Genomic DNA, 72,089 nt, shown 5'->3' on the forward strand with positions numbered 1-72,089 from the left:
CAGATGCTCTTCTGTTTCTCTGCTGTGAAACATCAGAGTTCATGTACGACCGAGTGGATAGAAACACAATCTCTTTCTCTCTCTGTCTTTTCTTCTCTTTCTGTCTTTGATTGCTTCTTTGATTATTGTGGAAAACTTTGAGAGGTCGCACACACACACACACACACACATACGGGTCTCTGGGGAGGGGACCACAGTCTTGTTTGTCTCTGTGCAGGGACGGGGAAGCGAACTGGAACGCACATTGTTTTCAAACCAGGCGCTCCCCGCAAATATCTCCCCCTCAGAGCTCGATGGGAGGGAGAGGATGTATTTTAGGGGTGTGTGTGTGCGTGTGTGTGTGTGTGTGTGTGCGTGCGTGTCGGTCATGTCGGTGTGTTTTCCAACAGCAGAAACCAAAGCACAGCTGAGCCTGGGATCCCTCATTGTGGTCTCTTCTTCCTTTTCACTTTCTCTCACTCTGTTTTCTCCTCTTTTTTTTTGTCTTTCTCTCTTTTTTCGTCATTAATTCTTCACTTTCTCTCTTTCTCACTGTCCTTTTTTACTCTCTCTCTCTTTTTATCTGTCTATTCTCGACACTTTTGTGCACTGAAGGTCGGTGGTGGAGATCAGTTGGTGAATCTACACCATGTTGGACTCGTTGCTTCTCTTGGTTCCCGTAAAGATCAGCCCTGTCGGGATGGTTTGCGTTGACCTCCATCAAATTTACTGTGTGAGAATCCGTTGATTCCACTGAAATGAACCGATTTCAGTCCAGACTTTCACAGTTCTGGATTCAGATGTGACCAAACCTGAAGTCAGGAAGTTTGTCTGCATGAGTGGCAGGAGCTTGTTTAAACCTTGTAAAACCTGCCCCTCCCACGCTGCCGCTCAGGCGTCTTCTCCACTTCTTTCCTTCTTTCTTCATCTTCATCTTTTTATGTATTCGCTGTTTCCACTCCATCTAATTCCTCCTCATTCTATTTGGTGACCTCACCGTCTTTCTCCGTTTCCCTCTTCGACCCTGTATTTTCTCCGTCCTGAACTTCATCGCCCTCTCGCTCTCGTCCGCAGCGTGTCATCACCGGGACTTCAGCTGAGCTGACCGACCAATCACAGAGCGGCTTCTCCCCCGTACACACCGCTAATTTGCATAACTGGTCAGTCTGCAAAAAAAAAAAGTGATGAGTTTTGGGAGAACACACTCGCTGATGTGTGTGTGTGTGTATAAATCCGCCATGCACGTTTGGTTTCGAGTGTGTGTGTGTGTGTGTGTGTGTGTGTGTTATACCTTTGCACAAACATGTGTCTGTTTGTCTGCATTCATACCTGTATATGTGTGTAGCACATCAGTGTGTACTCTGCTGTGATTTTCCACTTATTTACTGTACGTGTGTGTGTGTGTGTGAGTGTGTGTGTTCAGCGTTCGCCAGCTTTCCAGCGTCTTAAGCCCCCTCCAGTCTCTCGTGGCATCAGATGAACTCCAGCAGAGGTCTGGGAGACAAACCAACATCCCACTTACTACACTAAAGACCATCATACCCCTGCTGCTCTCCAGCCAACAATATGACAACAATAATATTTTCCCCCGTCGCCTCCTCCTTCAACAATACATGGAGAAGATCTGGGATTTCAGACTTTAAGGGCAGGCAGGGAGTCAGTGACAGTCGGAATAAGAATCATGAGATTTAAAGGTTGGCAGATATTTGCTGAGGCTCAGTTGTTACGTGGCATTTTGAGAAGAATAGTGGAGGGAATCTGCAGTCTCCCAGTCTTTCTTGTCCCCCTTTATTTTCCCCTTTGTGTGTTTTATTTATAATTTTATTAATTTACTCACAGCACTGAATGCTGGCGCTGCTGCTCAGAGCAGTTGCAGGCGAGCGTCTGCTCTGTGGTTTCGGTAGTTTCACGTTGAGCAAAGACAACGAAGCCTGCAGTGATGCTCCGTTCAGGTGCAAGAGCAGTTTTTACTGCAGCAGGATTCAGCCTGGAATCACCTGGAATTAGGAAGGGAGACAGAGTAATGCTGGCAAAAACTGAGACTTTTTCGAGAACTTGTATGTCACTGCATCCAGGAAATAGTCACAGCCTCACTCTGTCTCTCATGATCCAATGTGGACTGACTTACTACCCCTTTGTATGGTTTTTATTATGAATATTTACATGTTTTATGCATTGCGGTTGTGTCTTTGTACCTCAGCGTGCTTCCCAAGCTGTTTAAGAAGCTGCTGTTATTGTGACCATAAAATGAACCTATGATCGAGAAACGCTCGAAGAAGAAATGGAAACCAGAAGCTTATTTGCCTTTTTATGGAGCCTTAGACGAGAAGATCAATGCCGCTCACGTGTCTGTCCATTAAATATTAAGTTCTTACCAGCAGGTGGTTAGCCTAGCTTAGCATAGTCCACACACCTGGCCGAGAAATAGTCCAACTCGTAACCCCCCATGAAGCCACAATATGTTGATTTGATGTTGATTTTTGACTAAATTATGGGATAAAACACATTGATTAGTGGGTGTTGGAGGTGCTGGAAGGCAGATTTTGGCAGAAGCCTTTATGCTAAGCTAAGATAACCAGCTTCTGGCTGTAGCTTCACGTTTAGCCAACAAGTGTGAAGGCAGTATTGATCTCCTTATCGAGTCTGTCATTTAAAAGTAATTCTTCAAATCAGAGCTCTTTGTTTCTTTATGAGAGTCACTTCACCGACTTGTTCGCTGTTATCGACGTCAGTTTGGGGAGTAAAAGTTAAGCATTATTGTCCTTCCACGACTAGAAATGTGACATAAGTCATTAACAATTACTGACATTTAAATTGGCTTCTTATGTCGTTTCTTATGTCGTACTTGAACATAGTGAAGAGCTGCATAGCAGACAAACGCTGTTTCCAGGATAAACTGAAGAAACTTTGGTTCATTGATTAGAAATATTTATTAACGGCTGTAGCAAAGCTCAACGTGCACATCCAACGTCGTTACGTGTAGCTTACAGGTAGGAACTGTAGTCTCTGCTGCCCTCTGGTGGTGTGAAGTGTTAATAACTGCTATCACTACATTAATAATTGGTACAATGACGGATAAAATTTGGCAGTTGTCAGAGACAAGATGAAATGATATATTACAACTAAAAGTAACACAAAAGTTACTTTCCAACATGACTAATTACTTATTATGCTTATTATATGCAGAAATTAGTAAAATAATTCACTTACTTTTCAGACTCACTGTAACTAGTTAACAATTTCAGGAACTTGCATAACACTGATGACTGCACTATAAGAACGTGGTGCTTTGGCCACTTCAAAAATTCAGAAGTATTATAGCAGTGCTGCATTAGCTAATGGCAACATTAGCTGAGCACTTCCTGCTCATTGCCGAGGCTACGATTCAAACCGTCTCTCCGTTCAGTTTGTGTTGGCGCAGACGCCGCGAGCAGCTCACATGCGGTGAAATCAATTACTAACATGTCGCACAAGCTTTCAGCGTTTGGCAGCACTGAGCTCTCGACTGCTTGAAGTCTGTATTGATGAGAGTCGCCAGCTTCACGTGTTGAAGAGCCCAACATGGATAAAAAAAAAACGACTTTGGCTCCTGATAGTTTACCTGGGCGGGCCGCCTGGATATTAGCGCTGTACGGGAAATGCCGGTTTGTGTAATTGAACTCTTCAAGTGTCAGCGACAAACTCACATTTACAAGGCTGGGATTGGTTTTGAGAGGTGATGTTAGTTGAGGGAGGGAGGGTTTTCTCTCTTCCTGTCTCACTTCCACCATTTGTTGGGCAGCCAGCAGTCGTAGCAACAGTCAGTCCACAGATCTTTGTCCATTATTTCCTGCAAGAAGACTTTCAACGGCCTCTTGTCGTCATGTGACTGACGGCCTCTCTCAGTCGCAGAGGCAGTGATGTTATTGGCTTTACGGCCAAGGAAGGTTTCTCAGCACCGCTCTTATTCCCAAGAGAACTCCACCCATGTATTATGCTGCTGGTGGTGTGATTTGTATTACTGTTGACCATAATGCTTTTTAGATGGCCTGCATCAATGGAACCCTATTGAAATAAATTACAGTAACGCAGATGTAGGAGTTTGATAGATTCCAGTGTATTACCTGGGAAACGGCTATTAGTTTCCCATTTCCTACCACATCCCATCGACGTTATGTTCCTCTAACCATGACCATGATCATTTCTCAACTTTAACAACGTGCAGTAATTTTAAGCCACTTTGGTGGAGTGGCTCGAAGGGCGGAAACGTCGGTCGGTCCCCCATTTTGGTCCAGACTTTGGTCCAGACTGACAACTATTTTCCTTTAGCACCACATTTTTTAGTTTTCAGGGGGAGATCTCAGCGGCTATTGGATGGAACTGGATTGTACAGATGTGTGGCTCACAAAGGATGAAGTTTACTGACTTTGGTGATTCCCTCATCTTAACTGTAGCGCCACCAGCGGGTGAAGATTTGACTTTGTCCTGCTCCAGATTTATGTGCAAATTGTTAGCACATTGTGCCACTCTCAGGGCATCTTCCGACCTAAAGCTTTCATGCAGAAGGAAATTCATCAAAAATGCATCACTAGCGGTCATGTGACGGGATTCACTTCACTCATTGGTTAGATGTCTGTGGGGCGTTCAGCTCAGACCTGCAGATTGAACCTTGTAGTTTGGTCAGATTGAGTCTGGATCACATTCCACCACAAACCACAAGGGTTCGTTCTTCCAAAGGGTCTCGACGCGGTTGTGTTGGTCCACTTGCTATGTTTAGAACCACCCAAATGAATCACAACGAGGTGGACAACAAAACAGAGTCCAGTTCAGCCACACTGAACAACAGAGGTCTGTAAATGCTCTCAGGGCTGGATTCCATTTGTCGCCTTCTGGCTGTGACGCAGAAAGAGGAGCTGATCGCGGCCATTCTCCGCTTCGCTTGGCAGAGAATAGTCTATTTTTGATGGAAGTCAAAGGAAGCAGGAAGTCAGACACAGGAACTGCAGCTTTCAAAATAAAATAACCTGTTCAGACTAAACGGACAACAGGAGAGACCGTGCATATTTACCCACGGCACAAGCAAAAATCAAAGGAAAAAGACCAAATCAATAAAATCGAGCGAGTCAACAGACTTCAGATCCTCCTTGAAACGCTCCTGCGGAGAAGCTTTGCTCTTGTTGATATTTCCCAAAACTTTGACCAAGTAGTTTTCGTGTTTTCGAGGCCAGACCAGAGTCAGGGTGGAGTGACGGCCTGTCTCTTACAAGTCAGGTGGATCAGGAGCAAAGACGTTTCCCTGCCTTGTGCCCAGAGCATGCTGGGATATGCCCACCAGCCCTTTAAAGCACATACAAAGTGTGGGAAATGAACTCTTCGCTTCTCTGTGTTTGTTTCTTTGTTTTATTGTCTTTCTTCTGCTAATGAACAACAGCGCTGCTCCTCTCCTCTTCCTCCTCTCTACATCTGTCTGCCCCTTCCTCCCCCTCCAGATTCTCTATCTCTTTTTCCTCCCTCCCTCCGTGCCTTGTTCTCTTTTCCATGATAATTAGCTCCCCTCCAGCCCGACTTCAAACCCTGTGGTCGGAAATCTGCATTCCGAGGATGGAGAGAGGCTGAGGAAGACGAGGGGAGAAGGAGAGAGGGACTGAAAGAAGCCATTGTTCCTTCATAAAAACAGATAAGAGCCCAAGAACTGGAGGGCAAGTGTAGTCAAAATAGTCAGTGTGTGTGTGTGTGTGTGTGTGTGTGTGTGTGTGATGGCACTGATAAAGTTTTCCTCAACAGTTTAGATGTTAATGGGCTGATAGTGGAGGTTAGAGCCAAGACACAAATCTGACTTTTGTTTTTTTCCATATTTACTCTCCTCCTCCCTTTTATCTCCTCCTCTTGTTGTTGTTGTTTTTGTTTTGCTCACTCATCACCTTCTTTCTCCATCTTTCTTTTATTTTTCCATCTTTCTTGCTGCCCTTGTGTTTTCTTTACCTTTCTCTTCATCCTTCCCTTTTCTCTCCCCTTCTCAGACCAACGCTATCATGCTCCCTGTTTTTTTTCCTCCCCTTAACTCCTTTTCCTTCATTGTACGCCTCCTTTTTTCAGTCCTCTTTGGACCTCTGGTTTCCAGCTTTTGTTCTCTTTCCTTCACCTCAATTTTATCTCCTTTATCTCCTTCCTCCTTCTCTTACTCTCCTTTTTTTCAGCCTTTTCCTTCACTTCATTCTGACCTCACTGTCTTTCCTCCTCCCTTCTCCATCTCTTTCACCTCCTTCACCTTTTCTCATCCTCCTCCTCTTCACCTTCTGTCTCCTCTCTCTCCATCTCTCTCCCCTCAACCTTTCATCTCACCTCCTTCCTCCTTTAAGTCATCACCCAACCGTCCATCCCCCGACTTTCTCTCCTTTTCCCACTCCTTTGATTTCTAATTATTGATCGAGGATGTGAAAGATCCCTTAAAGTAAAAAATTTTAAAAAAATTCATGAATATCTATTCAGAGCAGATCATACAAAATGTCAACCAATCACTTTCATCGGTCCGGGCTGTCCTCATCTCCCTGGTGACATGTGAATGGGAGGTTCAGCTTTCCCTTATCAATCAGCTCTATTGATTATGGGTACATTTGACTCCCGTCTTGTGGTTTGGGGTTACAGAGAGATCCACAGGAAAAGCATTAAGATGAAGAGATCACGTTTCTTTTTTTACCAGCATGTCGTCACTGATCCTGAGTCTGTTCTGAACATTAAGGTAAATAAGAGAGCAGATTTTTGTCATCAGGCATTCAGTGGATCGAGGTTTTTTGGTCTAGTCCAGTTTTGTTTTGATTATAAGGTCATATCTGCTTCGTAGAAATGAATATGTTGTCTTCCACTGTCTTTCTGATCGTAGCTGTTTAAACACTGGAGAGGTTTCTGTGTTCGTGAGCAGACCAGGACCACGAGTAGACACCGTGCGTCGTTCTAGACGAATCGTTCATGCACGGTGTGGTATTAAAGGAGTGGCGATGCGTTTACAGCAGATGTGCAGCTGGGGGCGCTGTGGGCAGTTGTTGTCAAGCAGCAGAGTGGCGCTACACGCAGCAAGAGGCAGAGAGAAACATGGCTGCACGTCCCAACATTCGACTGCAATCCACAGCGTGGAAACAAGTTTCCAGAGCAGACGTAGATTTGTCTGAACAGTCGTTTCCCACGTTATAAACAGAAATGCAAATATTCAGAGAAGTGGAACTGGAAACTCTGCGTAACATCACAACAGTCAAGAACGAGTGAGGAATTCAACAGCATGATATAGAACATTATTTCATTTGCTAATGTTGTAATATGTAGCTATGTAGACCTTTTAAAAGGCGTAAATAAACCCGCTGGTTGACCTGCTTATGGACATAATCCGATGTTGGATTAGTTCTTCAGCAGGAATCATCAAACGTCGTCATTGGCCAGGTTTGACAGCGACTCTTACGACTGGTCGGTAAGGGTCCCACACTGAGGCGGTGGCATTATTATGCTCTTCCAGCCGAGGGCCTTTGTTGCATGTCATGCCTCCCCACATTTCCTGTCTATTAGAGATGGGATTTATGGCTCTTTGAGGGGAGCCGGATCTTGGTGAGCCGTTCCTTTCAAAGAGCCGTTCAAAAAACTGGCTCATTTGGCTCATTTTTATATTTATTATGTTTTAAGAACTTTAAGAACTCATTTTATCGTGGAAATAACCACTGGGAGGAATTAATTTAGATATCCCACCAATATGAGTTTAAATTATTCTGAAATATTGATGATAACCTTATTTGACATGTGTGGATTAGATTTTAAAGTCTGATCTGGATTAATTGTAAATATTCCACAGGGTGGCGCCACATCACTCTGCTTTGACAGTGCTTTGCTTTTTTTTGTTACTGGTGCACTCACGTGAAGGCAGCGTGCACAAGGTGACGTGATGCTATTTGCATATCTAATAAGCACCCCGCAGGTTCCCATCGTTCATGTTAACGGGCCGTTCAAAAGAACCAGTTCGTTCATGAACGTCACAACACTACTGTCTATCTATGCAGTGTTAACTGTCAAATAAACCTATCTAAATCTAAAAAACAAAAAGGACAAAAGAAAAGTGTAGAAAGTCTTTAGTCTTGGTCTTGGTCTTTGTTTGGGATGTTATTTTTTCCTAAATGATTTCTGTGCACACACAGAAATCAAACTGTTCTTCAGTTCACCTGCAAATGAACGCAAAGAAAACGCGCATTTCCCAAAAGGCCGGCGTGTCTTTTCAGGCCCGCAGTGTCATTATCATATCATCTGAAAGCGCAAAGCATCATGGCCTGAAATAGCAACACATTACGCATAATGAGGTGAATGTAAGTTAATCATTAACATCAGATTAAACTGATCCCGCTGTGCAGGGTGTCGTGTTTGAAAATAAATCCTTCAGATAACCTGACTCTCACTGCAAAAGAAAAATACAAACATGAATACAAAAATATCTGTGAATACAGGATGTGCAACTACATGGAGAGGAGTAAGTGGATATGCAAAAACTGGACACATATGCAGACCCCGAGCCAGCGATCAATAGAGTGATCTCATAGGCTGCCTGAAACCGATACCAAATTCATTACATCTGCATCAATAATTCATAATCAGCTCCTCTGGGGCTGAACTCTTAAAACAATGCACAATCTGTCTTTTTCTTCTATATTCACATTTTATTTTACATTCTGTATGTTTTCTTCATGCACATTTTGCATGTTTGTTGCGCTCTGTTGGATTTTAGCGTCGTATAAATGAGTAATTTTGTGCTCTGTTTACATGTTTGTGCCGTTTTTCTCCGCTCTGAACACTCACATTACGTGTTGGGAATGAGACGGTGCGTTTAAGGACGTCAGGGAATGCTGTGTGTGTCTGCTCATGTTAGCTTTCATGTCCGGTCACGCGGGCGTCGCAGCGAAGGATGAGCACTTCACACACACACACACATACACACATATGCAGTGAATACATTTGTTTGAGCTACCGTGCTGCATGTGTTCTGTTCTGCTCAGTTACGGAGGACTGGGGGGGGGGGCTCAGGCTGTACTCGTGGCCGACAGGGGCCAGGAGCTGCTTTTTGTTACGGCAGATCCTCAAATAGAAACTCAAGTATGCGTTTGCCTGAGCTCGCTCTTTGAACTCCGTTTGACTCGTGCACCTGCTGGGCTTCAGATGCATCACTGTGAGTTCACCTGAAGTTCGTGACCCTCTCACACACACACACCTGTGATAATCCCCGCCGTTTATCCATGATTTCATCTTCCCATCATCACCAACGCCTCCTGTCACTTATTCTCTCGCCGTTCCGGGTTTCGATGTGTCATCAGACTTCAGGCTTCCTTTTAATTCCCGCTCTCCCGCCCACGTCCTCTCTCTCCGCCTGTCTTCGTCTCTCTCTCCGTCTTTTTTGTTTTATTTTTCTTTACTCTGTCCGTCAGGTTATGCAACAGTGTCTTCCCTGTCTTTGTTCCAATTCTCAATGAGTCACACTTTTTCTCTGACTTTCTTTTCCTTTCTTTCTCTGCTGGAAAATTAATGATTAAATAAACAAGGACGTTTTCACAGGCGACTTCTTCAGTCTGTCAGAATGAAAGAGTAAATTATAATGTGTGAGGATATCAACGGTTCAGGGACTTCTAGGGGTTATTGGCAGGGCTCCCTGTTGCCCTCAGCAAAATGACACTCTGAGATTTCCCCAACATGAAAGAACAAAACAATGGATTTTTTTTTGGCACCAGAATCCTCTCTATAGGGTCCTCACATTGAAAACCCTTATCATTGCTGACTGGGGAAAATGCTTGTTTTGATAGCTCTTAGCCACGCTAGCCGTGTGGCTCCTGAGATGTGGTGATCCCGTGACGTTTCATGTAGCATCATATTCAAAATACCATCAAAATACCTTAAAAACGAAACTTCAGTTTGTACACTTGTACTTTGCATGTTGCGCAAGCAAACGTTAGCATGCGAACAAGCTAAACTAAGACTGTAGCATTAAACATTGGTGATGTTAAACCAATGCCCTGAAATGTTCGGAGAATTAAAGGTGGAATTTGTTACGTCTCATCACATTTCACACCAGATACATCATATAATCACATCAAACTTTAGCCAGTTATTCCATTTACTTCCCTCCAACTGCTAAAGATTAAAGGATAACTTTCGTTTTTTACAACCTGGACCTTATTTGTAGCATTAAATACGACCATTTACTCACCCAGACAACTTTGGTGGCATTTGGAGTCGTTTTGAAGAAATTGGCGTGTTATCAACATCCGGCGTCTCTAAGCAACTACCTCTGATGTGGATGATGTTATTTCCGAACGCCGCGCACTGCGAGCAGCCAGCCACAACACAACTAACTCTGCGGCGGTCGGCTACGAATACGCAATAACGAACCATAGCTGTGCCAAACTACAGCTAAACTAGCCAACCGCCGGCTCAGAGGGGAATAGCAGCAGCATATCAGAACTAAATATTGGAATATGAACGAGTTTCGCTGCAGATTATGCGTTATATAGAGGCTGCGCATGGATGCCCCGAGTACTCGCATTATACGGATATACGCGCCGCTCCTCTGGGGCTAATTTCTTCAAAACGACTCCAAATGCCACCAAAGTTGTCTGGGTGAGTAAATGGTCGTATTTAATGCTACAAATAAGGTCCAGGTTGTAAAAAACGAAAGTTATCCTTTAAATTGGCTTTTTTCATGAACAATGAGATAATATTTTGCTGAATATTTCTGTCAAGATGTTGATCCGACTTTCCGAAAAGTTGACATGTTTGCAGTGCGTGATTTAAAATGAAATACTGTCCATTGTACAGCAAATTCTCCAACGTTTTTTTCTCCATCGCCTGCACAGCGCTCAAATTTTCACATAACGCTAAAAATTAGTTATTTGCTTGATGTTCTCAAACCTCACATGTAGATTATAGCTTTTTTATATAGCAATATCAGGATTTTTTGTACCGGAGTTGATCTGAAAATCTAGAGAAATAAAGCATTTTGTGTCCGAGCTTCATCCTCTGTATATCTGGCTCTACACAGGCTGTGGAGTGATGGATGGACAGATGGATGGATGGATGAAGGGTGCAGCCCTCTCGGATAGGAATTTCTTGATCAAAATATTACATGAATCAACTTGAAAGTCCTTGACATGGAAAGTCCTGGAACTGTCTGCGTTTTCTTTTTCTTTTTGAAGGGACTGAGAAGGCAAATTTCCAAATAACTTCCATCTCCGCTCATTTCCTTTGATACTGATTGCAAAACGAGTTTCAGCTCTGCAGCAATAACAGCAACAAGTCATGTTCATTAAAATAGTTCCTTGAAGCACCAGCCTTCGGTCGCAATTCATGTTTTCTTTGGAAGCTTGTCAGCCGCAGACTGCAGCAGGATGTGCAGATGTGCGCTGTAGTCAGGTTTAAAGGAGAAATTACAAACCAGGAGCAGTTCACACATGTCTGACAGGCCTTCGTGGGAGGAAACCCCACGTTACCGCAATGAGGAAGCTCACACACCTCATACGCACTGAAACACCCATTTACCAACAGACTTCTCTGCCTTCCAGGAAATATTGACACCTGTGCAAGGAAACGCTGCCAGGCGAAGCCCAATGCAAACAATGAAAGGAGCAAATAAAGTGCATGTGCAGACATGATTTCATGAGAACTTGACTTTTCCCTGGAGGATTTTAGGAACCTTTGAGCATTTTTAGCAGGAGCTCTTCCCAAATACCCAACTTTCCTGTCTTTCATTTCGATATTTAATTACTTTTTGTTCTGTGATGAACCAATGCATGAGAGGCTGACGTGCCTCTGCTGCGTCCGGCTGCAGAATCGCTTTCCTTTCAGCTGAAAAACCTCTCAGGTTCCCTTACGGGAAGCACCGAGGAGAAAAAACGAAACTAGATGTCATTTTCCCTCAACATGTGTGTCATTTTATAAATGGCATGCCCCGGCCCTTACGCAAACAGTTAAAACTGCTGACACCTCCCTGAACTTCCATGGAATTCTTTCCTGAGCTTCAGCGTATCACGACTAGACTAAGACACACGTCTGCAGAGTCACACCGGCTCTTCATAAAGCTCTTAATGTACACTCGTTCTCTCAAACCTGTTTACTGACTTGGTCACACTAGTCAGATGTAAGTTAAATGTCGTCCAGTGGACGTCGTCGTGTCTCCACGTGCAAATTGATTTGCCAGGAAACATCTGTTTCTTTATCAAATCAGGAAATAATTGTCGCTGTTAACACAGGCAACTCTGAATCATGGTGAGCTGTAACTTTCCAAACACAATTCAACAAAACCAGAACCAGAACCCCCCCAAAAATAGAAGACAGATTAAATATTTCAAACAAAACCACAGTCTGCAGCCATGCTAGTGACTGCGAGATTTCACTTTGACGTGCAGCTCGGCGCTTTGAGCTATTTGTTGACACCAGCGTAGCAACACTCATAATAATGACAATGCAAGCATGACGTTTAGCAGGTTCCATGTTCGACATATTAGTTCAGCATGTTTTGCTAATTAGCGCTAAACACGCTCAAGCACCGCCGAGGCTGATGGGTATTTCTTTATTTACGCAGATATTTGAACATGCACCAAAGCACAGGACAAATGGAAGATTGACCGGATGATGGCTGTTGTTTTTGAACAGGAAGTAAAGGAGATGTTCCTGGCAAACAGTAAACAGAAAGAAACAAAACGCTCACAGCATACGAAGGCTGTCAGACCGGCCCGGACTCACGTTATGTTCCAGACCTGAATTATTATCCCAGTCCAGCCCTGCCGAGGGGAACATGAACGTCTAAACCAAATTTCATGGCAATCCATCCAAAATGTGTCGAGACATTTTCCTAAAAACCCCAAATGTGAACGTTGGTGTGGGCCTGGTGGAAAAGTCATGGGACCACCAAAAGTCAGGAGGATACTCTGCCTGAGAACTGGCAAAACTTCATGGCAATCCACCAACCAGCTGATATATTTCAGTTTGGACCAAAGCGTTGGACCGACTGTCCGACAGACCGACGCACCAATGTTTCCAAACGGAGAGCTGCACCACCAGCGTGGCTGCAAATGAAAGAAAAGCAGCGCAGAACAGGCGGGAGGCTGAAGCTTCTGTGCAGACTTATTGAAATTCTATAAATTTAAAGCTGTATGGAAGCACTGGAGCGACACACAAACAGCAGTGCTGCAAAGTGAAATCTGATCTGGAATCTGGTTTAATTTGATCATGAAGAAAAAGCATTTTCATCTTTGACGCTTTCACTCATCTGACCTGCAGTAAATCAGAGATTAAATCAGACTCCTGCGTGAGGTTTGTGATTATCATCCTTCAGTTCCTCTTCCTGGATCGTTCGCCACATCATCCTGTGGCGAGATGGACCGTCACGCCTCTGCGGTCTGAGTCTGTTGACCCTCGTACCTGCAGCCGAGGGTTCAGCGGCGTGCTCCTGCATCCGGCCTGCTGGATGATACCTGGTTTAATCCTCCAGAGGAGACGAGAGTCACAGCCGAGAGACTCATCTGTCTCTCTCTCTTTACTTCCTTTCTTTGTTCCCTGTTTTCGTTATTTTTAACCTCACAAATATAGAACAGGAGCGGATCTTTCCAGAAACACTTTGCACAGTGTATCAGAACGGTCAAAAGCTGAAAAGTTTCAGTTTCTCAGATGGGTATCCTGCAGTTGTGTGAAAAATGCATCACAGCTGCAAGTGCAAAGTGACATGATGCTGCCACTTCCAGTCGGACTCAGAGACCAGCGTTTGAAATCAGGGGTCAGCGTGCCCCGAAATCACTGCTTCTGAGTTCTCGTTGCCTCAAATCGGCAGTTTTCTTTCTTAAATGTCCTTCATTCATCATCAAGGCCTCTAAGTTTGGAAACTGAAGGAGAATATCATCCGGCAGACAACGAGAGAAGAAGGTTTTGTCTCTCACAAGTTGAATTTTACAGCTGATTCGACTGTCGGACGCGTCGCTGTGCCTGCTGTGAATACACATCACATTTACACAACTGACACGTACACAGTGAAGCTGCTAAAAGAGGTTAGTGACTTCCTGAAGTCCATTCATGAAGACCATCAAACACACACACACACACACACACACACACAGTTTCCTTGCAGTGGTTCATCTTGTAGTACTTATCGTGGCAAACAATCTCTCCTGGCGGCAAAATTACAAACAAACAGAAATGAACTCCTTGTTCTTCTCACAAGCTGTGTGCGTGTGCGTGTGTGTGTGTGTGTGTGTGTGTGTGTAAATTGTTAAGCCAGTGATTCTCATATTTTATATTCATGTTATTTATATGAATTTGTGTGTATTTCTTCATTCTTTTTGTGTGTGTGTGTGTGCGTGTGCGTGTGTGTGTCTTTGAAGTGTGTGTAGTTTTTTTACATCATTGTAACAGCTTTTCTCTCCTTCTGCGTCTCTGTCTGTCTCTGTCTTCCATCAAGCTGAAGGAAAACTCCCGGCAAACATCACAGCCTGTTTTTTTCTCGGTGTTCAGAAACCACAGCGATCTGCTGGCCGGGAAATAAAAACAGATATGGAGGCATTGAGACATCAGTCAGTCAGAGTCTAAACCAGACCGCGTTCTGTGTGTTCCCCACATGCCGGGTCTCAGGCCCTTTGACTCGTTGTGAAGAGTTCAATAACATCACGGTTAACTTTTACCACAAAAAACACGCTGCAACGGTTGAGCCTTTAGCTTCGTTAACAGCAGTAATGTAATTAAGTAGTGTAATCAAGTCTGCCCCTTCTATTCTAACCAATTAACATGAAATGGGAGACATCGTGGTGTCAGTATCTGACGAACTGGGGTGAGGACGTGTTGGTTTAAACCTGTTTTTTCTGCACTGTTACAGATGAAGATTAGGCCACATTAATACTATCAGCATAGACTGATATACTATACATATGTATATAGTAGAGACTGCAGTGGTGGCTGCGTGGGATTGTTTCCAACTCATGTGATCCAAATTCCAATAACTCCAGAGCGTTGTGAAGACCAAAGCTCTGAATTTAATGAAACTTTCTCATGTCCAGTCCGTCCTGACAGAGATCTGTGATTATCTTAGCCAGCCAGAAAGTCTGTAATTCGCAGTTCACCCGCTCTATGTAATTGAATTGTTGTCCAACCCTGTGAACCCACCATCAAACCGATTGGCTCCCCGGCTGGCCGTTCCCTGGAGCCCACAGCAGCTCTGGAGGTAACTCTGGAGTTTTGGGAGAATCAATGAGCTTGTCTATTAGACACGAGGGGCGCCACCTGAGTTGATTTTCATTGGCCAGCTGTTGTTTTGAGGCTCAAACTGAGTATTTCCGCTTGCTTCCCGGGATCCCGAAGAGGAGTTTTAGTTGAGACCAGGACTGCTTCCCTGCGGTACACTGTGGCAGATATCTGAGAGCATTTTCTAGTTCAGAGTCTAGTATAATCACAGATTTTAGAGCCTATTCAAAGTGATACGAGCATCACAGCCAAAGCATGAAACAGTGCATGAACGGCGAGCTTTGCACGTGTGTGTGAGGGATATGTACTGTAACACGCTCGACTGGAACTGGAATCAGCAACCAGACTGTGTTGTGACAGCGGCTTTTGAATTGTAGGACTTCATATTTCAACGTAGGGCTGACCTGAGCAGGTAGATTCATGGTAAAAGATACTGTCGATGGAACGGTGCAGCATTTACTGCTCTGAACAGTTTATTCAAACAGACAGACGCCGGCTGGTCTCGCTTGTTTCCCATCCACGAGCTTTGATTTACACGTTAGTGCTTAAAGAACTCCAAGCCCGTTGCTTCCATCTGTTGGATTCGCATGCTGGATGTGCTTGTGCTCGTACTTTTACTGTTTTTTTTGTTTCATGTGGTTTATAAAAACACACAGAATCACTTCCACACTTATCGTCACTGTGTCTGTGTATTTTTTTAACTGCTTGTGGAAGAAGTTTGGACCTCTGGATCTTCATCATCGTAACACCTTTATGTGTTTTTACTTTATCACAATGCAGAGTCAACAGCCATGACACCTGGTAGTGGGAAGTGTAGAATTTGTGTTGCTTATTGGTTGGTGCTCTTTGCCAAATCAGTCTCGTTGCACTCATTATTAAGTAAAACTCATTATTCAGATATGTTTTTACTTGATAGTTTATTACAGGAGTACATTTAACAATCACGGTAACAAAAAAGAAATGGAAGAAAGTAGAACAAGACATTCATATTTAAACTAAATGAACATATTTTCCTGTAAAAAGAAATACAAATATTATGTACAGATTGACATAAGACAGGTTGAGAGAAACCAACAGGTGAGAGGAAGGGGAAGTGTAGTCGCATGGCACTTAAAAAATAGACATACCTCGCAAGTGCTTTCTGTTTTCCATAATTAATATCAAATAAAATGCAGTGATAATAAGTCTGAATAACAAAACAAATAATAATTATTACAGTAATCAAATCAACAATATTAACATTTTAAACACTGTTTACAATATAACTGAAATACATAACATTCTAAATACATCCAATATTTACCTTCTCATTTAGGCTAAAAACTCTAAATCTGTAATAGAATAAAAAATAGCATTTCAAATATCTTATAACAACAATATTAATCGTACAATAACATTAATATTAGGTTATTAGTAGATGTAAATAGCTGATTTTCCCCATGGCCTGCTAAAGAAAGGAATATTGTACAAATTAATATACACTATAACCTGTTAATGCTCTTTCTGCTTTCACAAAATGCAAATATTTTAATCAGCTAAATTATATTTATATAAAAAAAGGGAAGAAATAGCAAATCTCACTCGATACAAACTATTGCAATCTAGAACTCTCAATTAGAAAATGTACACAAGAAAAGCAGCAAAAAAATCTATTTTTATAATTTTTTTATCGTGAAGAAATCAGTGGTGTGGTCGGTAGAAAGAGTGAACAACGTCTAGCACAGGCAGAATCCGTCTGGAATGCTATTGGACGACGGGATCGTCCAATAAGGAAGTCCCTCTGAGCATGACCCTGCGCTCCCCTGAAACCTCATTGGTCCTTCTCTCTCACGCTTCGGTTTGGAACTCGGAACTCTGTTCAAGGGTTCTAGAATGTCCAAGAGTTCCGTTAACCAGTCCCAGAGTTCCGCCGCAGAAACTTTCCATATAAGGGGAAAAGAAAATCTTCCTCCCCCCCCCGGAGTAATGGAACACACAAAGCTCTGAGAGTTCTGATTGTGCAATCACCTCAAACAATAAATCTCTTTTAGCTAATAAAGTTGCTTAAACCATGGAATTTATTTCGTTTTGCATTCTTAGCGTTGATTGGAGGAGCAGCAAAGACAGAACGTCACCTTCTCCACAGAACTCAAAAATGGCTGCCGCGAGGAGACGGGAAAATAAAAACACAAATGAACAAACACAGAACGACAAAGCAACACTCAAGCAGCATGTATGTAGATCTTCTCCTCTCTACCTCCGCCTCATCCCTCTGCGTTCTCGCCGCCGCCGGCTCTTTTATCGTATCCCCGTTTCGGAATAAAGTCACGATCCGCGAGAGGACAATCTCAATGCAACTTGAAAGTGTAGTTTATGTATGAAAGCACAGGTTCAGAGAGTTTACAAAGCAGACCTGGACCTCATTACTGTTTGACCTCGATTCACTAACGTTTATCTTTTGGGATGCCAACTGGGGATTCCTGTTGGTTGTCTCTTCTCGCACCACCCAAACTGCTTCCTTGCAGGGATACAAAATGCTCGCAGAAGGTGAATATGTCAAGTGAGAGCAAGCGCGATTGGAAACCCCTGATATACTTTCGTTAATGTGGACAGGAAGCAAAGTAATTGAGAGCTCTTCAAAAAGTAATCGGTCCAGCTCTGAAACTACGACAGTGAGTACGTGACATAATTTATGTGCGGTCAGTAATATCAAAAAGCGAAGGCTTGTTTGTTTTTCACCACAACGTCCACTCTGCACCTGAGTTCACACACCTGTAAGACTGCTGGGGTGGCAACAATTTGAGTCAATGCTGGTGGGCAACCTGTGGGTAGCAGGGACTGAAGAAGAGAGCAATGCAGGGTTTTCACTAGAGATGAAGATGTGACATGTAGGAGAACATGTTAGGTTTATCTTTTAGAACCGTAGTTTGGATCATGTAAAAGCCGTAACGATGGCATCAATCTTCCAACAAGGATTTACCTCTTCAAGAAGTACCCTTTATCTAAATGCTCCCTAGTTCCTCTAACCCTAACCCTTTACTAAAGCACTAAGATAAGATCAGTTGAGTAAATGCTCTGCAGTTCTGACCCTTTATGTCCTTTCTGTTGGTTGGTTATTTGAGAACTGAAGCCTTACTCTACTGTACGGTTCATGAATGGAAGCATTCTGTCGTGTTAAAAATCACTGGGCTCATCAAGTGTAGAGGCAGCTTTGTGAAAATACAGCAAGAAAGGAGGTCACAAGAAACGGAACAAATTGCCCATCTGTTCAAAACGTGAATGTGTTCTGGCCCTTAAAATATGCAACCAGTATATCTTCCTCATTAGAACTACATCGCTCATCTCAAAGTGCAGCCCTTCCCTTCACTGCCTGAATTGATGCTCATCTTGAATTAGCAGTACGACTCTAAGTATTTACTGCATCACGATACAGTTGGCTTGAAGAAATGGTGCGGCGCCAATCTGAAGCTCAGCCGCTCGGTGCTACCCAATGTGCTACGATCCCTCTGACTGCATCCGTAGGCTAGTAAACAGTCTGAATCCTGATGGACCTTTGATGGAAAACACAGCAGAAAGCATGAGTTGATCAGAAAATCTGTCCATCTCTGCATCCATCTCTTTTACCCTGCTAGACAACTGAAATGGTTCACTGCATCTGATTAAGCACAAGCAAAATGCTAAAATATCATATTCTTTCATCCTATACCCTGTTTCATCCATCTTGTCTTCCTCCCACAACCGTCTTTACTTTTGCTTTTCTAATTTCAGCACTTCATTTCCCCAAAAGTACCACCATGCTCTTCCTCCCGTTGTGCACTACCCACATTCTCTTTCAAATTATATTACATAGCTTTTTTTTTTTGTACATACATTTTGTTTGTATATTTCTTTAAAAAAATACACAGAATAGAGCATAATTAAGAACTTTTTTTGGCAGCTTCTTCCTTTCTCAGAGGAAAGTCCCGATCATGATCAGTTGTAACGAGAGACTTCTGCTTTTCTTTTAGTCTGAAAAGGAATCTCCAACTTTGCAAAGGTGGAGAAGAAAAAATAACTCTGAAATTCTTTCTTTCCTTCCTTCAATCTTCTCCCTAAAGACGTCTTCGATCCCTCGCCCCCGCTTCTCGTCAGCTCTCCGCCCTTCAAACGGTCGCTCCCAGCAGCTCTTCTGACTTGGCCATGATCTCATTCTGGTTGGAGTCCAAGCCGTAGAACTTGACCTTCAGACCATCGACAGGGTGGACCACGGGTACCGTGACCACGCGGGGGAACTGCCGGGTGGCCAGCTCGAAACGGCTGGTGCTGGCCAACTCGATGGCCAGGATGCGAAGGAAGAGGGTGGCGAGCTGCTTGCCCAGGCAGGACCGGACGCCACCGCCGAAGGGCAGGTAGTGGAAGCGCCCCTCTTTGTCTTCTCCCCGCTCCTGATTGAAGCGGTCAGGGTCAAAGGCGTCCACATCCTTGAAGACAGCAGAAGTGTCGTGGGTGTCCCGAATGCTGTACATCACACTCCAGCCCTTTGGAATCTGGACCCCCTGGAGACAGAACGACATAGAAATTAAGCCGGTGAGCAGTTTGGTGCAATCATGATTGCAAGTAGAGTTCCTTGGTTTAATCAATGCTGGAAAAGTTGTGGGACTAAGAGTTTTTGGAAGGTTTGGTCGGAGTTTCAAACTTTTTAAGTCCTTTATAAAGATCTTAAGAGACTACGTTCTATTATTGGTCTACTCACATCAAGTTCGAAGGTCTGCATCGCGGTTCTGTAGCCCCCTGAGACAGGCGTAAAGAGTCTCAGCACCTCCTTGATGACACAGTCCAGGTACTTGAGGCTCACGATGGTGTCCAGCCTCAGTTCTCCTTCGGGGCACAGGCAGCCGTTGTGGAGGAGACCCCTGGCTCTGAGCTCCTCCCTCAGGCGCTCCAGGACGGGAGGGTGGCGGAGGAGCTGCATGATGAGTGAGGTGCTGGCGCTGGCCGTGGTGGCGAAGGCGGCAAAGATCAGCTCAATGGTCGACTCCTGTGGGACGATACAGAGGCGAGGTGATACATCAGTGCTTATGATGATCAATGCCTGCTTATGAGGCCGCTTCATTTTCACATTGGGTCCAACAAATCAGGGGAAACCCTTTGGATATAGGAGGAGCAATTCTTAACCTCTTCTCCACAAAGGGTTTAGAAAATATCAAACCTTCCATAAACAGCCTGTAAATACAGTCTCCCCGCCTGCCCCTTTTCACCCCTCAGTGAAGTGGAGTTTGGAAAAGCCAGTCCCTGATATGGAAAGTAAATTGTAATTTTAACCCGAGCACAAACCTTCACTGTGTGCAGAACTGTACTGAGGCCGTTTGAGTTGATTTGTCTTTACTTTGTGAGCAAGCCAACTGAATTCTCCCTCGGCTCCTGATGGCCTAATTGCTTGTCACTTGAATAAAGGGTCCGGAGAGTGGAAATAAAGATGGTAGCATAATGTGCCGAAGGGTGAAGGTGGGTATCAGCCAAATGCCCAACCGCAGCCACTATTAGTGTTTGTACTATGGTCGGATACAGAATACAGAATTTATGATTAATAATTTATAATTATGAAGCCAGCTTGTGAGCAAACAGGACATGGGACCTCAACCGTACTTTGGGCGCAAACCCACTACCCGACACCTCAAGCTTGCCATGTGTTTCGTAACAAGACGGGGCCAAAAAAAAAAAAATGCCAAAAGCCAGTACATAATAAAAGTATGTTATTTTTAATTCCTGAAAAGTAGTGTGTTTGGAAATATGAAGTTCGTTTCCAATAACAACATGAAGCGGGCCCATTATTAAGGTAGTGGAATAAATAACACTGAGGCTGGGCAGCACGACTCTCATTATAGACCTCTCATCTGCCATCATCTGTGTCAAAACACATCTCTGCCTAAGCCTGTGTGTGTGTGTGTGCGTGCGTGTGTGTGTGTGTGTTATATATGCGTGCGTCAGAAAACTGCAGGAGAGTGCTTTAGCCTGGGCCTCTGCGACAGGGGCTCCCCAGTTCACTTTGAGTGTGTATTTATATACGTGTGTGTGTGTGTGTGTACAGGAGGCCTCTTTCAGACCCCTAGCAGGGGGAGTGTTGACTTATTTTTGGCCCTGGACTTAACCCAGAAACCACAGCGAGCGCGAGAGAGGCAGAGAGAGTTGAGTTTCCACAGAATTCCTCAGAATTACTTTAATAGGTAAATAGAGGGTGTGCCTGTCTCAGTGTGTGTGTGTGTGTGTTGTACTGTTACTGTCTGCTTTGGGCATCAGCTTAGCATCCCTGCAGTCATATTTTACATAGAGATGTGTATCATAGGTCACTTTCATTGCTCGTGATCCCAAAATGATTTGTTGGACAAATTATGCTAATTGTTGATGTGTGTGTGTTCAGTCGGCCAATCCAGGCTCCCCCTGGCAGCACTTCACTGGGCAAACAGTGAGTTGTGTCTGTACTGTATGTGTTAACGCTCCCATGTGTTGATGCCCCCCCCCACACTCAGGTGATTTTTGTGCATCGACGTGTTACCTTCAGCTCCTGCATGGTGAGCTCGGTGCCGTTCTCTTTGGCGCTCTCCATCAGGACGTCCAGCGCGTCGCTGTAATCCTTCCCCTGGGAACACAGCGGCTTCTCCCTGATGGCCTTCTCTATGCATTTCTGCAGGGTGTCTCGTGCACGGAGGCCCTGCAAACACATGCAAACGGTGTTTAACACAAGTCCACAACAAGCTTATAGCTGACAGATACCAACATTTCTTTACAAGCAGCCGTTGATTTTAACCAATGTCTCATACTTTTTATGCACCTGAGCACCAAAGCATAGTTCCTACTGTTTATGTTCCTCTTCCACGTACCTTCCTGTAGCCGCTGAACGGCAGGTCTATCGGCAGGCTGAACAGGTTGTCGACAAAGTCCTGGAAGGTCGCGAACAGATGTTTCATCTCCTCCTCTGACACCCTGAATCCCAGCAGCACCCTCACCGCCATGGTGAACGACAGCCGCTGGCTCTCCCTGTGGGAAGACAACCAACCAGGATGAACATGAATCGTACGCCAAAATGCGATTCTAGCCGCGTTTCTACCTTTTATTGACGACATTTCTGTCAGTGTTTCACCTCATAGTGTTCATTTTTCTAAAAGTTGGGTGTCTTCTTGTAGCAATGACATCTAATTGTCATATTTCTACCATGAAGATGAGCTTTTTATACACTGTTCTGGCGTTTTTAGGTGCAGTAATGTTGTTTGTGTGATATTCTGACCCTCTATACATGCAATAAAATGATGAGCCGCAATTTCAAGATGCAATAAGAGTGACATTTCTGTCTCTTGCCCATGCGTTTCCACACCAGGACCCCTGCCGCACCTGTAGACGTTGATGGGATCGGGGTTGGAGCTCCAGACCCGGAGGCTCTCCTGGATGACCTGCTGGATTTTCGGGAGGTAAGACTCCAAAGCCTCGTGGCTGAACACTTTGGCAAACACCTGGAGAGACAGAGCATGTAATGTCATTTAAAATGCTTGTCTGTTCATGACACACACACTGCACAGATGCAGATAAAGATCGCCCAGGATTGCAATTGAATACTCATAAATTTCATGACTTGGCACGCAGACAGAGTGCATGAAACAGAAGTTGAAGCAGAGGACAGAAGCACTGATGAAGCAAACAGACTGTGTGTGATATACGCTCCTCTTACAGTCAGCACAAACGAAGTAAAACGGAAATGAAAACAGAATTCAGAATTTCCTGACAACGGTTTCCTGATGTGTTCCTGAGTCCAGGTATTAATCTCCTTTATCCAATCACGTGTTCACAAAGTGTTGAACCTCGCTCCATCCTCGCTGTGAACCACTGAGCCTTTCAATCATGATGCTATCACCTGTTACCAATCAACCTGTTTACCTGTGGAATGATCCAAACAGGTGTTTTTGGAGCGTTCCACATCTTTCCCAGTCTGTAGTTGCTTCCTGTTTGAGACGAGTTGCTGCATCAGATTCAGAATCAGCAGATATTTACAAAAATCAATGAAGCTGATGAGCTCGAACATTAGAAATGTTGTCTTTGTGCTGTTTTCAGGTGAGTTTCTGTCAAACGGGATTAGCAAGTTAACACATTCTGTCTTATATATCATCATTCCTGAACTTAATCCAGCCTTTTCCTGTGGCTGGCATGATCTGTTCGGCAAAGTGCCGTAACATCTTTTTGCAACCAAATGTAGCTGACGCGTGCACACGTCTTTGCTGAGCGAACCTTTAAAATGCGATCGCTCAGCGATTGTGCCTCTGACTCACTTGACATTTTGCACAGTTGCTCCTTGTACAAATTTCCTAATATTAACCTTCTACTCTCTGTGTCCTGTCGTATCTTTGGAGCATTTTCTATCCAACAGTCTCCTCCTTCTGTCCCTTGAATTGCACCCAGACAAGTCTTTCCATCGTGCCTTCATTCTTATTCATTCTCTGTGATGCCCATTCGTTATTCATCCCCGCATTCCCTCTCTCCTCCTGCCTCTCCAACCCCTCCGTCTTCGCAGGGACTTATACATTGTGGAGGTTTTCCCCTGTAGTCAGCAGAACTGGAATGACAGGCAGAAAGAGCGAGAGCGAGAGGGGAGGGGGAGAGTTAAGTCTTTCCTGGCTGCTCGTAGTATTTCTTAGTATGAATCAGTCACCAGTCGTCAGTGTTGTTTGGACAAATAACATTCCATCTGATTTAACCTCCAAAACTGCCCTTAAGACAGGCTTGGAAATGATTTCGGAGTGGAGAACGCTGGAGAAAAGTGAGCACGCTGCACAAAAATAGAGCTTTTATATTAATATGAATCAGTCGCTAACACTCAGTTTTATCTGGATCTATAACTGAGCCTTTAGCGTTCTCCTCAAACAGGCTCAATGTGGTCAAAGCAGAGGAGAATGAGTAAAATTGCTGCCGGTCGAGGCGGAAAACCTTACAAAATGTCACCTTTTCAGTCTTTCTTTACATTAAGCCTCACAGTGGTTGGTTTAGAGCATCAGCACGCAGTCGAGTCCAGCGACACATGTTCTGCATTTTCTGCCCACTGAAATGAGACCGGAACATTTGAACAGGCAAATTTTCTATTAGACATGAATGCTTCCGTCTAATGATGAGTGGCTGGTCAATCGGCCCGGCGCTGCACCGCGAGAGCCCTGCGATCGTTCTGGAAGTGCTGCTTCAGATGTGGGCTGAGCGCCGAAACGCGGATTTGTTTCGCCGCGTTAGCTTCTTTCCTTTTTCTTGGTTTATTTCTGACGTACTTCTTGTGTTATTTTCTAACCTGCACAAACTCATAACTTGCATCTTGTCTGTGGTTTTTTTTCTCAATTTATTTTATCGCTTGTGGGTTCTTTTTATGACTTTGTGGTGCTTTTTTACAACCCTGCAGATCAGCTGAACTGCACTCGACACGACGTAGACTTGACTTTTGAGATGCTGCAGAATGACTCGTCTTTTAAGGTGTCCAGGATTAACCTTTACATACATTGTGTTTGTATGAAAACTTAACTTTTTAAGCACATCATGCACAAAGAAGATGACTTTGTTGCGCGTTAGGAATTTAGTTTCCATATATTTACACACCGAAGCAGCATGGTTATTCAGATGGAGGCTGGATGGAGGCTGAGTGGAAAGAGAGGAGCTTCTGGTGGGATTTGAGCCCAAGCCCGCGAGGGCACATGCGGTTCCTGAGGTCGAACTTGTAGCCACCAAACCATCAGCTGGGCGTCCGTCCTCTTATTTCGTCCTCGACTCATTTTCCTCCCATTTTCTGTCTCCTCTGTTGCCCTCTTCCCTCTCTCTCCTCCAAACCCTGCTTCCCTCCCTCCGTCGCCCTCAGAATGAATGAACAATAGTCCACTGAGCTGGTTTCGTGTGCATGTGTGAATTACGTGTATGCACTGTATGGGTACATATGCCGTGTGTGTGTGTGTGTGTGTGAGGGAGTGGTTAGTGCAGATCACAGAGCGCTCCAAGACGCTAGCAGGGCTGCATTTCCTCTGCTGCCGCACCCTGGGGCCACTGGTCACAGATCAGCTTACATGACCTGCTCTCCAACCCTGACCACAGGGGATTACATACACCATCTGACCTCAAAACAGTCTGAGGAGAAACACAAGGCCGCCATGGCTCTTCTTTGTTTGGCGGTCGGCTCGGCTAGTTTGGAGGTTAGTTCGTGTCAGCGTATGATTGGTCGGTCACCGTACAGGGGTTTGCGTGTGAGGATCGGGGGTTATGGAGACCAAGATTAATTGGATTTGGGTGAAACTTGGAGGACTGCTGCATCTTTAAACTGTCCTCCACTGTCACATTGAGAGTCTCATGGGCGGTGGCCGTGGTCACATGTTAATACAAGGTTGCACATTGGCCCAAAAACAGACATCTGCGTCCGTCTCATCTGTTCGTCACAACATTTCTGCATTAAAATGTCAAAAAGTGACTCCCATGATCCCACACTGCGTCATGACGTCGTCAAACTACGTTTTGTTCGCCTCGATTGAGAGACCCCTAGTGGCAGAGATTATGTACTGTGATTAAATAGTCAGTTATTTAGTTGGTCACATCAAATGATCCAGTGTCATTCAAATAATAATAATTAGCTCTTCAGCCAGTTTCTGTGTTACATGAACAGTTGTTGACTTATTTTTTAGCATTTTAACTGTGTTTTAACGTCTGTTTGAGTTTAAGTTGCTCTTTCTTTCATTTTATGTGTTTATTTCATTATTAAATTAGATGGTAATTAGTTGGTTTGCACGTTATTGATGCTAGTTTAATTAATTTCCAGTCAATAAACTTTTCACTTCTACGGCGTTGAGTCAATGAAGCACCTGAGCCGGCTGTTAGCTAGCTTGTTGATCGACCTTCAGCACGATCTCAAAAAGAATCAAGAAAAATATATTGACGAGAGGCAGAAATCTGATTGGGAAAAATCTTCGTTAAGCCAGAGGAGGTTGTGTAACGCTGTGAGTTTAGCTGTTTAACCCGTCTGTGCTGGATTATGCGTAATTGGTCAATTAGGGTGAGGACTTTGCCTGTTCCTACACACACACACACACACACACACACACATGCACACAGAACAGGGTTGAGCTACTGTATGACCTGTGAGTCAGTCGTGTGTGTGTGTGTGTGTGTGTGTGTGTGTGTGTGTGTGTGTGTGTGTGTGCCAGAGTGCAGGCTGTAGGGAGGCCTAGACCCTGAAAGGTAACTACAGGTCACACACACACACTCAGACACACATGAGCGTGGTATCTCCCTACACGGCCCCGCTGCCAGTCAAACACAGTTTTTTATGCAGCGTCACTCTGGGACGTTCCAAGTTCCACACAGGACGGGGGCGGTGGGGGAACGTTCAGTGCAACAGTCATTTTGCTGCACCACAAAAACGTGACTGTCTTCTGTAGCCTGCAGGGCAAAGACACAGGCTTAAAGACACACACACACACACACACACACACACACACTGTCGCACACACACTCCCAGACTCCCGCACACACACTGATATAGTCACAGACACACACACACGCAGACACGGTCGTCCTAATAACGTCCATATGTCTTAAATTATGTGAAAGTGCTGCGAGCTGCTGGTTCCACAGACATGTAAAGACTCCTTTATTCTTCTCTCTGCCCTCCTTTCCCTCCTTCTCTCTCTCTCTCTTTACTCCCACCTCTTCCCGTCTCTCCCTGCCCCTTCATCCATCCTTTTTTAAACTGCTTTTTATTCCTCTCTCTCCGTTCCTCTTAGTCAAACAAGCGGTCCGTACGTCTTCCCCTGCTTCTATCATCGCGTCGAATCAGAAAAGGGCCGCTTTGTTGGCGAGGTGAAGCTCTTTAGATGGAGCGGTGGGAGCAGCCAGGTGAAGCTAATCTCAACATGATTTAAAGCATCTTAATCGAATTACACCAGTAATGCTGCACAACCTCTTGTCTTTTTTATTATTATTATTTCCTTTATATCAAATGCATGAGCTCTTTCAGCTTGAGCAACATGTGTTTTTGAATTTGAAGAGGTGGGAAGTCACACAAAGCTGCATTAAAATGTGGTTTTGCAGTTCTGGCTCTGGAGTATTTCCAAAATATTGTTTTACTCCACTAAATATCCCTGCAGGACTGTAGTTGTTCTGCAGGATTGCATTGCTGCAGTGTAACTTTTGAATTTTTAGGGAAACTCTGAATGCAGGACTTTTATGCAGCATGGAAAGTAACTAATTACATGTACTCAAGTACTCGACTTAAGTACATTTTTAAGGTGTTTAGTTGAGAATTTCCATTTTATGCAACTTTGTGCTTCAACTCTTCTGCATTTCAGAGGAAATTTTGTGTTTGACTTGACATCTTGAGTTACTTGTGACATTGCAGGTCCAGATTTTAGGCACAAAATATGATCAGCAAAGAAAATGTAGTGCATTTTTATAGCTTAAACTGCCCTGCAGCTTTTAAATTTGCTGCACCTCAACCGGCTACAACATGAAATGCTGCATGCATGTTCTCATGTTCGTGTTCACTGAATTTGACCTCAGATTGAGCTGAGCAAAGCACAGTAAGCACAGACAGAAAGGGCTTCGGCTCAGTTAGACTTGGCAGTGCCCTCTACTGGTGATGAGCAGAAGCACAGCAGACGTGAGGGCTGCGTGCAGAGCGGCACGCTGAGAGGACAGAAGAGTTGTTGCATTGAGTTGTGCTGCATGCAAAACCTGCAGAGAGAAAACAGGTCAAAAGTGACACTCAAACTGAGGGAGAGGTTTCTTTCACTCCTGTCCAAACTCAATCTCTGTTTTCCCTGCCCGTGCTTCGCCTTTTCCTAAATTTAGGGATGGCGGGACGGTTCCAAAAGCAAGAAAAACAAGGGGGAAGGAAAATGTGGAGAGGGAAGGAAAGAGAGGCAGTCTGAACAGTGGAGGAACAGAAAAGACAGAGCGAGAGGGATGTCGGAAGGGTGAAAATAAAGAACTGGCTGCCACAGTCAACAACAGTGTGTGTTTGCATGTGTGTATGTGCCGAAGTTGGATTCACCGGGTGTTATTTCAGTATAGAGCTGCAGTTTTTCCACTGCAGCTCAGGTAGGGCTGACTGAGGCCATCTAAACATGTTTACTGTGGCACACTAACTCTGCTTTGACAGTTCATATCGTTGTGCTTGGTGAAGAAAGGGGCCTCAATCATACGTTTTGGGACTGGAAGGGAGGTCAAATATACGTTGTTGTTGAGTCATTTTGCACGCTGAAACTAAAGAGCTGAGCTGAAATGAAGGCAGCTCAGTCAGCTCACAGTGAATGCAAAGCTGAAGCCCTGATCTTTATCAAATCTGATGTCTCTCCGATATCTGATTGAATCCATTCGTAGTAGCTTCAGCTCATCTTCGGCAATGATTTGACTCATCACCTGAGCTAATGATGTTCAAGACATCCAAAGGGGGTCCCTCGTTGTAACGAACCCACAGAAAATCACCCGACCTCGCAGCTCCTCGCAGCTCTGTGGGCCAGTCTGCACCTGTACTGTCTCAACTCGAGTCTGAGGGTCTTTAAATGACCTTTCAGAGACCTCAGCTGGACTTTGCATGCGTTTGTTGTCATGGCCGTGAAGGTTTGGTAGAGCTCAGAAACACGCAGATCCGTCGATTAGGAAACCCTCATCTGTGCTAGGCTGTGTGATGTGTGCCTCTCTGGCTCCTTGATAGGAGTGAAGAAATCTGTCTTCAGGAATAAAAGTCTTGACTTATTATAACCGACATCTGGTGCAACATTTGCATTCAAACACTGACTCCGAACTCCACGAAAGACCGAAGCCCCGACGTGCGAACGAAAAGCGACAAGCTGCAGCAGAAATACACATGTGCGGTGTTGTTTTCAGACGAGGATGATGTGTGAGCCCTGGCTGGCCTCGCCTGGCCCTGATTGGCCTGTAGTGGAAAACCAGGCCGCTGTGGCTCTTTGAGGGAGTTAGTTTCCTAGCTTAACACGGGGTTATATGGAAACTGGCTGGCTCTGTTGATCCACCAAAGGCTAATGTGCTGTGTGAAGATTGTTTTTCCGTACGAAAACCGCAAGGAGGGCCGACACACACACACACACACGCACACACACACAGAGGAGCAGTTCTGGTCCAGTGGGTCAGACAGTAAGCCAGTCGCTCATTCTTTCTCGCAGTTGATGTTGTTTCGCTTCTGTCTGTTGACTTAGTTTTATTACCCAGAAAACAGGAGGGAGCGCTGCCAACCCACACACACACACACACACACACACACACACGCACACACACACACGCCTGCATCAACCATGCAAACTGGCCGGCTGACCTCTCTGCCCTCGTCGCCTCCTGCAACCAAAACAAGTTGATTCCTGCATGAGCTGCCGCAGGTGCTGTTGAGCAACACAGTTAGCCTCCCGCTGACGGAGACACATACAAACAAACACGTACGCAGAGCTAAATATATGACTGTAGGTGGTCATCGCCGGGTTCCTTCTTCTACAGGGTTTGTTTTGCACTTTTTACACCTGTCAATCAATCAGTGTGGGCGGGAAAATTTCTCCTCCCATGTAAAAATATCGAGCCTCAAAGAACCCGCAGCGTCTAAACAGCCAGACTCCTTCAAGCAGCTTCGTGCTCGTCGGTGTCCAGATTCAAGCGTTCATTCACTGTGAAGCAGTGTTGAAACCTCAGTTAGGACTTATAATGTTTTATTAAAAGCTGTTTTTAATAAACAAGTGAAATGCTCCAACATAAAAAAAAGCTGAAAAAGCAGATATAACCTTGATTTAAGATATTTTGTCGTCCACTTTTTTACTTTTTTTAAAATTTCCCCTTTCTTCTTCCTCTGTTTCTTCCAATAAAAACTTCACGTAAAGGCTGAATTTTGAAAGGAAAGAGCGACGTACGGAGAGTAACAGGAAGTGGAAAAGCTTGAACTGGACGGAGGCTGAAATGTGTTTATGCTAAATCAAATTTTAGACGTTTGTTTGTATGAAAATGTCAGATTTTATTTCCATGTTGATCTGAATATAAAACTGCATTTTTTTTTCTGGAAATGAACGTGATTAATTCGACAGTGAGCAGCTTGCTGCGTCATCTCCCACAGACAGCGTTGCATTATGGGTCGTTCGCAGCGCTAATGTTGCTATGCCACTAGCGAGCTCATTCAGGTCTGAATGTAGCGTGTGTTTTACAGAGTTTCATCAGCTCAGTTTGACCTGCAGGACTTTCTGACGCCGCATGAATCTGAAGCTTCTCCGGACGTCTTTAAGAAGACGACTCATCTGTCGAACAGCTGAAAATCACTGCGGCCCCAGATGATCAGGAGCTAAACGAGACCGGCAGCGTCTCCAGGAGTTTGTCAGGGAAACTTCCTGATGAGCCCGATCAGCTGATGGAAGTCAAACCCTGTAACATGACGCTTCATCCTTGATCTCTGTGAGGAAGACCTCTTTCCTCCTGCCCGTTTGCCTCCTGGTGAAGGTCAGAGGTCGGCTGCATCGCTAAACCTGCGGCCATACGCAACTTTACAGACCCCCGTCTCTGGACGTGGCTGTTTGGCTTGAGAGCGGGGGGAATGTTCAGGTGTGTGTGCACATATGCTTTCCTGTGCTATACGTCTGTGTGTGTGTGTGTGTGTGTGTGTGTGTTGGGCCCCCACAGAAAGCCCCTCTTTGTGCTGTGTTGGAGGCAGCCTTCCTAATCAGGGGTCATTACATGAGGTTAGTGCGGGGGTCTCCAGGGAGAGGAGAGGGGATCAGAGCCCAGATTAGACCCAGCCGACCCCTCACTGTCCCCGGGCACCGCGGTAACGAAACCTGACCCCGCCTCCAAACCCCTTCCTCCTCCCCCCCGCCACGGAGGATCCAGAGAGAGAAAGCTAGAGGCTTACAGGAAAACACAGCACACTCTGCCTCTGTGTGTGTGTGTGTGTTTATCTGTGTGTACGAGCATCAGATGTGTGTTTATGTGTGTGTCTGTGTGTGAGAGAGGGAAGGTATGTGCCCCCGGGGGTAACGGGATAATAGGAGGGAGAGGTAAGTGGCTGATTACCTGAAATGGTCCTGGCACAGAGAAGAGAAAGAGAGGAAGTAAAGAGAGACAGACGGCGAAAAGAGAGAGAGAGGGAGCGAAATCAAGCAGGGAGGATGAGGAGGAACAAGGCAGCAGGTAATGGAGGGCGGGCGGGTATCCCTCTTCCCTCGCGTAGACGAGTGGAGGAGAGGATGGAGCGACGGAGGCCTCGTTCTCACGCTTCAGCAGCCAGAGCTGCTTTACAGATAGCTTTACACTGATGCCCTGTGTGTGTGTGTGTGTGTGTGTGTGTGTGTGTGTGTGTGTGTTATCTGCCTGTCTGATCGGTACAGTACACGTCCCCCCCTTTCAGCGTGAAACCTGTAACACGTCAAACCCTGAAGCAGCAAACGTGGCGGAGCGGCTGCGACGCTCGCCCGACATTTGGCATCCGGTGTGCAGTGAAGGCGCCCCCTGCAGGCAGTAAGGAGGGAGAAGCGAGTACTGACCTTCCTCCTCTTGCGGTGGATGTCTCCGATGCTGTTGGCCAGCGAGTTGGGCCCCAGCAGCGCGGCGGTGCTCTGAGGCCAGTCCACCGTCACCAGCGTGTGCTCGCCCATCAGCACCTTGCGCACGTTCTCGGCGCCCGTCACCCGGATCAGGGGGCGGCCCAGCAGGTGGGTCTTGAACACGTTGCCGTACTTCTGCCTCCGCGACGCGTGGAAGCCCGAACCCTGGAAGGAGGGACAGAGAGGAGGCGTGAAGGTCAGGCAGAAGAGCTCTGCTGATTGGCTGCATCACGATTTCAGTCAAATATCAAAAACAAATCATCAAAACATCACTTGTTGCTTTTTCATTCTTAAACCAACGTTTCATTTTCTATTTTCGTAAGAAGGTGTGGACACTTTAAACCCTGGAGAAAGCCGGTGGACAAGACGGGCCGGGTGTAAAGGACGCCTGGGTGGAGAGGCACCGTTGAGGAAATGATGTGAATTTTTGCTAAAAGGTGGAATTTCCCTTTAGAAGCTGAGACGCACCGCAGCAGGTGTGAAGACGACATTATTTCGAGGAAATCCCCAAACACTCCACCCTGCAGCTGCGAAGCACTTCCTGCCTTCGGTTGATGGAGATCCCCCTCATCTTAATCTCCACTTTTTTATCGACAGTTTGAGTACAATGAAGGAAATGCCGGAAATTTGCTCAGGAGCATCTAAATAAAGCAAAAGAAAAAAATGTGTTTTTAGGCCATTTGAGGCTGAAAAGCTGATTTTTGGTAACGCGAACGCACGCTTGCTCGCGGTTTAAAAACTTTTTAAGGCTGACCGCCTTCATTCGCCGTCACCGTCATTAGCCAAACGTGCTCTACAAGCTGCCGAACGATGCTGGAAGACAGAAAAGCGAGCAGAAGCTTTCAAGTCGAAGCTGTGCGGCGACTCTTACGACGGATTTTTACGCTTGCTATCAATTTAAAGCAGCCTTTTAGGATCTGACCCTCTCTCCGGCTTTGATCTCCACCTCTAAAAGCTCTGAGGGAGGATTTTTTCTCTCTGTGGTTTGGGGCCCGATCAGACCATTTCGGGTGAGTCCCCACATGCTAAAAGTTACTGATGTTTCCATCGACTCGGCTCCCAGAGCAAAAAGTAAACCTATCCACGGAGACTGCAGATGTTTAGGGAGCCTGTATACACCAGGTTAATTCAATGAAAGCTGATTTAGGATGCCTTCAGGGACTGATCTGAGTTCAGCTCTAACATCGGCCGGTGAATCGCCGAGGTTAAAGGTTCTGCAAACATTCCCAGCTCAGCCTTCGAGTACAGTAAATGAAATTTCTCATCCAGAAGGACGAGAACGAGGGAATGTAAAACGAGCTCGACGTGGATTTCGTCGGTTTCGGCCTCAGTTCATCCTCGTCAGCCGTCGTCTCCTGAAAGGACTCGTACAAGTGGAGCTAAATGCGGCTCCTTGCTGCAGGTCGTACATGACGGCAGGTTGTGGCCAGTTTAACCAAACACTTTTTGGAGGCCTGAAGATGCATAATTATCTTTTTTGCTATTGCAGCAACATGTTTGTTTGTTGTGTTTTTATTAACGTCCAGGTTGAGAACATCTGGACACTTTCAGCATGAGCAGTGACTGAAGTTTTCTCATTTTAATCCAAGTTATCCAACCTGAACACTCAGCATCTGCTGGGAAATCATGTTCAATGTTGCAGTTTGGCTGAAATGAACAGAGGTTAGCTGGATCAGTCCTGCAGCTGAAAAGGTGAACACAGAAAACCGAAGCTCGCTCTGAATCCACAGAAACTCTGAGGAAGAAGACGCCAAAGCTGCCGAACCGTCTGAGCTTTTTCACACAACAGCCCACTAAAAGAAGCCACACAGCCCACTTCAGGCCCCTGCCCCGCAGTTTGAGCCGCCCGGCCCGTCAGTAAACCCCCAGAGGACCGGAGCTGGAGTCAGTTAGCGAGCTGACCCGGGTTCAGCTTTGACGCTGACCTCTAAACGGTCCGGGTCACGGCAGAGCGAGAGGGAGCCGACCCCAGAACTGTAAATGGGCTGTTTGAGTGAAAAGAATATATATCAGCCGGAGGGCAGCTCACTGTGTTACACACACACACACACACACACACACACACACACACACACACACACCGGGCACACAAACGCATCATTCACACACTTTTAGACACACATACAGTAAAAACACACACGCATGTACACACACACACACACACACACACACAAAAAAAAAAAACGTGCAGAGCAAACAAACACACAGAGGCCTAACTGCAAATTGCCGTGACAACACTAACTGGTTTGACCCCAGTTTACTCCTGGGGAAAGAGATATGTGAGGCGCGCACACACACACACACATATGTACTGTAAACATACGTGAAGCAGCACTACGAGGCGCTGTAAAACAGTTCAGAGCGACTCTCCTCATTTCTGCACGCGAGCGACCGTTTCGCTTTCTTTTCCCTTTGATTCGTGGAATTAACATCCAGAGCTGCTGCAGCCCTCACACCACAGGAAACCATCAGAGAGTGTGTGTGAGTGTGTGAGCGAGAGAGAGAGAGAGAGAGCTTCAGAGTGTACGAAGCATACATTTAAGTGTGTGTGCAGGGACTAATTTTAGCAGGTAGTTTGTTTCCTGTTTGAGACACACCTCTCACAGCAGTGGTGTGTGTGTGTGTGTGTGTGTGTGTGTGTGTGTGTTTTCTGGTTTACGGTGTAATTTGTGGCTCAGGGTCCTGCAGCGAGGCCTTGATACATTTAATACAATCAAATCAAAAAGTGCTTCGGTCGCCAAGAAGCACTCAGACGGAGGAAGCGGCGAGCTAACCACCTGCTCAGCTGCTGCAGGTCGGAGCTGCGAGGCGCCGCGTTGAGTCACGTCTGCTCATCTTTCATCTTTTTCTCCTCATCTTTATCACTTTCACAGATTGATAGCTGCTACTGTCATGTCAGGCTGAAATACGTTCGGTATGTTCATCAAGCCTGACTCAGGCTATTTAGCATAGCGCTTCCATAAAGTGCACAAAAAGAGAGACATCAAAATGAGCAGAATCTGCAGAGGCGGCTCCAAACCACCAGATCCTACATTTCCCACAATGCAACTCTCCCATTTGAGCCTCCCTGCCTGGTAAATGTCTTTCAAAGTCCGCAGTCCAAGCTTGTAACACGGGCTCTCTGTTCAAAATCTGTGGTCTCTCAGCCAGTGATGGGATAGCCCTGATGACATCACTGTGACATCATAGGTTTGGAGCGCTTCCTGCAGACAGACTGTTTCAACTTGACGAGCGTACAGAAGGAAAAACCTCAGCGTGCTCCTTTAACAACACGTTCATGTCATGTTAGTGGAGTCATGCTAACTTTTAGCCACATTTTGTCATCACCCTTTGATTTCAGCGTACAGCGTGTGCCCGAAATAATGGAGACGCCTTCGTAATCCACGAACAAGGACGCCATGTGCTATTTTGGGTATATTTTAATCACCAGCGTCCTAGAGAACTACATCCATATTGGCCGATTTCGAGGCGGAAAGTGAGGGTGTGGAGGTCGGCGTGGCGGATGGGCGCGTAGCGTAGTGCCTCCACCATAGCGACCACGCACAGCTAATGCTAATGCAGAAGGTTGTGCAGAGGCATCCGGCGTCGACATTCCTCCTCTTTCTGCTGTGTTTGGTTGTCGTTCTTCAAAATGACGTATCTGATGATTTCTTGCTCTTTTTTCGGAGGCTTGGCGCTTCACTTTTCAGACAGGTGCGACTTGACTCGAGGCGAGCATTTTTTACACGAAGGCCGAGGAGTCGCCGCGGCCTCGCCCTCACTCTGCCCTCCTTCCTGGCGGTCGCAGCTCATCTCTCTCCTCTTCTCGCGACGCACCTCACATCTCAACGTCTCTCTGTGTGAGCTCGGCCTAAATTGAGCACAGATGCTTCGGCCTCTTTGCAGCTCCGCTAGCTGTTTCATGTTGCTTTGAAAACTCTGATCGCCAGACCGCTTTTATAGATGAAAAATGCTGCTAATTAGCATTCGGCCCAACACTCCCCACCTCTGCGGCTGCGTTTGTCAGCGCACTTAAGCTGCTTCAGATGTTAAGACCTTCTCATGAGGTGATGACATTAGTTTATCCGCGCTGTGAGTTTCGGAGCTTTGCTGCATCTTTTCTTCCAGCTGCAGGCTGGTCGACGTTCCGCTGCTGCGGCTGCAGCCGCCTTCACGATGCGTTAATGAACGATGGTGCAAAATGACGAGTAAAATGCAACCTCTGAACATCGCGGTTGCTGGAAACGAGCACCGAAATGTGTCCCATCAGCTTGATATTTCAAACATTCATTCTTCAGCCCTCGTTGCTTCACTTCTTTCTACGTTTCTTTTCTCTCTCTGTGTCGATCCGTCTGGGTACAAACTGTTGACCTGAACTGTTTTCACAGCTCCTGTACACTTCCTCTTTTTACTGTGGCATGCACACACACACACACACACACACACACTCACCCACACATTAGCACACGCACCAGGTCGCCGGCTGGCCTCTGGAGCCCTCGGGGTGTGTGTGCGTGTAAGAGCGGGCTTGTTTTCCAAGCTACATTTTGCTGCCACATGGATGTAGAGTGGTTTAGTATGTCTGCCTGGCAGGCCTGCTCACACACACACACACACACACACACACACAGTCCAATTCGAAGGGAGTTCCTCAGGCAGCCAGACAAGGCTCCCTTTCACACTCGAGATACAGCATCAGATTGGGCCGATTGTGTACTTTTTGTGGTGTGTGTGTGTGTGTGTGTGTGAGTGCAGCTACGTGCATTATGTGTGTATCTCCTCACACATTTTCTCTTTCCATCCTCTCTATTTTCTTACACACACATTTTGGCAGGATACTGAAGGTTTTCATCTGTCTTACTCTCAACAAGAAAGCGGAAAAAAAGCACACCTAAAAACAAAAAAGTTACACTAATATAATCTGTGTGTGTGTGTGTGTGTGTGTGTGTGTGTGTGTGTGTGTGTGTGTGCCAGGGGTGTGGTCTGGATGACATTTAGCATAAAAGGTGAGAAGTGTACCCCCCCCTCCCCTCCCAAATCTGGCAAAACACACACACACACACACACACACACACACACACACACACACACACACACACACACACACAGAGCAAGCATGGAAAAGTTGTGATGTAATGACGCCACACTTCTCTTGCAGGAGAACACGTACATAACCGCACACACACACACACACACACACACAGGGAGTCACAGCCGTCGCCGCGGAGACGCAGGCGTCACAGCCTCGCACTGATTGCGCAGGCTGAACACACACTTTCCCTCCAAACTTCAGCCCCTTCGCTGTAAACACTCGCTCACTTTCGCAAAAAAAAAAAAAAAACAACCCCAGAAACCAAAATTGCTACCACAACATTACGGCTGATTTTACCGCCGAGGTCACAGGCAACAAACTCTGATGTGAGCTGAAAACCATAAAGAGGTTTCTCTTAATGATGGCGAGCATAAAGTTTTAAAGCTTTTTTTTTCTTCTTCTTCTTCTTGTGGATGTTTTACCTAGCGACGAAGGGAAGCTTGATGTGTGCATGTGTGTGTTTTTTCCAACACGGCGACGTCTCCGGTTGTAAATGCGAATAATCTTCGGAGAAAGCCGCACATCAGAGACCTCAGGGCTCGTTCTCTCTGCCTCACATGAATTCTCTGCTTATTATTCGTGAGCGCAGGTGGTCGCACTCATTTGGCGTCCAACTTTTTCATTTTGATTCGTACGAAACCGAATGTCACCGCCGCAATTAACTGCAAATTACGCGCCTCATCGAACCGTGCTTTTCGCGACAGCCAATCAGAACGCTGGCTTTCATTTGGGTTCCGCTATAACGACCTGCTAATTTCTACTGTGGGTTGAGCTAATGGCAGAAACAGCGACAGTCGACAGAAACATGGTCCAAAAAGCAAAACTAAAAAAGAGATTTTTATAGATTTGTGACATAAACTTTAAATATATTTAATTATATTTTGAATCAGTCCTGTAGATTCGTTTAAATTGACATGGGGTCATTATGTGACTGCTGATTTTTAATTAAGAATTAAGATTTTTCACAGCTCTGTTGACCTCAAGCAAGTTTCAAAGTTGTGCTTTTGTGATAAAACCCAATATGATAAAAATTTGAAAGCACAACCTGCTCCATGTAAAAGCTTCAGCTGCTGCAGCCGCCATAAACTTTGAAGTTTAAAGATCAGGTGTGTTTTTATGGTGAGTTCACTGCAGAGAAAGAAATCAGGGATATCAAAGCTCTGCGATGCCTCTGATTTCACCACAGACTCTTATTTTAAACTACACAACACAGCTCGCAGCTTCCTTCATATTCTGGTTCGTCGTGTTTTACGCAAGAGCCTGAGCACAAAGTATAAAATCGGAGCTCGTGAAATGGTCTGTTCATTGAACCGCTGTCCGTCGGTCTCGCCCCAAAATTTCCCGTCCACAGAGATCCAGGCTCAGAGCTGAGGTTGAATCAAGGTCAGAATCAGGCTGAGATGCAGGCTGCGTCAGGGTTAGAGGTTATTCAGGAGTGTGTGTGTGTGTGTGTGTGTGTGTGTGTGTGTGTGTGTGTGCGTGCAGTCTAGACAGGCCCGTTCCTGTAAGCGGCGATGTCAGCTTCTACAGAGTCCCTTTTATACTTTTTGAACAGAGATTTATCAGATATTTTACAAGAACCTCAATAAAGGACGGAGGCGAGGGGCGGGGGTGGGGGTGGGGTTCAGTGAGGATTTTCCACACAAGCCATCCAAACACACACTCAAAACCTTTCATTGCACGCTCACACACACTCGAAATTTCTGACAAACGCCACCGCGATCACATAAACTCTCGTAAAATCCCCCTGTCTCTCTTGTTCGCTCTCTCTCTCTACAAACACACACTCCTCACACACACACACACACACACACACACACACGGTCCGAGCGGGGCTAGCTAGCACGCGGACCGTGCTAAAAATACCCCCGTCTGTTCTGTTGGGGTTGGCCTGGGGGCGAACCTGGGCCCAGGCTTATAAATGTCCTCTTTGTAGCGCAGTGGAAATGTCCAACAAATGACTCTTTTATTAGGGCAAGACAAAAAAACACAGCTAATTATGTTTACTCAGATCAACGCCGCGGCCCGAGCAGCACACACACACACACACACACACACACACACACACACACAGCAGCGAGAGTGGGTGTCCACGTGGAGCAGTTATAAAACAGAAACATTAGGGTCTCTCTGGAAACGAGGCTGACGGGAAAACGGTAGCAGGAGATGAATGACGGCGCCTCCGAGAGCAGAAAGAGATAGAAGTCAGAGAAGGTGACGATGCGAAGGCGGGAGCGTTCTGAAGCCACGCAAGCGCAGACTGAAAACATTTTTCGAGGCTGAAGCTCGCAGCCTGTAAACTGTCACATGTGCGGTCGTCCTCCAGATGAAAGTCCTTCGCTGAGGAGGGACGCGCTGGCCCGTGGATGTGATGGATGCATGTGTGTGAAAACTCTGTGTTGCATGACGTTTCTGCATTCAAACAGTTTGTCTGTGCGTCAGTGCTGCGGTGCAACCTCTTTGAAAACATCCTCTAAATCTTACACTCAAATAATTTGCAGTAAATGCAAGTAGGAAATGGTAAAACTGTCATTTGTAAATTCCGCTCTGGTCGTCTGTTTGCAAATCGAGCTTCAGTTTGTTAAAAAAAACTTGTTAATTAATTTTTTTACACACACCAAACTAGACAATTTCCAGGGGGGAGGGCTGCAGAGGACCGGCTGGTCGTTTCCTCTCGCTGCAGGCGCCGAAGGTGCAGCCGACGCCGCTTGTTCAAATGCAGAGTTTAACACGTGAGCGTCGGCGAAGCGACGCACCAGCCGATCCCCGTCAGCTCGGTGTGAGCAGCAGGTGAAGCGAATGCTGCCATGAGCGGCGGGTGAAATGTGTGTGTCACTTTTTGGGATGTTTTTGCTGATGCGGATGTTTGGGGGTTTTTTTGATGCTCTTTGTGCGAAGCGAATTCCCAGACGTGGAATAAAAGTTTCATTCATTCAAAACAGTGAATGAGAGCGAGAAAAAAAAAGAGCAGAAGAAGAACTGGTTCACCACAGACCTCATGTTCTGTAACAGAAAACTCAAAGGAACCAAAAATTTTGCCCGCAGTGCTTGACTGACAGGCGATTTTGGGGGGGGGGGTGCAGCGCAGAAACACAATGACGGCGCCACAGTTTGTCAAAAAGCGAATCTTGTGCGGCTGAAATAAAGGTTAAAAATGAAAAGCGAGAAAGCGGCAGCGGCGGAGGAGGACGAGAGAGGAAACGAGGTCAAAGGCTGTGAGGGAATTCCTTCCTTCTTTTCAGCCGTCAATCATTCAGCCGGTGCCAGAGATACCAAGGAACCAGTGTGTGAGTTCATGTGTGTGTGTTTGAATGGTGCGATAGGTCCTCGACTCGACAATGAACCCCCGTCCCTTTGCGGTCACGCCGGCGCATCAGAGGGACAGAGAGGGAAGGCGACAGGAGGGAAGGAATACGAAGAAGAAGAGAGAAGGGAGGAAGAGAGATAAAGAATGGAGAGGGGGAGAGAGCGCGAAGGAGGCGAGCGCCAAAAGCGGAGCGAGAGAAAGCGAGCGCAGAGCGTGGCAGAGGAGGCGGAGAGATGGGAGGGGTGCTCGCTTCAGAAAGGACGGATTAACGAAGAGGGGCTTCGGGCGGTTCAGCCAAGAAACGAGGAGAATGGAGACGGAGAGAGAGAGCAGCAGAGAGAGAGGGAGAGAGAGGGCTGGCCCCTGACCCGGGGACATTATAGGGAGGGAGATTATGGTTGTTCAAAACTCTCTAAGCACTCACCCCGGGACCCCAGCTAATACCCTGACACACACACACACACACACACACACACACACACACGTAGAGATCTGGCACCGCTCTGGGTTTTTATTAACGTCAACAAATCCGACAAAAGGACCAAAAGCGCTGATTGTTTCCTGCTAGCGAGTCTTGTACGTATCAAAGCCTGATTTCTCTTCTTCCTCTGTGCCACAGAGCTGCATCGCTGTCCAAAAACTACTAAAAACACGTCATGAACACACACACACACACACACACACACTCCGTCCTGCTGCTGTAAATACCCGCTAGAGCACCGAATGTGGATTCATCCGCAGCAGAAAGTAGTCCCGAAAAACAAACGCGCCGTTTATTTCCTTTTCTGAGTAACGTTTGCCGCTTCCAGCAGTTTCAGGAGATGACGGCGCCTTATTTTGAAACGAACGTACGCGTTTGAGCAAACAGGTTTGAGACTGGGCCACGGACGACGCCGAGAAGCTCAAACACTGCCGCTCTTTTCATGGGGTTCATTGACAGTCGAACAGAAAGGATGAGCTCCTCCTTTGAGAGTTCAAACACATAAATAAAGTTCATACCTGGTTAAAAAAAAAAAAAAAAAAAAAACGTGACCCCCGTTTCTCACACACACACACACACTCGCTGAGAAAGGGAGCTTAACATTGTGCTCTATAGTCCGGCGGGACAACAGTGCCAGAGGAGGGAGCAGCGTGTTCTCGGGGTGAAAGAAGGGGCAAGGAGAGCACTGCCAGCACCTCCTGCTAATCTGAACAAGAGGAGGAGGAGGAGGAGGAAGGCAGGGATGGATGGATGGATGGAGAGGGGAGAAGAAGAAGCAGGATGGAGAGACATGCTGTTACCAAAACAAGTTAGGATTTTTGGCGTCTCGTTGTCGCTGGATCTTTATCGATAAAGCTACGGTCAAAGCGGCAAAAGCGTTCGTCGGTGTGGTTTCTGAGCGGAGGAAGATGAGAACACGGAGGGAGGTGAAGCGGCAGCTTTAGAGGGATGGTGAGGAATTATAAAAACGGTGACGCGAAAAGCAACGCACTTTGAAGAGACACGAACAACAGAAAAATCCAGAGCGCTCGATTATCAAACAGCAAGTTAAACACTAAAATAAGAGCGAAGTGCAGAAAAGACGAAGAAGAAGCTCAGAGAAAAGGTTAGAGGGGTGTGAGAAGAAGAGTCCTCGGAGGTTCAGGGGTCCTGCCTTGAATGTTAACACTGTTACACCACACACACACACACACACACACACACACACACACACACACTTGCCAGTTCTCTGCCTCTCATGTAGAACGAACGAAAGAACGAACGAAAGAAAGAAAACGAGTTAATCATTTAGTGTCGTAATGTGATCTGACTGAGCTCACACACATCTGTGCACGTGTGAGTGTGTGTGTGTTAGTCCAGCTGAGTGCATGTTACATCTACAGACTCTATATGTGCTCATGTACTCATAGTATTTCCATTGACTGTGTGTGTGTGTGTGTGTGTGTGCGCATCAGGCCTGTGTAACCGCAGCTATGCAGCGCACGGCGTGCTGGACCGCAGTAATGGAACCTGAGCGTCGATGAAGCCACCAGGCCTCACAATCCCCGCTCTGTCTGCACCGGTTAAAGGCACAACCCGCCCAAACACAACGATCCCACATGTGCTGTAAAGCAGAAAGACTCAGGCCGCCGGCGCGGCGTGAGGACGCGTTCAGCCACGGAGAGGGCGTGTTTGTCAGTGCAGGTCGCCATAACGGATTCAAATGTTTCCCGTCAAGATCGTTCAAAGCTGCGACCGTTAAACCCAACATGTGATCTTTTTGAAATGCTTAAACAGCATTGATCCTGTAGTTTGATCTGGTTAACAATTCTGGTGAACTGCGTTTTTTTAGTTTGCGATCGATGATCTTGGCTTAATAACGTTAATTTTTGCAAATGCTGAAAGTGGAGTGAATGCAAAATCATGCCAGTATGCATGTTTGCAGTGCAGAAGGATTAGCAAGCATCAAAACCTTTGCATGTCTATCACATTACAAGCCATGTGCATTGTCTCTGTGTGTTCCATCAGTGCAACAGGAAGAAAAGCTGCCTTCAAATGCGCCTCATGACTTTTACCGCTTCAGCAGTCATGAACGAGTTTTAAATACGGTGACCAAGAAAGAAGATGTTGAAGTTCTCTTAAACTTTCCGCTTGCAAAGTTACCGAAACCACATCAGATGGTTGCTCAAATGAGCTGTCCTGATAAAAACGACCGCACTCGAAGGCACCACGAGCGGACAGAGAGAGATTAAAGGCCGACTTCACCGTTAAAATGAACCGTTGCCGTTTCTGCCTGTTGAAGTTTGAGGAGTTTGGTTCGTGAACGCGCGGCCAGAAAGAGCCGCAGACAGCGGGACAGGTGAAGAAGACGACGAGGAAGAAGAGGGGAGAGAGGGAGGGAGAGAGAGCTGTCATCGCTGTGTCAGATGAGAGAGTGTTTGGTCTGCAGGACTGTTATTACTCTGCCCGCCGTCATTTACACTTCATCACTGCACAACAGAGACGAGAAGACAGGCTGGCAGAGATGGACAGCGCATTAGAGAGTGTGTGTGTGTGTGTGTGTGTGTGTGTGTGTGTGTGTGTGTATGTGTATGTGTGTGGGTGTGCGCAGACAGGATATATGCATGTGTGTGTGTGATGCATGTGAGCTGCAGCTAATGTCCAAACTGCTGAAGGCCAAATCTGACTGCTTATGAAAGGAGGAAACAATCAGTGATAACACTTTGCACCTTTGCATAGAAATGTGTGTGTGTGTGTGTGTGTGTGTGTGTCTGGCACAGGCTCATTCATAAACTTCAATCACACAACACACACTTACACACACTCTCTCTCTCACACACACACACACACACACACACACAGAGTACAGTCTGAGTCTCTGTGCCATGTGTTCATTTCCTCTGGTCTGACCCAGATTCAGTCCAGCCTGTCTGCACCACATGTGTGTATTTATGTATGTGTGTGTGTGTGTGAGGTATCAGGACCTGCATCCAGAACAGCAGGTTTCCCCTCGTTGACTGCGAGCAGCATCTGTGGACATCTGAGTGTCGATATCAGTTCTGTCGAACGAGGAAACTCGCGCTGCAGCGACCCCCGACGGCCATGTGAGTAAGTTTTCTGTGAGTTTAAAGAACTTCATTACCCATAAATCTTAGGGTGCTGTATTATGAACCTGTACCAATACAAAAAATCCACAATATTGTTTTTAAATTCACATCTAAACCATCAATTAATTCAAAACCACATCTGGGAACTTTGCACTTTGGTGACCCCAAGTGGCGGCAGGCGGTAGCTGCTTTACTGTGAAAAGTTCAGCGTTCAGATAGAAATCATGTGACGTTATTTAAATGAACTGTGTGTTTGATGAACCTCTTCATCCACCTCCTGGTGAAGAACTTTCAGCGTCGTCTATTTGAGTTTCACTTTTAAATCCGACAAATCTTCAGTGTGTATTTTGTGTAAAACTGTTAATTTCTGCCTTTATGTTGTAAAACGTGTTAACTGGAGCAGATTTTAAGACAAAAACCGGAACCAGAACTGAACACAACATGATTTATGAGTAAAACTTACTCATTACTGTTTCATCTCAGGAACACAAATGTAGAATATTTCTGTAGTTTGTGAAACTTTCAGATCAGTTGTTCATGTTTGTGTCCATAAATCACATGCACCTGTACGGAAAGCATGTTGGTGTGTGTGTGTGTGTGTGTGTGTGTGTGTGTGTGTGTGTGTGTGTGTGTGTGTGTGTGTGTGTGTGTGTGCGCATAACCAACGTGTGTCTGTATTGATACGTGCATGACTATGCACCATGTAGGTAGTGCTTGAATGTGTGTGTGTGTGTGTCGGCGCTGTTGTAGCGCTCCTGCCTGGCACCGCCCCTTCACAAAGCTCCAGCTCCTAATGAGAGCAGACAGCTCTTTGGCAGAGTGACCAGAAAAGTATTTCTAACTGCAGATCACTTTAAAATGGATCCGTCAGAAAATGTGCCGCTGCTGCAGCCGCTGCAGCTGCTGCGAGTGTGTGTGGAGCTAAAAATGTCCTGCATGTGTATAAACTCAGGTTTAAACATAAAGAGCGTTCATGTTGTTAATCTGGAGGAGACGGAGTAAAAGCCGCTCTGCAGCCTGGGAATCATCTGTGTTTAGATACTTTTCAAAGGTGGGAAAAAGATCATTAACTTTCATTAAAGCAGCTATAATCAATAGTTTTCTAACACGTGTGTCACGTGACATTTGGAAACGGTTACTTGTTGAACCTCCTGAGAATTATCGGCAGTCTTTTTCAGAGGAAAAACAGCAGACGGACGCAGAGCGACCAGCAGGTGAAAGCAACGGAGCACTTAGCAGCTAAACAGTCGGTGGAGACCAAAAACAGAGCTTAAAAGGAGCGAATATCGGCCAACTGGACACAAAAGCGACTCTAAGTACTGATGATCAGTGGCGTGCACGGGGGGGGCGACTGCCCCCCCCCGTGGCCCAGTTTTTGAAAAATGCACGCTAAAGTGCCCTCTTGGACTCCAAAACCCGTGCTAAAGTGCCCTCTTGGACGCCAAACTGCGCTCTAAAGTGCCCCCTGGGAGCCAAAACACGCGTTAAAGTGCCCTCTTGGACGCCAAAATGCGTGCTAAAGTGCCCCCTGGGAGCCAAAACGCGTGCTAAAGTGCCCTCTTGGACGCCAAGATGCGCTCTAAAGTGCCCTTTTGGATGCCAAAACGCGCTCTAAAGTGCCCCCTGGGAGCCAAAACGCGCGTTAAAGTGCCCTCTTGGACACCAAATGCATGCTAAAGTGCCCCCTGGGAGCCAAAACGCATGCTAAAGTGCCCTCTTCAGTGGCAAGGACACGCTATATGTGCCCTATGTGTGCCCTTTTTTTCCTTTCCGCCCCTGCCCTTCAAAAAGTCTGTGTAATTGCTGGACGTGTAAATACGAAGCTGTTTGCTAACAGCATCAACACCTCCACCTTTAAAAATCGACTTCAGTAAAGACCACGTAGGTTGTTTGAGACGTAGCAGCAGTTGCTTGTAAAGTTCCAGCGACTGAAAGTGTTTTAACTTGAACAGAAAGAGAGTTTTTATGGTTAAAGGAAGAAGAAGCGAACAACGAATCAGTAAAACATGACGTCTGATGTGTTGTTCGACCTTCATCACACCTTCTGCTTCGCAGCTGAACTCATTTCCAGCAGCTCGAACAAACGATCAGTGCCACAGTGCTGCTGGTCGTCCTTCACTTGATGACAAAAGTCACTTTTCAGGACTTATTGAGGCGATTTCCACCACCAGTATCGTCCTTTAATTCGGCAAAGACAAAGTTTGTGAGCCTTGAGGTTGTGTTTGGGAAACGCCTCGCTGTGATCTGTACCGTTGCTGTATTTGACATGTTTATCTCTGTCAGATGCTGCTGTGAAGGGACATCAAGGACATGCACCACACTTCACTGCCACTTCTTTCAGCTCTTTGCACTTTTCCCAGCTCTTGTCCACTGGTGTCTGAGCAGGTCTCACATGTCCTCTCCATGAGCCGCCCAGCAGCAGACTGGCAGCTGAGACACAAACCAGCATCTGGGCGACAAGGTCCCATCAGACCTCCATCTCTGCCTGTCTGGGTTCCCCACAGAGCAGATGGCTGTTTCTGTCACACACACGCTGTTTAACAACATCTATGAACCATTTCATTCCTGGCTTTCAGATTAGGTCAAGACCTCATCCCGGCCACAAACCTCTCCTGGCTTCGCGGATTCCTCCAGATTTGCTGGGCTCGTGGGGACATTTGGTCCTCATAAGCATAGACACACTCAGCCTTTCATTCCTCTATCTGACTGACGTGCCCCCCCACCCCACCCCACCTCCCACCATAATCTTGGCCGCGGTCCTCGGTTGCATTCCGGGAACGCGTCTCGCTCGGTGTCAGATGGAGCGGAGAGGAGCGCCGCGAGTTCAAGCCCCGCACACGGCCAACGTGCCTCCGCTCGTCGAGCCCCTGCTCAGCTCCCCCCCCCCACCTCCTCCTTTTGCTTTTCCTTTTGGAGCTTTTTCTCCTTCACCCCCCCGCTCTGTCTCTCTTTTTTTTTTTTTGTTTGTCCTCTCCGGAGCCATCAGGCTGACGCCCGCTGCTTGGTAGCGGGACCCGCGTGCAGCCCGGTGGGGTCAAACTCCAAGCCCGCGCCTCCTCCTCTCAGCTGATCACATCCGTCTCTCTCGCTCTTCTCCACATTCCTCCACCTCTCAGTCTGAACATGAACTCATGCACGTTCCGGCTTCCAAAGGATTGTGGGACCAATATGCTAATTCGATCAGTTTCCCCAGTTTTGAAGGAACGAAGCGTCCCAGCAATCACCGATCGATATACCTCACTGGGCGCGTGAAACAGTGACGGCCAGCACGTGCATGTCACAGGCTTCTCCTTCTCGTGCAGCCCTGCACCGCCTGTCAGTCGGCTTGTGAGAGGAGGAATCTGTGTTGCTTTCTGAAACGTGCAGCACGCTGGGAGCCACTCTGCCGAGACGAGCCCGCAGTCCGGAGTCCGAGGTGCGCACTTTACCCTCACCTTAACCCCTTACCCCTTCACCTTCAGCATCTCTCCCCTCTCCTCTTCGCTCTCTCTCTCTCTGCATAAACTTCCCAAATCATCAGCGCATTCTTCTGATTTTTGCATATTAAACTTTGGACTTTGCTTTGAAATCTGGTGGAAATGGCGCGACTTTTTATTCTAGGGCTGTCTTCTGCACAGAGACACCCTCCCTCACTAATTGCCTCCCTATCAGACATGACCGATAGCCTATCAGCCTGACTGCAGCTCGACCCTCCGCGCAGGGAAAGTCGTCGCGCCGCGGCCGCCTGACCCGACACGCTCCCGTCTGAGGTGACAAAGACCTGATCTGATCGCCCGACGGAGCCGAGCGATCGATAGCAGAGCTGTAAACTAATCAAACGTGAGGTGAAAGTCCGTGTGTGTGTGTGTGTGTGTGTGTGTGTGTGTGTCTGCCTGCCTGCCTGCCTGCCTGCCTGGCGGCGGCGGCGCGCGGGCTGGAGTCGCTCTGTGCATCTCAGGCGCGCAGGATGAGATGAACCATCTGAAATTGACCTAAAGACACATTTTTCCAGCGACACACAGAGAGAACTCGCGCTGAGATGAGACTGTATGAGCCGGTTAAGCACTGCGCATCGTGGGGCGCTGAGCCAGACTGATAAAAGTTCTGAAAAATTGCGAGGAGTTTGGTGGAAAAAGCTTAAATTGGCGCTTTTTCTACATGCTTGCACTGCTGGATCACCAACCTTACGCGTTGTGGCGCTGGTGGCAAACTCAGTGAAAATGTGTGTTATTGGTGATTAACAGGCTTTCTGCTAGTTGACATCAAGAGAATCTGACTGTCCCGCTGCAGAATAACTCCTCGGTGAGGGACCGGGATCCGTTAAACCAGCGCACGCAGTGAAAAGTGCAAAAGTGTGATGAATGAACTCAGACTTAAAAACGCAATAAACATCTGAAAGAATCGAACAAGAAATAGACACGACTGATTTCATCATACACGGATAAAGTCCCTCTCTGTGCCCGCGCAGACACCGGGACCCGCGCTGACCCAGGAGCCGTGTCGCGCTCCACCGAGCCCCCCCTCCCCGCCCCGAGGGCGCGCTTACCTGCAGGAGCCAGTGGCAGGTCTCGCCGATGAAGGGGAAGCCCATGGATCCTTTGGGCATGGGAAGCTTGCAGTTTTTATCCCGCGTTGCCGTCCATCTAAGCTGCCACAGCTGCTGGGAGACGGCGAGGAGCAGGGCCATGGACACCAGGCAGGCGGCCAGAGTGGCCAGAGCCGAAACGAGGTCGAAGCTGTCGAACAGCATGGTGATGGAGAGCCCGGCGGTCTCTCTGGAGCTCTGGTCGACTTTCAAAAAGCTGATGAAAGTTGCTCGGAAGTTTCTTTAAACTTTGTATTCGTGACAAAAATGGGTAGGTCTGGATCCCTTGGATGATTTAAAAGTTGGCTTTGGAAGTTTTTTTCCTTTTTTTGCGTAAAAGCGCAGCGCTCCTTTACGCACTCCAAAGCCCTCTGGAAGTGACAACAGGCGGTTGTGTTTTCAGAATGAATGAACTGCGTGGTGTGCGAGCTTCTCTCTCAGATAGATTGAATGTCTGTCTCAAAACAGTCACAAAGTGGCGTTTCTGTGCGTAAAAAGTGCAAATCAAAGTGTCGTCTGAGCGCAGGAGATGCTACAGGTGAGCTGTGCTGCCAGGCTCCCCGTGTCTTCAGTGTCACAGCTCAGCTTGTAAAGTGAAAAAATAAAACCATTAAAACTCACTTTGTTTTAATGGTTTAAGCATTTAGGACAATAATCACAGAAGACCGGGGGCTGTCCTGGTGTTTGAAATCTCATTTTTGGTCTCGTTTGTGGCTCAGTGACTTGAAATGAAGTCTGAAACTTGAAGGCACGCAGAATCTCAAGGTGACACGTTTATGTCAAAAAGCTGGGACACCGTTGGACACGTGGAAAAAGTGAAGCCGAGCCCTGGAACCAACAAGGGCTTTACTTTTTAAAACTTCTCGAGGGATGGAAAGACTTGGTTTGGGGGAAAAAATGAACGAAAACTCTTCCAGGAATCGCGTCTCTCTCCTCTCAACTCTCTCCCCCCTCAAAAAATGTTTAAAAGTCTCTTTGCAAAAGTTTTAATCTCTTCTCTGGAGCGAACACGAGGAAGGTGAAGTTAAGTGTAGACTTTTAAGATCCGTGAGCGTGCAGGAATGAAAAGGTGCGCAGGAGATGCTCAGGAGCCACCGTCCTCCTTCTCCTTCTCTTACTTTCTGTCGTCCACTCTCTTCTCTGTGTACCTTTCTGTTTCTGAGAGCGCTCCCCTCTCTCTCTCTCTCTCTTTCCCTCTCTCTCTCTCTCTCTCTCTCTGTTGGCTGACTATACAAGTCACCCTCAGTGTGCGTGTGTGTGTGTGTGTGTGTGTGTGTGTGCGTGGATGCGTGCGTAAAGAGTGTGTGTGTGCGTCAAGCCAGAGGCACCAATGAGTGTTTATATAGTGCGGAGGCAACTGGAAGGCGAATAGGCGGCCAAGGGCTCCCGTCGCCCCCCTCCAACCCCACCCCACCTCACTCCAGCGTCGGCTCGAGAGGGAGAGAGACTCCCCTCCCTTTCCCTCCTCCTCCTCTCCCCTTCCTCCCTCCATCCCTCCCCTCTGCTCCACCTCTTTCAGCTCCTGGAGGACCCCCCTCCCTCCTCCTCCTCCTCCTCCTCCTCCTCCCTTTCCCCCTGCCCTCCCTCCTCTTTCTCCTCTCTCCTCTCAGAAGCAGGGGTGGTGTAAAGTGAGCGGCAAGCGGCGCAAGAGGAGAGGAGGCTTGGAGCGTGCTGGAGCTGGCAGAGCGCCAGTGAGAGAGAGAGAAACGGGGCTTGCAGTTACGTTTATGACTTGTGTCTCCGTGCAGGACGTGCGCACTCTTGAACTTATCACCTGCGCACTGAAACAGCGCCGCGCACACGCCGGGACTGATGCAGCCTCATCTGTACCGGCTCGAGGAGGCATTAGAGTCCGAATCCACAATAAAGTTCTTTGTAGTTTGTTTAAAAAGTGAGCTGCTGCTGTGAAACGATCCGGGTTCGCTCCAAACGAGCCACGGATCTCAGACGCGCCTTTACGCGCGGAGCCCGGTGCGCATTTTTCACACTCTGATCCTCCGCTGTGTGTTTTCCCCCGCCCGCGTTCCCGCTGCATGATGGGACGCGACCCGCGGACCTCGGACCGAAACACACATCATCCGGCACCAAAATGACACGCGCCAAACGGCCGAAATCTGCCCGAACGGGTGGACGTTTTGGCCTCACAGTTAAAAGTGATTCATGACGTCATCTCATGTACAGATTATCACATTATTCTCTTTTTTTTTACTCGTGTGCGCACTGGAAGAGCGCAGGGGTCTTGCTCGGGGGCGCTTCAGCAGAGAGTCAGAGGAGAGTCTTCCAGTGAACGATGACAGCCTCGCTCATCCTCTTTCTGTCTGTCTTTGCTTCCTCATTTATATTCTTTAACTCTTTCCTCCCTCCCTCCCAGCTGTCTCCCTCTCTGCTCACCTTTACCTTTCAGCCTCTATATTTGCATTTTTATCACATGAGCTCTCACAGCCTCTTAATTTGAGCAGTTCTTTGGTTCACTGATGTTCCCTCACCAGCGGGTGACTTGAACGCTGATGACCGGTCTGACTGGTCTGGCGTCCGTCTCACTGCGGGGTCACCGGTTCGAGTCCAGCTCCCGTCCCCCAGGCCACGCGTCCCTGTCCTCGCCCGGGCCTCTCCGTCCTGAGCCTTTATAAAACAATCAGATCAATCAGACGCAGGCGGAGGGAATTCGGGGCTGTTCTCGGCTGCACCACCTCCAGTCCAAAGAAAATGACTGGCTTCAATTAGGTCCTCTGACTGTGATCAGGAATATTATTGGCCATTATATAACAGAGGCAGGGTGGAGATGCTGACCCCAGCCGCACACACACACACCTGCAAAACGTCATTCAGATAGAAACGAATTTAAAGTTTATCCTCTTTTTCTTCATTCATTGCTTCTTCATTTAACCGAATCTACTCTTCATCCTTCTCTCTTTTTTGTCTTTGATCATTTAGTCTCTGCTGCTGTTGTTTTCGCCTCCTTTTCTTTGTTGGAATCAAAACTTTTCTCCTTTTTTGGCACTTTTCCCGTCTCCCTTCCTCTTCATCCCTCTTCACCCATTTTTCTCCCTGTCTTTTCTTCCTTTATTCCCTCCTTCAGCACAGAATAAGGAATAAGTCTCGGAGGCATTTCTGCCCCTTTGGGATATTTCACAGAGGAACTCCAGCTCTCTCTGTGTCCTCTCCTTCTTTTCAGCGTCTCACACTCGCTCTCTGACAACGGCTCAATGCTGCCGCCTAGCGGAGGAGAGACACATGGCAGCCGGCCAGAGAGAGAGAGGAGGATGACAGAAAAAGAAAGAAAGAAAACAGAGAGGCGGTATTGCTCTGGTTTTCTCCATTGTTTGAGTTGATGGTGTTCACTCTCTGCCTTTCCCTTGTGAAAGTCTTAGAAGTTTACATTTGTGCACAAATTGCCTTCCAGCACTCTGGTAAACACACACATCTCATTAATTATCTGCTGACATGAGAGAAAGGTTAAACCCGTTTGCTAGGATGAGATGAGTCAATCTACTCTGTCCAATCCTATAAATGCTTATTGGTGACTTTCTGAGACAGCGTTTCAAGGCGACTCCATGCTCTGTTTGCCACGGCTGCTTTACTGTGTCTTTTCAGTGTGTGAGTATATGTGCAGTATATGTTTTGCATACTTCAAAGAGTGCAATTTTAGAATTGTTTTTGTGGTACTTTTTATCAACTTTCATCATCTTAATTATAAGATGTAAGTTTAGCGCAAGTGCATTAATAAAGAGTGGACAAAGAGAAAATGACCAAACCTGAAAAAGCATTAAAAAGTCTAAAGTGAAGCTTAACGGCTAAAATAAAAACAGACAATATAAAGAAACAAACGAAAGCCACAAAAAACTTCTAAAAATACACAAAAATCATCAGTTTCATTGACTGTCAGTGTCTTATTTAGTCTATAACAAGCAGTAAATGTCGACTAAGTGCGTTTAGCAAGCAGATCCCCCCCCCAAAAAAACCCCTCACAACAGCTCAAAACCTTCCAAAACATAAATAAATACATCACAATACATCCAAAAGCACTCAACATGAATGGAAGGCGCACATCCTTTATGTTCTGTATATACACGAAGCATGTTGAACCTCGGCAGACATGCCAGTGACCCGTGGATTACCGCCGAGAAAAGACTGTATGTAATGTATGTAAATCCTCCAGCAAAACAGCCTTAAGGGACAATCCACCACATTCATACACAGAAGAGCCTGTTTCTCAAAGCAGGACTCACACATTATGCAAAAGGTTACTTAAATCTTGAAGAGGGCGGCATGGGAACGGTTCAGCCTGGGAAATTATACACTCCGCACTTATGTATGGTTAATTTGGGGTTAGCATGAAGGTCGCTATGCTGCCGCCTTTGACATGTTTCATGTTTAAGACGCTGGATTTAATCACAGTTGTTTGCTACCTGTCGCCACATCTCTTGGGTTTTCACAATAAAAGCCTGAAAGCGGGCCTCTCATTCTAGCTTTGACTAACATACAGCGATTAAACCCTCACAGCTTGTAAATCTGCTGAATCAGAGCTACAAAAAAATGAATTTTAGGTGAGATGGTGGGAGTGTCAGCGCCACGGATAGCGTCACACCATCGGAGGTCAAGTGTAAACCCACCGTGACGTCACCCGTTGGTTTGTGGTCTACGCCCTAAAGCATACCCTGATTTATCATCTGTTTTACACTTAAGTGCACCGGGACTTACACAGTGAACATCATGCTGTGCTGAAGACTGGAAACTAATGATTGAGACCATAAACTCATTAGGAAAATATCCACTGAGGGAATAAATCAGGTGAGAAGTTGGGTCACTTTCTCATAGGCTCACATACAATCAGACTTCTTTTTGCAGCCCCTGGTGTCGCCCCCAGCTGGCCCTTAAAAGGAACGCACTTCCACATCCGCTTCACTTTTCAGACCCAGAAGCTCCGTCCACTTCTTACATGGTCTGTGCTGCAGATGGACAATATCACACTATTTTCTTAATATATCTATATAAAGAAGAGACAGAAATAGAAGTTATAGAAGCTAAAATTGAGTTCACCAGTTTCTAAGAAGAAAATCTGGCTCCGCTGTCTTTCTGCTGCATCTTCTAAATGCTCTCCAAAGGCAGCTGGACTGGCTTGTGGTTCTAGAAGATGTTTCGCTCGCATCCAAGAGGCTTCCTCAGTTCTAACCGGATGAGAGGCGAAACGTTCCTCAAGAACCACAAGAAAGTCCAGCTGCGTTTGGAGAGCACTTAGCAGAACCATGACCTGGATGAATGAGAATCTTAAGTTTTATTTTAGCGGACGACCCCCTCTTGGGGTCAGTTTGAATTCGCCGTTCGATGGCATCTTTGTGTCCAGGCAGAAAACAGTCCACAGACTCACATGATGCGTCAGAAAACACTGAGAACAGCGGAGAAAGGGTTAACAAAGACCGGGTTTTCTTTTTTTGTCTCATCAGTCAAACATTGTTTCAGCCTCTCAGCAAACACTTGACCACACGCCATCCACGGTTATGCTGGATTGAATGTTTGTTACAGTTAGGATCATGCATTATATCACTAATACCCGAGCAGAAATTCTTAGCTGTGATTATGGGTACGGCAGTGATGTAATCGACACCGCTGGCAGCATTAAAGAAACCATAATCACAGAGGAAAATGCCCCTGAAACATAAGCAACATTTTACTGCTACAGCTGGTCACAGTAGAGCTGGTTTTAACTATTCTATACGCAGTTCAGGAGTTTAGTTCAGTGGTTCCCGACGTCGGGATTGGGCCCCTCCGAAGGGTCGCAACATAAATCTGAGGGGTCGTGAGATGATGGATTAGAAAAGAAGACAGAAACAGTTTAAATGAACTTTAAAAGGGAAATATTTCTTTGGTGGAGCTGCTAACAGCTACCTCAAGCTCTGCCAGGTCTCTGAAGGAGTTAAGCTGTGGATGAGGTCTCTCCTGAGATGCTGAAGGTGCTGGGATTGTCGGGACATGTGGGTGGAGCTGCGATGTGTTCAAGTGGTCAAGGCCAAGCCTGCATGTGTTTTTTGTCCCCCAGGGAGTCTTGCGGCGGGTATTGTGGGAGTATCAGGTAGTAGGGCCATTGCTAAGAACCATCCAGTCCTTATATAACTGGACTGAGGTCTGTGTCCGTCCTCTTGGCAGGAAACAGGTGTTGGGCTCTGCCAGGGTTCTCCTTTGCCGGCGATTCTGTGGTTTTCATGGATAAGATCTCAAGACGCAGCCGGGGGGAAGAGAGTGTCCAGCGTTGGGACATCAGAAATGTTCCTCTGCTCTTTGCAGATGTTGTTGGCTTCATCAGACCACGGCCTCCTTCAATGGACCGGAGTGGTTTGAGAGGCGGATGGGTACAGTGTTGTCCTGGACCGTTGTGCCGAGCTGAGCCTGAAGGCAAAGCTTCTGATTGACCAGTCAACCCATGTTCCAACCTTCACCCGTGGTCATGAGCTTTGGTTAGTGGCCAAAATGAGTGTTCCCTGTAGGTTGGCTTGGCTCAGCCGTAGAGATACGACAAGAAGCTCAGATCTCAGGAGGGAGTTTGGAGGAGAACTGGCGCCAAGAGGTACCAGTTGAGGTAGTTCATCGGGACATCTCCTTTGGAGGGTTTCAGGGCACCTCTGAGTAGACCCAGAACACGCTGGAGAGATTATATATTTCATCCGGATTGGGAATGCCTCGGAGCTGGAGCTTGGTGTGAGGGACGTCTGGACGACCGTGATTAGCCTGCTGCAAACACCCACCAGCCCCGGACGAGCAGGAGAAAATCAGTGGATGGATTTGATAGATTAAAACACTTTTTTAAACGTATAAAACGCACCAAAAATGAGCATTTGCTCTAATATATATTACGCAACATGTTCCCAAATATTACAATTTAATTGTTTAAACATGTTGATCCCGTAAGTTCAGCTGAGACGGAGAAATCTCTGGTTTGGTGAAGTCTCGTCCTTTCAGAATGACTCTCCGGAGGAAAGCGGGAGCTGATGATGGAGGTAAAAGCAGCTGTGATTCACAGCTGATTCACCGACCTCTGGAGTCGCTCTGATTTGAACAGATTGTGGCAAAGCAGTGACTGTTAGTCAGAGTTCAGCCGAGGTTCAGCTCTGATTCAAATAGCTCCTGTGCGTCCGTAAACACACGGCCGAACCGCTGCCCTCCTGAAAACCCTCCGCCGGAGCTTTGCGCGACCCTGTCCGTTCCATCACAAGGTCACGACCTCTTGTGTAATGCGTCAGGCTTCCAGTGCTGCCGTGGCAGGTTCAGGGACAGGAAGACTTGGTGCTGCTTAGCCCATTAGCGCTGTTATGTGTGTGAGTTGGATAATTAGGGCGTTCGTGCGGCTGCTTTTTTTTGTACAAGCAAAGACGCCTTATCTTTACATTCCGCGGCGATGTCCGTTTAAGCTTTTAACACTTTACCTAAACACACACTCGCTTACCTCAGTTAGCCCGAGTGGAGACAGTTTGGGTGTGTGACAGTGAGCGAGGGAGAGAAAAGAGTGTGTGTGTGTGTGTGAGAGAGAGAGAGAGCGTGAGTGTATGATGATGCATGTGAGTTTTGCTAGCGAACGTATTTTCAATTTCCTCTGACCCTGGAACAACCTTTCACAGCCGACGTGTTTAACTTAGACTTTAGAGGGCTTAGTGGGACACAGGAAGCACACACGCACACACGCACACACACACACACACACACAGAAAGGTGGAGGAAAGAGGGAAAAAGGGAAAGAGAGAGTGAAGTTTGGTTTGGTTTTATTCCTTCATAACATAATATACACTTAACTTAAATGCAAAAGTATAACTAACTATAAAACTAACTTTTCTGTATTTATTTGACATTTTGCACACCTGTAAACACGGCACACAGGTGCATGGGAGAATAAATGGTGAAAAAAATCAACATTCATGGTAAATTCAGGGAATTGCTTGAATTGAAGGAGACATAAGTAGCACAGCATTTTTACATAAATGCTGTGTTACAGTGATTCCTGAATGCAGGAGTTACCATGACGATCATTTCGGCTGTTTCGGTTCAGGCGGACTTCCCGTGTGGCCGGCAGGTATCCAGATAACTGATATATGAAGACTTTCCCTTCTATGCTTCATTTTAGATGCAGATGCATTTTCAGAAAGCTAATGAGCCGGTGGAGTTTACCTGTTTACCTGCATGCAACCAAAGCCTGCTCAAACCTGATTGGTCAATACCACTAGGCCGACAAATGTCGTATATTGCCAAAATGTTGTTCTCTTTACATTTTCATTTTGCATTTTATTTGTAATTTTAATAATCTCCAGAAAACAGAGTATCATCAGTGTGAAGTGATGTTGACATGCACAACATCTACTAATACTCATCCTCACAATAAAAAGGCAACAATCTGGTGAACATCTACACTGTAATTTAAGAAGCTTAGTAAAAAGTCTCCAAAAAAAGGTTTTGTCTTGTGCATCCAAGGAAAGAAATCAGGTGGCGCAGAGCAAACCACTCGATTCTCGCACAACAGACGTATGTGGAGCGTGACAGGAAATCAAATCATGGGACGGATTTGTTCCATTTACTGTAAAATTCATAAAACAATAAGAACGATTAACATGAAACACAGTCAAGATGTGACGCATCAAGCTGCAACTTGACTCAATATTTAAAAAAGAAAAAAAAAAGAGTTGAGACACAGGTTTTACAGTCAGTAATGACCTCATTACCACACACACACACACACGTTAGTGGCACCCTAGTGACCCCACAACCTGGGTTACATTAGAGCTGTCGCATGAGGTCAACACGCTATGACATCATCACATACTGACTACTGACACACACACACACACACACACACACACGACTCCCAGATTTACAGTCAGATTAACAGTAACACACACATTTACAGGCAGCACGGTCGAATAACAGCCAAACAAGATTTTCTGTTCTAACGAACACGAAGCGTTTGCATCACGTTGTTTTCGGATTTGTGGGCGGTCTGGCATAAGAAAAAAAAAAAAAAAAAAAAACGGGGGGCTGGGAATTATGGGAAGTCTCAGCCGGTTCAGCCGGTCAACGCCAGAGGGCTGCTATTATCTGTTGATGGAGCACAAGCCATTTACGAATTAGGACAAATTCAGGCGAGTTTGGCACACGGCGGCGGTGGTTTACTTGATGCATCTGCAAAATCTGCTTAACCTCTTCAACCCTGACACACGAGCGCTGGAAGAAGAGTTCAGATCCTTTACTTTTGTAACAGTAAAGTGGAAATATACGCTGAGAATTATCGATTATTATGAGCAAAATGCACTAAAAGCACCCCAGAATGATTATTTTTACTGATGCATGGAAGCAGCATTTTAATGTTGAAGCTGCTCGAGGTGGAGCTTATTTTACCGTACTGTTTATACACTGTTGGATAGTTTTATCTCAACCAAAGCTCCACAATCAGAAGAGGATCATATGTTTCTCCACCTTTATGGTTCAAAAGGTACAAATGTCTTCGCATGAGTGTCCATTATTTTCCTGCTATCACACATCTGTGAGAAAATGCACCTATCAGTACAAAACTAGCATCAGCTTAGCTTTAGATGAGAGTTCTGGTCTTGGCTTTTAATACTTCATTCAGTCTTAACCGGTTTTAATGAAATGTGCAGCAGATAGAATGGATTCTTCTTCTTAAAGCCACACACTTGAAATTTAAGGGGAAACTGAGGTTTTAAGAGTTTTAATGGGCAGATAAATAATGATGGAGCTGGATTTGGGCAGAGAGATTTTTTCCAGTGACTGTGGAAAAAGAGGATCATCGCAGAGGCTTTTATGATATTAATTTGAAATGAGTTAACAAACCGTCCGCTGTGCAATCACAGGCTGCACCAATTACCTTTGCACATTTTTGCATCATTTGTGCTCTTAGGTAACCTCCATTAGCCAAATCAAAGCTGCGTGCGGAACAGCTGGGCAGCTGCAGACTCACGGTGATGGATAAATAATGAAAGTGAGCTGGCGGAGCTGAGGAGGACAACAAGAAAACAACAGCAGAGTCACAGAGAGGAGAAAACAACGTCGGCTGAATGAGCTGAAGCGTTAAGTCTGTCTGTAGTTACAGATGTGCTGCTAATGAGCTACGTCCTCGTTTGTTAAACTATGCAGGACATTTCTTTAGCTAATTTAAAAACACCATATAGACTCATGCAAAAGTTCCTCTCCATCGTGGTTTAGGACCACCTGACATGTGTGATGGTGTGTTTATCTGCAGAGACGCTGCCTGTGTTTTCTGCGCACTTTGCTGTGGGTGGATGTTTCTGGGAAGCAGCCTTTGGGCAGTGGGTGTGTCGCCTCCAGCCAATCGCAGCGCGCAGGCGACGTCAAGACTTTACAAAGAGGCGGCGGCCAGGCCGACACCGTGATCTGGGTCGTCTGCGTGTGAAGCTCCGCTGAACTTTCCTGTCTGGACGCAAAAACGATAAGCTAATGCTGCTGTTAGCTCGTTGGCTGGACAGAGATAGCCTGAAGGCGGCTACGCTCGCTGGCTAATTGGAGCTAGCAGTCCAACTGTTAGCGTAGCTGTTTGTTCATACACACATCTGATGAAATATTTGCAGGATTCCTCGTCACTCACTGTCCCGCAGGTAGTCAGGTGCCTCATGCAGGCGGGTGGTGCTGCAGGTGGTGCACCAGGTGGGGGAGGGGCTAAGTTTGAAAGTTGCGTTTCCAATCCCTGCACGTACCTTAAATAAACTCTCAGTGAATGTCGGATTAATTTAAGGCTGCAGCTGGTTTTGTGCCTGTGGCGGCGGATCCAGATCTAAAAGTCCAGAACTCTGTTTTTTCTTCTAAAAACTGATCCTTCTGTTGATTCACAGCACAAACCGACAGAACACATTCAGGGACGTTTCCTTTGCAGTCTTCTTTCTTCACCAGAGTTTAAAGACCTAAAAAAAAAAAACACAAAGACACATTGTGGTGATGAATTTCGTCGGAGGAAGAGAACTATCTGTGCTGGGTTTGATGCCCACAGGGTACCGGGTCAGTGACTAAGTGTGGTTGAACAGTACAGGATTTCATGCAGATTCCTTGAACTAATTAAGTACAAAGTGCCCCCCCCCCCCCAAACCCCTCCGCCTCCTTGCCAAATTTTCTGGATCGGGGCTTGTGGGAAGACTTCTGAGTAAAACTAGGATGTGGGTTTTTTATGCTGCTCCGCGAGGTTGGTGTGCGACAACTTAATTAGGACTTCATTTGATCAGATCTGTGTGTTTCCAGCGGTGGCTTCGTGTCTGCAGCGAGGAGGGCGGAGCTCAGTTTTCTATGAAAAGATGCTGTTGGGGGTTTTAAACCCTCGGCCCCCCCTCAAACATCGCTGCCAATGAACCCTTGAGCAGGGCCGTAGCTGTCCTGTCATGGTCTGAGGACGGTTTTCTCGTCTGTTAGGGTCTTGTTTTGCTGTTGGTTCGCAAGACGAGACGTTTAAGTGCTTTTCGTTTTTCTTTTGATTGACTCGCAAAATGCAAACAGAAACACAAAATATACAGAATTAATCAACAAGCGAGTGAGTCCAACCAAGCTTTTCCCAGCGCAGACCTGATCCTAACCCTGACCCTGATCCTGACCCTGACCCTGATCCAAACCCTGATCATTAACTTCGGTCAGAAAACAGGAAATTTTTTAAAAAAAGAAGAAAAGAATAGGAAAATAAAAGTTGTGCTTTTGTTTTTTACGTTGACAGGAAGTGCTCTCTCACTGTCGGCCATGTTTCAGCGCGTACCTTATCGTATTTTATTCTTTCTGTTGCTGGACTGATTAGTCAGTATGTTTAAACCAGCCCGGTTATTAATGCTAACCGTCTTTGTGGCCGTGCATCAGAGAAAGATATTCTTGTTCTTTGGAGACACTCTCCTGAGGTTATGCGAACGTCCCAGCGTACATGACTGTGGTGTGAGTGGAATCTTTATTATTACTGTGGATCATCACCAAAACCAGAACGATCTTTAATCTGATGCCACATCGGAACAACATTGCTGTTTTTAAAAAAAAAATCAACCCATTTTGTTAATATCATGCTAACGTTTTGCTCCTGATGAAGAGGAGTCACGGCTCCTGCAGCTTCGTCGCCTGAACATAAACATGTGTTGTTTTCGGGAATCTGATGCTCTCGTCTCTCATTGGAGGACGCCGTCGTTGCACGGGGAGGCTGTTCACTCCCCCGTAGAGGCGCACCTGGACTCAGTGCTGACCTCAGCTCAGCAGTCGTGCCCTCGAGCGAGGAGATTCTCACGATGATCCGGCCGACGTGTTGATCTGAACTCCTGATTGAGCTCTGAAAGCTGCGTCAGGAGCAGGTTTGGTCACTGAGAGGTTGTGGGTTAACCCCAAGACTACGTCCAGAGCCGCCTTCAGATCCAGGTGAGCTGCTCAGGCAGTGGCGTGCACAGACTTTTTGAAGGGCAGGGGCGAAAAGGACTTCACTTTAGCACACGTTTTGGCTCCCAGGGGGCACTTTAGCACACGTTTTGGTGTCCAAGAGGGCACTTTAGCACGCGTTTTGGAGTCCAAGAGGGCACTTTAATATGCGTTTTGGAGTCCAAGAGGGCACTTTAGCACGCGTTTTGGCTCCCAGGGGGCACTTTAGCACGTGTTTTGGCTCCCAGGGGGCACTTAAGCACGCGTTTTGGCGTCCAAGAGGGCACTTTAGCACGTGTTTTGGTGTCCAAGAGGGCACTTTAATGCGCGTTTTGGCTCCTGGGGGCACTTTAGCACGCCTTTTGGTGTCCAAGAGGGCACTTTAGCACGTGTTTTGGTGTCCAAGAGGGCACTTTTGCACACATTTTGGTGTCCAAGAGGGCACTTTAGCACGCGTTTTGGTGTCCAAGAGGGCACTTTAGCACGCGTTTTTCCACAATTGGGCTCTGTGCACACCACTGTGCTCAGGTAGTTCTCAGATGACTCTACAGCGCGACAGTGAGGATTTTGCATTTATGCGGTGGAGTCGTAAATCCGAAGTGCCTTTCCTTTTCGTTGGGACGCTTTTTGATTTAAGACGCGGATGTTTTGACGAAACCTTTGAGCTCTAACGTGCAAAAATAAAACAGACTTAAAATGAAGTCGGGATTATTTACGAGGAGCCGCTGGCTGCGTTCGCTGTGATTTCTGAGTCATTTAACCAAAATCTTGCTGCTCCTTCCAGAAGAGTCTCAGACTGTTTGGCCGTCAGGACTCCACAGGGAACCATTTCGCTACTGGTGGGGACGGAGGATGGTTTAAATTAAGAAGATATCTCTTTGTGTTGGTGTGAGAGAGCAGCAGACAGGCCTTAATCCGCCCTCGTCGGCTGCCGAGGAGACACGCGATGACGCGGCCGGGCTGACGGATGGCAGTCCTCTGATGTGACAAATGAAATGAAGACGCCGGGTGAAAAAGCGATGGAGCGGCGGAGCGTCTTTAATGACAAAATGATGTGATAAATGACAAGAAGAAATGAGGCGTGGAGGGGAAAATGTGACGACGGCTGCACCGCGAGAGAGGGGACGTTCAGAGCTGGACACGTTTCTGCTGGACAGACCAGACGAGTGAGGACGAAATAGAGCCAATGGGGACTTAAAATAAAGATCTCCTGCTTTTTCCTTCACATTATTAGGACAGTTTCGACCAATCAGCCCGCGACTTTGGCACGCGCCCAGAGGATGAATCTTATTGGCTCCGGTGCTCGTCTGGCTTGTACTGTAGCGCCACCATGAGGTTGGCGGCGAACGTTCGTGTCGCGTCCAGCCTGCAAACCAGACGTTCCAACAGCTTTGGCTGCACTTCGTTCGCAGCGGTAATCAGCAGGCGCTAGCATGCTAACACACGACGAACATCAGCATATTATACCTGCACGCTAGCGTGCTAGCGTTAGCTCAAAGCACCACTTTGCCTGCAGGTGCACAGATCTGCCTGCATGACTGTGGACTCTTTAGCTTATTTCCTCCTTTTGAAACTTTTGTCTCACTTTCTCGACATACTCTGGTGACTGCTCGCATAGGAGCTGCAAAATAACCAGCACACCTGTCAGATCAGGTGTCTCCTGGTTAGGATCGGGTCTTCAGAGACCAGTTTTCAGTGTCCCTGATTGTCACTCATGTGGCGTTCATTTATCCAGGAATAAATTGCTTTGGTTGTGCTCAGTGGAAAGTTTTGGTTACGCAGATGTGAAAAAACGGCCAACATTACAGCATCATGCAAATAACCAACATTTGTTTTTGTGCACTAACTATGAATTTGCCATAAAACCAGTTTTCTGTCCGCCTCCCTGCGACCCTCGTTCTTCCTCTAATGGATGGTGCGGATTACGCCTGACAGAGCGTCTGACTGGCATTTCACTGGGCGGCACCGAGCAGCTCGTAACCCCGCCGCTCCACGCCGGCGGAGCGCCTGTGTGTCCTCGGGTGTCAGATCTCCTGCTGACAGTCACACTGTTCGGTGCCAACAAGGCGATACACACATCCCAAAACTATTAGTCTGCACTGCACAGGGGGCTAAGAGTGTGTGTGTGTGTGTGTGTGTGTCCAACAACCCATTTCCCACAAACAACATGAGTTGCACACATTCGTAACACACGCTGCTCTCTGACACACACACACTGTTGTTAATCAGAGGTTTATAGCTCGCACATGTAGCATCAGTTTCCCATGATGACACACCGCCGTCAGCTAGAAAACACAGTTCACCGGGTCAGCGTGATGTGTGTGTGTGTGTGTGATCTAATCGGCGCCTGGTATGAGTGTGTGTTTGTGTTCAATCATGTTTTACGAGTGTTTGTATCTGACTTCAGCAGTGATTCTGCTGTATGTAGGTGAATAAAGACATCTGGGCTCAATGACTCAGCTGTGTGTGTGTGTGTGTGTGTGTGTGTGTGTGTGTTTCTCATTCATTCATCTCTTAATGTTTACGTCTGCCACTTTTGTTGTGTTTTATTCATGATGGGAAAAGTTCAAACTAACCCAATTACTCGTAACAGTTCAGTTTAAGACGTAACGTGTTATTTTTGTCGACAGTTTGAGTGAAAGTAAATGAAAAGTTGTTGACTGTTGACGTTTTTTGGCAGCTAATTGTTCTCATTCTTCTGTTTTTAAAGGCCAAACTCTTACCGCGTGGAAACAACTTCTGAGCTGCAAGAAAGCAAGAAGAAAACTGCATCGCTGCCACAGGTGAGAGCGGCAGGTACAACCTGGATCTCATGTCATCACCAGCTGGGACAGTGGGGGGGCCGGACACGGTGCAGCGACTGAACTTGGCTGCCAGTTTGGCGCAGTGGCCGCCTGCGGTACTGCAACTACTGTCAGACTAGCATTTTCCCCATAAACCACCATTAAAGAAGTAATACGTTTGACAGGAAACCTCAAAGTACAGTAACATGTTAACATTAATTATGACGCTTATTTCTATCATCAGTTTTTTATTCATTAGGGGTGATATTTGTAACACTGAAGCCTGCGATGAATGAAACCGAGGTCACCTGTCCGGAGGCGTGTCTTCACCACCTGAGACGCTTCGAGGAAATAAAAACTGCAGACGAAACTGTGCAAAGGTAAAAAAAAAAAAAAAAAAAAAAAACACAACATAAACTTTTATTAAGATACAAACGTTCACCATTAATTTGTTGCTTATTAGCAGCTTATTTATTATTCATTCTAAAACACTTGTTAATGCCGTATTCTGATTTCTGTGAGGAAGTTTGTGAACATGAAAAGCGGTTTCATTCTCTAGTGGTTTGTAGTCGTTTAGAAAACGCCTCTGAGTACCTTTTAAAGCACAATACAAATAAAATGTATTATTTTTATTAGTCGTATCTTAGTAACTTAACCCCCAAAGCCCTAAAATGAAGTGTTAATAAGTGCTTTTTAATGACTAATAAAGTTAGCAACATGCTACTGATGTTCATGCTAATAAGCAGCTAGTTAATGGTGAATATAACGTAAACGGGACCAAACACGGATGTAACTTCTTCCTGCCAACAGAATATGAACGTGTCACATGTGTATCAATCGATTGGACTCATTGTAATTTAAAAACAAAAAATAAAAAGTCATGAATTGAGGCGGAAAACACGACTGAGCAACAAACGGCGTCGACGTTCCTGCAGAGAAGGAAGGGTTAAAAAACGTGACGAGGATGCACAGCATCTCGTGTTTCATCCACTTGACGTGTGCGTAAACTCGTCTGACGACACAAAGAAACACAACGTGCTTCATTTACAGCGACGAGCTAATTAGCGACACAGTCAGCGTTCGCTAGCGCCGCTTGTTTCCCCGAAATCATAACAATAATCAGTTAGTCAGCTTCCCAGCCGGATAACTGTCTCTCTCTCTCTCTCTCTCTCTCTCTCTCTCTCTTTACCTCTGCCTGTCTCAGCTGCATACACACACACATACACACACACGCACACACACACACACACACAAACACACACACACACATATTTCCGAAAATTTCCCCCAGAGACGTCTGTATCGAATCAGATCTAAAACAGCAATTACTGTAATGCCGCCCGACACTTTAATGTTTTTGTATTTACTGTGAATACCAGAGGGAAAACACACACACACACACACACACACACACACACACACACGCACGCACACACACACACACACTAAAACAATCCCCAAAACACAGAGCTATCAGGTCTCTGCTAAGCCTTAATAATGGGCTCCATTATAACGCAGCTTTCTTCATATGTGGTCACGAATGAAAAAGGAATGAAGAACTGGCAGGACTTCACACACACACACACACACACACACACACACACACACACACACAGTAGTAGTCTTTAGTAGGGGGAGAATTCGCTGGTCGGACCGCAGCTATTTTGGGGGAATATTAGTAAAACTCACTGCGGATGAAAAGTGAAAGAGATGAAGAGATATGAGATGTGAAGATAGAGAGATGATGGAGAGGAGGAGGAGGAGGAGGGATGAAGAGTTTCAGAGGACCCCGACCACAAGCATCCAAAGAGAGAGAGAGATGATTAATGTGGTCGTCCTGCAGCTCAGAGGACATCTCCAGTTTTAAATCAGATTACTCTAACAAATATTTTCTGGGGCTGTCGGGGGAAAAAAGTCGGAAAATTGAATTCCTCCGTTTGATATTCTGGGTTAATTATAATAGTTTGAGAAAAGAAAACAATAAGCCGCATGCACATTAATGTTCGTGCCTGCTAATTCTGCACAGACATCAATGGAAATGCCATTCGAGGGTCAGTCTGTCCACAAAACCCCGCCTCAAAGACAGCGAGCGTCCAATCAGAGCGCAGCAACCGTAAATTACATTTGAGCTTGAATGCAACGCAAGCTGAGGATGAAACAGACAAATCTCGACAGAAGAAATAACGACTGAACAGAGAAAAAACAGGAATAAAGTGGCTACAGAGGCTGAGATTAAAGGACAAGTGAGGAAGAGGAGGATGGAGAGACATTAGAAATAGAAACATAGAAAGAAAAACAAGTAAAAAGAAAATGCTTGTTTGTTCTGAAACCAAAAAAAAAGGAGAAAGTGAACGTGACACACACACAGTCAGTGTTTCTGTAACCTTTGACCCCTCAGGCTCATCAATAACCAGCAGGCCGGGAGAAGTGTGTGTGCTGTCTCATCCGTCTTCATTAGGCCTCTCTCTGTGTGTGTGTGTGTGTGTGTCCTGTTTGTGGAGGAAGTTTCACACACTGACATCTGATGGACTGATTATTTAACTCTATCTCACACACAGAAGCCAGACGATATGCAAACCAGACCCAAAGCAGGAAGTGATGTCGGTGTTGAAAGCTCCGCCGCCAGGTACAGGTGTGTGTGTGTGTGTGTGTGTGTGCATGTGCGTGTGTGTGTGTGTGTGTGTGTGTGTGTGTGTGTTTTTCTGTTATATCTGATGTTTAATATCTGCTGCGTTCATGTGTGTGTTGCATTTTACTGCTGCGGATGTTTCAGGTTGAGCTCATTCGAACTACTTTATATCCTGTTGGCTGGTTTAATCTGCAGCGATGCATCATATTCTATAAGATCATCATATGGTTGCAGCCCGGCTGTCCTGTGAGAACCTCGTATCTCAGAAAAACAGCCTGTTTTCAGCACTGTGTCGATGCATTTTCAGCTGATCCAAGACGCTTTTTAAACAGTTTATTTAGCTGAAGAAGGACGAGAACTTTCTCATCTCATAAAGGAACATTTCATCCTTCAGTTTATCACAAACATTCAACACATCTGGAGATACGTGGTTTTCACTGGACAGGAAGGGCGTGAAAGACTGTAATCTGAAAAGTAACTAATACATTAGCCTTAGCATTTAGCTTTATCTCATAGTTCTCACTTGTACAGTCGCCTCTGCTTTCATAGTTTTCTGATCCGTCGTGCAGTTTGTTGTTTCCACTTACATTAACGAGGACACGGGAGAGGAAAGGAAACAAGGAAGGACACTAGACTTCCTCCTCCAGCTTCCTCCCGTCTTTCACCTGTTCGTGCTCCGCATGTGTGTGGAGGAAGTTATTCGAGTGTGTTATACAATGACTTCCTGTTTCTAAACTTAGCCGCTCGCCTCTTCTTTGTCTGCTAGAACACAATATCAAAGCTGAGCATCACACACACACACACACACACACACACACACACACACAGATCTGATTAAAAAAAAGCCATAAAGATGAACGGATAGTTTGTGTAGCGGTGAGTGTGTGAGAGAAACACTGATCGTAGATGAGATACTGTGTGTGTGTGTGTGTGTGTGTGTGTGGTCGTAGCTGACCTCTCACAATGACCTCGGGTGACCTTTGACCTCTGCAGGTCACAGTGAGATCAGAGAGTCACTTTCTAATAGAGCAACTTTTTAAAACAAAGCTTTAAAAGAAAATATTTGGTCAAAAACCACAAATGTTGGACACGTTAAAATGTGACCTGATGGTGGCGCTGCATGAAAAGTTAAGGACTCAGCAAAGTTAAGTATAATTCATCCTGATGAGGCTGAGTGAGTGAAAGTAGTTGCTGAGATATTTCACTCAAAGCGACAAACGTCGGCCTCATGGTGGCGCCACAGTCAGACGATCACCTCATTCTGTCTGCTTCATCCTCAGTGGACCATGAATGTCAGGACTAAAGTGGTCCAGAGCCACCCAACAGAGCCGTGCTGAAAAAGGGGGACGCGTCGGGTTGCCAGGTAGTCAAAAATCCCCCTCTCGCATGTTTATGCCGTCTATTTCCTGTGGTGACTGTTGCTAACTCATTAATTAATCCTTAATTGGTTGTTAATTAGTGGATTTTTGTCAGGATGATCTGCAGCCAATTAATCAGAGCGATCTAAGACTTCTAGAAAGATCTATAAAGTTATTATTATTCATTAAAAATATAAATAAATCCATGAATAAAACTGCTTTTCTTGAAAAAGTGACTCAAACTCTTCTTATATTTATTCAAATATGAGCAGGAGTTCATGAAAAACACGTCAGAATAATGCAACGTTAGGAAATCCTCTAAAACAACCCAGAACTGACCCCAGACCTGCTCGGCCGTCGCTCCGCAGAGTCCAGAGAGCGACTTCCATTTAAACGCGACGCTCCGTGCGCGAGATACTTGATCCTCGCTGGATTTATCGCATATTTCTGAACACGGTTGTGTCGTAGCGGCGGGCCAGAGAGGTTTCAGACAGGGAGGCATAAATCTGTGAGATCCAGAGCCGCTTCGCTCGGGCTCCTGATGTGTTTGGCTCCTCTTAAAACGACAAGAGGCAGCAGAGGAAGCGTGGAGGTTGTTTTATTGGAGTCTGGATGCTCTGAATGTGTGTGTGTGTGTTATCTCATTATTACCCGTCTGACAGCGGTGTGTCTCAGATTCATGCGGTCTGGCAAGTGTGAGAAGAAGCAGATCTCTCACACACACACACACTCGCCGCAGCTCGTGCTCTGTTATCGTAATATAACACATCTTGTAATACTCAAAGTGTGTGTGCAGCAGAGAGGGAGGCTTTGAAATGATCGTACACACACACACACACACACACACACACACACACACACACACACACACACAGAAGCATGCGAGTGAGAGCGACGCCTTGAACTTTCATCCCTCTTTCGCTGCCAAACCTGCTCTTATTTCCCTCCCGCTTCCTTCACTTCATCTTTCACAGCTAATACTTCGCGCTATTCATCACAAAAATGTGAGCGGAGAAAGTCTTTTTTTTTTTTACATCACAGCTTGAGCTGCGGACATATTTTCTTGCCAGCTGATAAACAGTTTGAATGATGGTCGCCGGCGTTTGATGAAAACGTCTCAGAGCTGGCCGAAGAAAGTCAGCTCAACCTGCCTCGTTAGCGTTTTCGCTTAGTTGGTCGAGATCTGCTCGACCGCTTCTTCTTCTTCAGCAGCCTCGTCTTAAATCAGCTACTTCTGCACTACTGAGGCGTAATCACAACAGGATTTTACCAATCATTTATTAATCGAATACCAATATACGGAGGCTTCGTGTAAAGTAGAGTTCTGAAGAGTTCCTGAGTCCACGCAGTCACATCCTTAGTTCACCTGTGGAACGATCCAAACAGGTGTTTTTGGAGCGTTCCACATCTTTCCCAGTCTTTTGTTGCTCCTTGTTGCTGCATCAGATTCAGAATAAGCAGATATTTACAAAAATCAATGAAGCAGATGAGGTCAAACGTTGAATACGTTGTCTTTGTGCTGTTTTCAGGTGAGTTTAAGTCAGAAAGGATCAGCAGGTGATCACATTTTTGGAATTTTAGCAGCTTTAAGTTAAACTCGTTAGCAAAAAGCTGTTCGTTTACATCCGGCAGACACAGGGCGACATCAGCATTCATTTTAACGTCCAGTTTTCTCTCTCTTTTAGCTCTGATTTTGGTCTCCACCAACTGAAATGCTTAAATCTGCCTCGTTAGCTGCTAAGTGCTCCACTATGTTCACCGGCTAGTTGCTAGCTGTCTGCTAGCTGTCTGCTAGCAACTAGCCAGCTTTAAACAGTCATCTGATCCGCTCTCACAGGTGACGCAGCTTGTTGGCAGCCGTGTGCAGCGACATCAGCGGCGTCTGAAAGCTCGACGACCAGAGCGTCACCCCACCACATCCGCCATCGCTGCTAAAAAGAGACCAAAACAGGAAGCAGAATCTGCGGAGTCAGCTCCTCCGACGAGGCGATAACTGCGAACTGACTCAACAACGCTTCTAAAGAAACCCACAGCTGTCTGAAAGGAGCTTCTTCTTTTCTTCAGGCAGGGTGAGGAGGAGGAGGAGGAGGAGGAGGAAGGAGGCTTTCTAGAAATTCAGCGTGATTGGAGGACGAACGTCCGAGTTCATGAAGTTCAGAAAACGGGAGAAAGCGGAAAGAGAGAGGGAGGTTTTTGTGAGGCATCCCTGAGCTTTGAGCGCTCCAGTGCTCCTCTATAGACGGCCGGGAACACACACACACACACACACACACACACACACACACACAGTCAGCTGAGGAAACCTGGAGCATGCAGAGAGTTTGTGTTGCTTTGGATTCGAGTCGCTTCCCTCCACTGAACAAGAACACACACCTCCCACCTGCAGCGCTCGCACACACACACACACAGAGTCCTCGTTAATCACGTCCCTCGCAGCAGACGCCCTGCCGTCTGAGAGGTCAGAGGTCAGAGTCGGTGTGGGAGACAGAGAGAGACGGTGACGAGTGTTTGAACAAACCTTCATTAGTTTTACTGATGAAGATTTAATGTGATAACATGACTGTCTGTCGTTTCTCTGCAGGTCGCGGCGGCTGCAGAACGTGAAGTCGGTGACGCTTCGCTTGTTTCCACTGGTTGAAGGTAACTAAGTACATTTACTGAACATATTGAGCTGAGGAACACTTTGCTAGGTTAGCTTAGCATAACGACAGGAAACAGCTAGCCTGGCTCTGCAGGAATAAACAAATAAGGAATGTATTCACTCAAAATGTCAACCAGTTTCTTTAAATATTGAAAAAAGTGACTTTAAACTTTATTATCATTTCACCAAAAACAAAAACATTGCCCAACCTGAAGCTTCCTGTTGTTACATAAATCTCATCACATGCAGCGATGGAAGAAGTGTTCAGATCCTTTACTGAAGTATTAATACCACACTGTGAAAATACTGCACTACAAGCAAAAGTCCTGCATTCAAAACCTCAATGAAGTAAAAGTATGAGAGTATTATCATATCTGATGTTTGTGGATTAATTTTTACTGCTGCAGATGTTTCAGGTTGAGCTCATTCGAACTACTTTATATCCTGTTGGCTGGTTTAATCTGCAGCGATGCATCATATTCTATAAGATCATCATATGGTTGCAGCCTGGCTGTCCTGTGAGAACCTCGTATCTCAGAAAAACAGCGTGTTTTCAGCACTGTGTCGATGCATTTTCAGCTGATCCAAGACGCTTTTTAAACTGTTTATTTGGCTGAAGAAGGACGAGAACTTTCTCATCTCATAAAGGAACATTTCATCCTTCAGTTTATCACGAACATTCAACACATCTGGAGATACGTGGTTTTCACTGGACAGGAAGGGCGTGAAAAACTGTAATCTGAAAAGTAACTAATACATTAGCCTTAGCATTTAGCTTCATCTCATAGTTCTCACTTGTACAGTCGCCTCTGCTTTAACAGTTTTCTGATCATAATCAGGTGTTTTTAATTGACATTTTAAAGCAGAGCTGTTGCTTGTTGCAGTATTTTTACAGAGTTTTACTGAAGTAAACAATTATTTCTATCATCACGGTTTGTTGTCTTCAGCACCAGCGTTCACTTCAAAATCTGTGCTGTAATAAAATTGACTTCAATCTGACAGTTGAGAAAATTATACATGTATTTATGCAACTCTAATCATGGAGATTAATCTGCCTGTTTGTGATATAATTCTAATTTATTTTATAAATAAATAGTCTGTTTCTTTTAAAATGCCATCATCATGTACCAAGAGTAAAATTTTCCAGCAATTATGTCAGAGAAAGAAATAATATTTTTAGCTAAAGTTAATGCTCACAGCTCAGTTAACCATCAGGCTCACGAGCTACCGCTAACGACACAAACTGAAGGCTGGATGAGATCTAAACATTAAAGGTCACATTATTTACCAAAAAGTGATGAAGAAACTTCATAAATAACAAGACAAAATCTTCTCAACAGTTTATTTATTTATTCCACGTTTGTCTGTTGAATTTGATGCAACTTTATTAGTATTTTACTTTAGTTTCATTCATTAGTGGTTTAATACGACAGCGTGTACAGTGCTTCCGTCTCGGCAAAGATTTCTGCTTACAAAATACAAAACAAGAGAGGCAACAGCAGCTGCAGTGTGAGGACTCTGGACGCCGTGCAGGTGGACAGGTGAGCGCTCAGTTCCAATGCATGTTAAGACTTTTTTTTTTCTTCCGGAAGTTCAAATATGACCGTGGGACGTTCAGCAAACTGCGTCCAGAGTCCGAACGCCGCAGTGTCGCTGCTTCATTGGCAGGAAAAACACAACAAAATACAGCAAAGGCACATCAAGAACAACGGCCCGATTCCCTTACTGACACCTACAGATGATACACAGCTACGGATGGATGAAAAACACACACCCACACACACACACACACATTTGATTTGCACAAATGAACACACACTCACAGAAACACACACGACACGACGTCGCTCAGCAAATCCAACATGGCGACCGATCGAATGAGTTTGTAGAAAGACTTAAATTCCCTTCTGACACACGCACGCACGCACGCACGCACGCACGCACGCACACACACAGCTGCAGTTTCCAATGCTATTATTGCACCAAAGTTCAAGAAAAAAGCAACACAAAGAGCGAAGAGACCCATATTAGTTCAAAAAG

The 72,089-nt window shown here is 46.1% G+C and overlaps 1 protein-coding gene across 1 annotated transcript; it reads right to left on the reverse strand.

The window, feature by feature from the left end:
• Positions 1-16,105: 16,105 nt before the first annotated feature.
• On the reverse strand, positions 16,106-49,404 carry LOC121626623 (cytochrome P450 26B1). Its single transcript, XM_041965233.1, has 7 exons — positions 48,219-49,404; positions 31,689-31,913; positions 22,543-22,661; positions 22,035-22,191; positions 21,710-21,865; positions 19,910-20,194; positions 16,106-19,712 (listed from the first exon to the last, which is right to left on the reverse strand). The coding sequence occupies exons 1-7, from the start codon at positions 48,420-48,422 to the stop codon at positions 19,320-19,322; spliced, it is 1,539 nt and encodes a 512-aa protein (XP_041821167.1). The 5' UTR covers positions 48,423-49,404; the 3' UTR covers positions 16,106-19,319.
• Between the last annotated feature and the right edge of the window lie 22,685 nt (positions 49,405-72,089).

The sequence above is a fragment of the Chelmon rostratus genome, chromosome 23, assembly GCF_017976325.1.
Source record: "Chelmon rostratus isolate fCheRos1 chromosome 23, fCheRos1.pri, whole genome shotgun sequence".
Classification (NCBI taxonomy): Eukaryota; Metazoa; Chordata; class Actinopteri; order Chaetodontiformes; family Chaetodontidae; genus Chelmon; species Chelmon rostratus.

Bases quoted from the DNA above. Each gene is read 5' to 3' on its own strand.
- LOC121626623 (XM_041965233.1), bottom strand. From the start codon at position 48,422: ATGCTGTTCGACAGCTTCGACCTCGTTTCGGCTCTGGCCACTCTGGCC. The intron at 20,195-21,709 runs GTAACACGTCGA...ATCGTCCCACAG, and splicing joins TCACCATGCAGGAGCTGAAG to GAGTCGACCATTGAGCTGAT. The intron at 19,713-19,909 runs GTGAGTAGACCA...TTCTGTCTCCAG, and splicing joins TGCAGACCTTCGAACTTGAT to GGGGTCCAGATTCCAAAGGG.